We start from the raw sequence: 72,089 nt of genomic DNA, 5'->3' as shown, positions 1-72,089 counted from the left end.
TTAGAATAAATCATGCATGGATTATTGATGTGTGTTGCAAGATCTACAAGATGATGTGCTTGATTTGAATTTCTGTGAACATTTGTTCTTGAGCATGATGAACACGATGAAGGTTGCTGAGAATTTTTCCAGAATCCATGTTTGATCTTGCCTGACGCGGTTTTGATGTTGTGCATGTGTTTTTATGATACTGTGCATGCAGTGGTCCATTTGGCACTGGCGTGGCATTTTGACTGGCCATAAGTGTTTGGTTGTGCCACATATGATTAATGAAACGGCGCGTTTCATATATTGAGCGCCACATTCAAATTGCTCATCTGTTCGATTCCTGGCCAAGACATGTTTCCATATGCTTCATATTTTATTCCATCCATTCATGAGCTATGCTTTTCATGTTTTGTTTTAATTTTTCTTTCACTTTAAAAATTCATAACTCAATAAATATTGATCCAAATAATGTGTAGATTTTTGCATCACACCTTTGCTTGCTCAACTTGTTTAATTTCTTTGCCATGCCAAATAAATTCCAAATGATCTGATTTTTTGTGTGATGCATATTATGGATGTTATGTTTGATCATGAATTTTTGTGGAATTTTTTGATTGATTTCTGATTTGATTGAGATTTTTCTTTCTGGAATACCATTTGTGAGCTTTTGAATAGTCTTGAACTTCAATGATTTGTGAAATGCTTATGCTTTATCATATGGATGTGAAATTTTGCACATTGTTTCTAGACACTTTGAAGTTTGTTTTGGCTTTGATTGGAGGTCTTTATCATGTTCCAATTCTGTTTTAGGCTTGTGTTAAGTTGATATGCCAAGATGTGTCACCAATATGCTTGTTTGTGCTTACCTTGCCTTATGCAATTTCTTTGCCATGCCTAATGTTGCTCAAATGCCTTGATTATTTTGTGTGTTGATCATTTTGTATGTTCTGTTTATCCATGATTTTTGTTGAGATTAATTGAATCATTTTTGAATTTATGTGCATTTGTTCATTCTGATGTCTCAATGAGCTCACAACTTGCATACCTTGTCATGTTTAGTTTGTGAAATGCATTTGGTATATGATATTGATGTGAGACCTTTTGGATTGTTTCAAGCTTTGATTGAAGTTGATTCATGTTAATTTTGAGCTTCTATTTTAAATTTTTTCTCCATCTTTGACCCTAGGCTTTGACCTAGTGGTTTGCCTCTCATGTTTGAAGCTTTGTTTCAGGTTAACCATTCAAGTTACACAATTGATGATGCCTCATCTTGAGAGCATTTGATATTTGCTTTTGATTACTAATGTGTTTTTTGTAGGTTGATATTGACTCATTTGAGCTTGACTTGTGGCTTATGCCTTTGCCTATATTGGTTGTTTGTTGCATTAACTGTTGGTTGCTTATCTGAGTTGTATACTGATTTGTTTGATGTTTACACAGGTACATTAGTTGCTTAAGTTCATTTTGAACTTGCTTTTGCTTGGTTGCTTAACCACTTAGGTATAACCTCTCTTCTTCATGTAGTCTGGAAGACCTGGCCTGTTATGTGGTCAGGCACCTGTCTGAAGTCCTCCTTAAGAGGCAATGCTTGTGATTGTTTACTCTTTGTGCCAAGCAAGAAAAGTCCTCATATGAGGCAATTGGTAGATAAAAGAGATGTGTAGTCCATCTCCTACTATTCAGTGTGTCATCCCTTTGCTCACATGACATGTTGATGCATTGTGGATACTAACCCAAGATCTTATAGAGTCAAATAACTTGTGGAGAAGAGTTCCAACTTTCTGAACTCCCACACCTTCTATTATTCAATGCTCTCCCTGACCAGGGATAAGAGCTATGAGGCACACCCCTCATCTCCATTTCATCTGCTTCACCTTAACTCTCAATGTTAAGGTTAAGAGCACAACTTACCCCATTCCAGTTGACTTTAAAGTCTAACCTTTGCTTGAGCCTAATTGCTTGTATATAGTATGTGCTAATTGACTTTGATTGATTGCTTACTTGATTCATTTGTGCATATTTGCTTGAGTGTGCCTTAGTGCATTTATCATCATCAATTGGATATCATTTCATAAACTTTGCTTTATAGCATTTTTGCTTTGTCCATGAGGAGACAAGCATAAGTCCATTACTTGGCAGTTGTTCCAATGATATGGTGTGAGACTAGTATAAGTCCATTGATTGGCATCTGGTATCATTTGTTTTGTTTTAGGAGATTGGTGTAAATCCATTGATTGATATCCGGTATCCATGTTTGTTTGTGAGATTGGTATAAGTCCATTTATTGGCATCCGGTATCATTGTTTTGTTTTAGGAGATTGGTGTAAATCCATTGATTGGTATCCGGTATCCATGTTTGTTTGTGAGATTGGTATAAGTCCATTGATTGGCATCCAGTATCGTTGTTTGTTTTAGGAGATTGGTGTAAATCCATTGATTGGTATCCGGTATTCATGTGTGTGTGTGAGATTGGGGTAAGTCCATTGATTGGCATCCGGTATCACCTCGCTTTGCATTTGCTTACTTGCTTTGTTGCCTATTCCAAAGGACACACTTGAATCATCTACATATGATTTCAAGAGGTGAACATCTAAGAAGTTTTACTTCCTCACTCTTCCATTTTTGTGTGTGTTTTCAAAACTCCCTTTTCACATGTTAACTCAAAAACTTTGACAAATATTGTGCAAACATTTTCATCTCTTTTCAAATTAGAAACCTAGGCTTTAGGCCTTTGATTTTTCAAACTCCATTTCATAATACTTCTTTGAATTGAATTCTAATCATACTTTGACCACTCTTTTGTGAATAAATCCTAATTGGTTAATCCAACTCATTCAATTGTTTTGTGGCTTTGTCCATTCTTGATAAGTTTTCATACATTAGCCATAGGTTTGATTTATCCTAGTTGGTTGATGTTAATCTCACCTTCTTGTCCTTAGTGATTGAATTGTAAGACTTCCTTGCTTATTATAGGGTTAACCCATCACTAGCAAGTTGAAGCTTTTCTCACGTGGTGGACTCGTTGTTTGTATAAGGTTGAGTTTTCTCCCGTGGATAACGAAAGACCTTAGGGCTTTTGTTTTAAAATGAACCCACTCATATTTTGGAAATTTTTTAGCCGAACTACGGCGTTTTGATCCTTACCTTCCATGGAAAGGTACGTAGGCAACGGGTTCATCCGTTCAAACACAAAAATAATAAATTGTATATTCTTTTCTCATCTTCCCAATCATGTTTGCACAATATGTCATAAACAAATAAACTTTTTTATATAACAAGTGTGAAAAGGGCTCCCTAGGAGTACCTAGGACGTTTTGGGTGCCTAACACCTTCCCATTACGTAATTAACCCCTTACCCAGACTCTCTGATCTTTTCATTAGTTTTCTATGTGTAAAACTTCTTAGGCTTTTGTTCGCTTTTTAGCCATTCCTTTGGATAAATAAAAGTGCGGTGGCGACTCGATTCTTTGTATGCTTTGCTTTTGATTTAGTCAATAAATCATAAAGTGACGAATACACCGCTACAGTGATCAAAGTAGAATAACAATATAACTAACAATTAGTTATAAATGTTATGAGGTTATTAGAGATTAGATCATCGTGTATGCAAGCTCATAGATATTTGAATGCACCCTTGCTTGTACTATAAGTAATCTTTATATTTTCACATTAAACTCAATGAAGATATAATCAATTAACATCAAAATCTATTATTCATGATAGAAAGAACCGCAATAGAAGAGAAACAAAAGACAACTAATCAACCAAACCACACTATCATTAATCCTCAAATATAACAGACCTCAGGAGATAGCAAATTGGAGGAAGGTACACTAAACTATTTGCACAAATCAAAAGGAGGGAAGCTGACCATCCAACACATCCCTAACAGACCACTCACCTGAGTGGGTCCTGCTCCCAGTCAATCATAGTAGGGCCATGCAAAATGTCAGGCAAATTAGGCATTAGCCTAAGCCCCCCCCCCCCCCCCCCCCCCCCCCCCAAAAAAAAAAAATTTTAGGCCCCAAATAAAATATTTATTAATACTAAATATTAACAAATTTTAACTGATTAAAATAAAATAATTTAGAATCTCTATTTTCCCTAAAAATTAGTCAATCAATATCACCTTTTTTAAAATTAATCAATATCATAATTAATGTCATTTAAAGTATTTTATTTATCCCCAAAAAAAACAAATCCCTGTTAACCCATCCCAATTTCCTAACTAACGTCTCTCACTCTCCAGACTTCGTTCTTCACGTTATTTTTTCTTCATTTGCTCATCTTCTGTCCATAAAAAAATTCTCCTTCTCATTCCCCTGAAACCTATTATCTGTTGATCAAACTTTGTCTTTGCGGCTCAACCTCTCTGAATTTGACATCGTCTGGATTCTGAACACCTATGAATTATAGGGAAAATGAGTTTGCATTGGCTTTAGAATCCACAGAAAAAATGGCCATTGAAATGGATATAGAGCCAAAATTTCGTGAAAAACATAAAATTCATAGAAAACCTCATTTTGATGAAAATACTAGTAATGAGATCACACTTTCACCTGAAGAATCTTTTCGTATTGAGTATTTTTTATACATGTTAGATCAATCAATTAATTCTATTGAGACAAGATTTGAACAATTTTTATAATATGCGACTATTTTTGGTTTTTTATTTGATTGCAAAAATATTAAAGCCGTAGATAAGGATGAATTGAAAAAATATTAAAGCCGTAGATAAGGATGAATTGAAAAAATATTGTAATAATCTGGAAAAGTTTTTAAGGTTTAATGAATACTCTGATATTGACGGTCTTGATATATTTTCAGAATTGAAAGTAGTAAGAAAAGTATTAAGAGAAGAAATTAGCACATCAATAGAAATATTGAGTTATATTAAAACTTTAGATTCTTTTCCAAATGTTTACATTGCATATATAATTTTATCGACAATCCCTGTAATAGTTGCTACTTCTGAAAGAAGTTTTTCAAAATTAAAATTGTTTAAATCATATCTAAGATCAACAATGTTACAAGATAGATTGAATGACTTAGCTATTTTATCTATTGAAAGTGAAGTGTTAGAATTATTTGATTATAAAATTCTGATAAATGATTTTGCAGCTAAAAAAACTAGAAGATTAATATAAAAATTGATATTTTATATAATATACTAAGTCTCTTTAAAATTCTTATAAAAAAAATTCATTTAACATTTCTGCCTAAGGTCCCAAAATGTCTGTAAACGGTCCTGAATCAAAAAAATGAAAAAACTTGAAGCTTGCGTATGAACACACTTCCACGCCAAACTAATAAATATTGACATCTAGTGATTGATCGTTAAGTTTTTCTTGCAAAAACTTTGTTCCATATTTTCCAAATAATTAACACCATAGAATTCCATATAGAGATCAAGCCTAAAGAGGCATTGGCCTCCCTACCAAACTAAAATATCTATACCAGATGATTTGCTTACCCCACCTACCTTATGCATACTACACACCCCATAATAAAACTACAATGGTATAGGAGGTGGTATAAGAGCTTGCTCTCTCGATAATTTTGTTGAAACCGAGTTTTTAGAATATATTGGTTTGTTGGGTTGCTTATCTTGTGTTTTTTTCTCGCTGTTTTGTTGGTTTTAGTTTTCACTTTGTTTTTTTACTTATGTTTTAGCTAAATTTATTGCTTTTGAGCACTTATGATATTCTCTATTCTTACTCTTTTTCTATTTTCTGTCTAATAGTTATTGAAAAGAATTTTTCTAGCTATTGAGATATTAGATTAATAACCAATTTAATAACTAAAACACTATAGATACTACATACTACTCTAAAACCTAAATTGAATCTATTTTTTTCTTTCTTATATACCAAATCCAAATATAATTTTTTATTTTCTTATAAATCAAGTTTAACCTTATTAGGATCAAAATCTTAAAAATAATTTTAAAAGAGATTCCACCTTTAAGTTTTTGCGCAATTAATACAACATAGATCTAAACCACCTCGGCCTTAACATGTAACACGATGATAAATTCTAATCTTGATCCACAATATAAATATCTAAACAAAGATCTAGTCTAGATTTTTAAAAAAAAAACATCTCTACATAATACTTAAAATTAATTTTAAAGTAATTACGTACGTGATGATATAGAATTTGGTAAATGTTCTATTAATATCGAGTAAGTACATTACATTCCAAAACTAAAATTAAATCCTCTTTATTTTTATAATAAATATAATTCTTTTATTATTTTTGATAAATCAAATCTATCCTAGCTAATAATCAAAATCTAAAAGGGAATTATGAAAATTCAAGGTACTCTAGATCGACCAAAAATCCAAATGACTAAGGGTTAATCCATCTCAAATCCATTCTACTCGATCCAAAGTATAAAAATAGTTCATATGTGAAAAGTAAGGCACATTCTCTAGTATTCAATTACATTATACTCACTTGTATTCTTGAACTAACTTGGATGTTGGAGTACTAACCATGCAGATTCATCCCACGCCACTGTAAAGGATACCAGAGCCACCATCCAAGATCACTAGTTATCCAATTATATTCATTCTTGGTTCCTTCATGGAGCTAGATCATCCATTTATGGTTCCCAAACGGAACATCGACACCGTCTATGGGAAACGAATTATGATTCCTAGGATTTCCGCAAAAATCAAGTTTACTTCACAAACACCATCAAACAAACTCAGAAGTTCCATATATGGAATCTTACGGTTCAGGTCCAGATCTTTGATTTATTAGTTTGTAACCTCCTCAGGTTACCAAATAAAGAGGAAATCAGCTTCCGATTTATGTATTTTCCGCGAATCCACATTTTTTTCCATCTTCACCACTCAGAACTTCCTCAGATCTCAGAAACGAAAAGTGTTTGGGAGAGAAGATGTAGATCGGTCAACCAACACTTCCACTAATTACAGCCTACTTCTGTGAAGTCTAGATCTCTAATTTCTTCTAGAATTCCGCAAGATAGAAAAAAGGAAGACTCTCAGGCCCAAATATAGGGTTGCATTGGGGTCAGAATGCAATTTCCATCAAGGTTCAGTTGAAACCTCATAATCCAACATCCGACCTAGTTGCGCCCACACTTTGTGTCGTTGTCGGGGTGATTACATTGGTGACATCAAAAGGGTTCCCCAAGTTCATACTTAACATTGGGCGTTGATCCAATACAAAGGTGCATCTTATGGGTGCTTTAGGATTTCCACTAGATGCACCGGGGTCCCCTCAGGCCAGATCAAAGAGCAGATGTCTCCTAATCATATATGAAGAAAGATAACCCAGACTTAAATTACAATGAGACCAATTGATAACAATCTCCGATCACTGCTCAGAGTCCTTATTCCAAAGGAAAGACTAGACGAGCTTATTAAAGAACATTGTCAATGCTCAACCATCATTCTGAGTCTGGGAGAAGTCGACCCTCAGGTAGGATTTAGCATAGATGGAAGCCCGAATTTACTTTCGATAGATACCCATTTCTAAATAGGAAGGAAGTCTAGAAATCACTACTCCGGTGATTGAAAAACGCCTCGATTGAGTATTGGAATGGGCAATTAGATGATCCTAAAAAGTCAACGGTTGGTCTTAAGTCAAATATATGAAGAGGTCATCCATCCAATCACTTGAAATAAAATACAAGACAAGACACCTCGATGCCTAATCAAACCAAAGGAGTCACTTTGAAGCGCGAAGTGCATTCAACACGAAACCCCAATAAAGGACAACAGTGAAAGACCCAGGATGTTTCCCATCCTCATCGGGGTCACTGGTGAAGGTTATTCATACATAAACTATGCATGAATGTGTATTCAATATATAATTAACGCACTTCTATGATTTTGATACAGTTTAAGCACATTCCATTGCCTATTGTGTATTCGATACAAACACACCGCTTGCATGAATGTGTATCTGATGCAGATTTAATACACTTATGTGATTTGATAAATCTTAAGCTTATTCCATACCATATTGTGTATCAAATAGTGATTTAACACACTTCTGCGATTATGATACGGCTTACACGCACACCTCGCATTTGAGGCTTATTAAACGCACATCTGCATACTAGGCACACCCCCCGGATCTAGCCAATACCAGGGTGTAGGCGGTGGAGCCCAGAGACATCCACCTTAATTCGAGCCAAGCCTTAGGGAGAGGTACGAAGATCCTACCCTTGGTCGGAGAACATTCCCAAGTGACGTGGAATATAGTAGAAAGTACAACTACATGACATCGACTTTGTTGATCCAAGGCCTCGTCCCAGGGAATGCAAGAAACTCGCTAAACGTGACATGCATATCAATACACTACTGCCAAGAAAGATAAATAATGCGAACGAGTTTAGCAACCCAAAAATAGTAGCTAATGTTATTAAATGCACCAAGTTGAGAAAAGTAGGAAAATTCTAAAAGCATAACTGCTGCTTCATTACAAGACTTTAGTGTTTCTTCCGTAAAGCAAACATTAAAGGCTCTCATGCCCAAAACAGACATCCCGCCGTAGTTGATGAATGGAGATGGTTTGACATAAACTCTAAAGCGGACAAATTTTTTGCAAAATAAAAGAGAAAGCCCGAGGTTATGACAATTTGTAAGCGATGACAATGTTAAAAAAAACTGGCGCAAAGCTCTAAAGTGGACAATACTTGAAGCATCAAGGTAACATGTTTCATTAAACATCAAAATCATTACAGCCAAGGCATGTAATCCTGGGAAACATTGCAAGAAATAAATAGTACAAGGAAAGAACAAAATCAATCCAAAGCATTTGAAGATGAGACACCGAGACCAGTTGCTTCAGTCACCCTGGAAGTAGACTTAAAAGGATCCAGCTCCTCAACAGAAATTACAGCATCATGGTAAAAGACATTTTCCTACTCCATAACTCGCTCGCAGACTCCAATCACATCTCACATTGTCTACTAAATAGAGTTATGGAGCATCATCCTCAGAATGACCACATCTTCCTGAACAGCTTTCAAGGCCTCTGCATGGGCCTCAATCGCTTAAAGAGAGGTTTTTTGATGCTCTTCCAACTGACAAGTCTTCTCTTCAACATAATTAAAAGAAACTTTATACCGCTTCTCTCCATCTTAAAGAGAAACCTCCAACTCGGTCACACAAGCCTTTGGGGTAAAAGAGGAGCCATGTATTTCCATTGCCTCTTGCCAAGTGTTTACAACTTTAACCTCCCCCATGTAGCGTAACAAGATCCTCCTGAAGATTAAGGCACTTCAGCTTCATAGTTTCAACATTCCCTTTCCAAGCATCCCTTTCTTGAGAGAGATTGCCCCAGGCCAAAATATTACCCCATCTAAAAGAAATGAAAGAGAAAATAGAAGCATCTTTGAACATTCTTTAAGCAAGCTCATAGGCCATTTCCATCTTATCCCCCTCAAGAAGATTTTGGACGAAAGATAAATCTGATGTTGAAACAATAGTAGCGGCCTCCTCAGGAGTGTGAGGAAGTGAGGAAGAGAAGATGTCAAGTATCTTTATGAAATGGTTTACCTCCACATAAGCATTGTCCTTCCCGACTTGGGTATGTTTTAGAGGTCGCTAAGGCTAAGGAGATTGTTGTTCCTCCTCTTGAGTATTAACTTTTGCATACATACATTTGCATTATGAGGTCTCTTAGGGACCAAAATTCGTCTCTTTGTTATTATTTAAGTCCACTCTACCGCGTCGAGACGAAGATTTTAACCTTCATATCTCCGGCTAGAATGACCTTAAATAGGGGTATCTGTAAGACCCTAATTTTGACCCTAAGATCCCTCATGGCATCCTATCATTTGCTCATTGCATTGCCTCAAGGATCATAGCATGTGTGGCTTCTTACCCTAGGGTTGGGACTTATGTGAGTTGGTTTGAGACCACCAAGCATGTTTGAATTGTATATTATTGCTTTTCTTATTTTGCCTACTAACCAAAAGCACAAAAATATGTCACTAACTTGTTTTGTTTTTGAAGCTCAAGCAGTCATGTGATCCAAGGCTCCTAGGAGGCCCCTATGCCCATTGAAGTGGCTGTTACCACTAGAAATCTCTAAGGCATGCTGAAAGTATAATTGGTGATAGGGTCTTGTGAATTTGGGGGTTATACCCCATCAAAGGATGAAGGTGTGCCTGAGATGAGCAAGAGTGGAAAAAACACAAGTCAAGGGATGAAGCCGACAGGAGAAGCGTGTTTGGTCGACAGGCCATTCCATCGACTGAAATTAAGCTTGGGACTTGAAGAATTTTCTTTCATGCCAAATGCTTAGAAGACAGTGTCGCCCTGAACATCTGGGCGGGAGAAATTTGAAATTAGAAAATGACTAGTAGTTACAAGAAGAATAAAAGCGCCAGAGTCTGGAGCAGTTTTGCAAGACGTGGGTAGAACGGTTTGCAGATCGTGTGGCACGACGTCTGCTAGTTTTTAGGAGTTTTAGCTTGTATGCAGTTTCTTTAGTTTAGTATAAATAGAATATCTCACGAGGGGATCGGGGTGTTCACCTTGTACTAAAAATCACTTGTAAGAAACTTATCATTCCCAGCGCGAGGAAGCAAGAGTTTTTAAGAGTGTTATGTACGTGAATCACCACAATCATTTCAATGCAACTTCCTTACTTTTCAATTGTTCCCGTTGAACATTTTATTTTAATTTCATTTACTTTTGAGTTATCACTTTACGTTGTCGTTTACACTGTTGACACTGATTCTATTACGATAATAGAGTTCACCAAAAGTGTGTTCGTTGTGTACATCTTTTGAATGTTGTAGCACTGTCGGTCACGAGTCACCCATAGGCTATAACATCGTTTAAACCGTTCGTGTGGAAAAACCTGCGCTTGTTTAATACTTTATCAGGAGCCGTTCCTCACAAAGTTATTCCGTCGAATTGGATAAGCCACACTTGCACTAGCACATGTCCTAGGATCAACTGGTCGATCCTGCAAGTAACCCTTAGTCTTAAGGCCTAGGGAGGACCAGCGATTGTTTACCAATTTCCACAGTAAACAAAATGGCCCGCCCAGTGGGACGGTGCTAGCGCAGTTGCGAAATTGCATGAAACTTAGAAGTAGAAAACTGTATAGTAAGCCACGAGAAACTTTGAAAATTTCAGATTCTAATACAGATGAAGTACCACGAGGAACTTTATCCACTACGGAAACAGTAATCTCACAGGATGCCACTTTGCCACCGATGACAAGTGCAACCTTAACAATGTCGACCATGGGTGCGGTTGGAACATCAATTCCTCTACCTCCACCGGGGGGTTCAGGATCTACGATAACGACGTTCAGACCTTATGTGCCTCGCTTTGGCACCACATATCCTCTTTATGGAATGTCGTATTCCTTAATGCCAGGATATCAGTCGACATCAAGTGCAACACTGTTTTCAGACAACACCCAAAACACAAATCCTCCCTTGCAAGGATCAGCGCAAGGGGGCAACATTAGGAATAATACTCAGAACATAACCATGCTGCTGTCAAACACTTCAATAGCGATGCTGAAACAACAAATGGATAGTAGTAACCATGAATTGGTTAACATGTTAACCAACCAAATAGGCACAGTTTTTAATCCAGTTATACAAGAATCTGCTGAAACAAATAGGCAGGTGGCGAATCAATTAACACGCTTGTGTAACTTTCTGGGGGCACCAATTCGACAGATGGCACAAGTAGTTAGGCAAACTGTTCCTGTGCAGATGGAGATAGGGGCAGCAGAAGATGAACAGCCCACGAAGGACAAATCCTTAGACCCCCTTCAAAATCAAGGCGTTGAATTAGGAGTCGCAGAATGTAACCAGATGGTACTGGTTAACCGACACCAGGATGTTGATCAAATTATCGACCAACATCGACAAGAAGACTTAGCAGTGGAAAATAATTTGACAACTATTGTCGAAAGGATTATGGCTAGAAATGGTATGGGTGCCACATTGCAAAGGCCACTGTACACCTCCCCGTTAGCTGAATTTATTCTCCAAGCCGAGGCACCCAGGGGAATGAAAGTGCCTAAGTACACCAAATTTGGGGGAGAATCTGGTGAATTGACAATAGAGCATGTTGCCAGATATCTAACAGAGTCAGGGGATCTAGCTCATAATGAATGTTTGAGAGTAAAAAACTTTCCCTCCTCTCTGACTAAGGTTGCATTCACATGGTTTACTTCTTTGGCCCTAAGTTCAATCGATTCATGGGCCAAATTAGAAAAGAAGTTCCATGAACAGTTTTAGGAAGGACACTCCAAAATTAGTTTGGCAGAATTGTCTAGTATCAAGAGAAGGTTTGCTGAAAGCATTGACGATTATTTGAATCGATTTAGATCATTAAAGGCTAGATGTTTTACGCAAGTGCCAGAATATGAACTTATTCAGATGGCTGCAGGAGGGTTAGATTATTCCATTAGGAAGAAAATAGACCCAACTTTTGTGAAAAGTATGTCACAGTTTGCCGATAGACTTCGACATCTCGAACGGCTGAGGTTAGAAAAAGTTATACACAGTAAGTCTAAGAAAGAGAAAGTAGCGTTTGTCGGCTACGACGCGACAGACCCAATATATGAAGCTGACTATGCTTCATCGATCGAATTAGAAATCGACATGGCTGAATTAAAGTCAGGATCCGCCTATGAATGTCGATCATTACTTCCTGCGCAAGGAAAAAATCCTGTAGAACACAACCCAAAATTCCCTTCAAAAACTTATACTTTTGATGTGACAAAATGTGAGGAAATTTTTGACTTGTTGGTCAAAGATGGTCAAATGGTGGTGCCACCTAGTACTAAAATACCACCGTTAGAACAAAGACAGAAAAGAGGTTTTTGTAAGTATCATAACTATCTTGGTCATAATACCTCTAATTGTTACCTTTTCGGGGATCTGGTTCAGAAAGCGATTCAAGAAGGCGGGCTGAAATTTGTTGGCCGTAGAATGAAGATCGTCGTTGATCCTCTCCACCAGGAGGAAGCCCTATTCGTGGAGCCAGTCGATATCAACATGGTCGAGATCACCGAATACGATGAGGCCGACATGCTGGAGCAAACTGGTGAAAGCCCAGATATCGATATAGCTGAAGTTTACCCAAGGGTTGATGAAGACTTGGTAGATTTCCTGTATCGCTGCAAGAACAAGGGTTCACAAGTTTGTCTGTGCCCTAGATGTGGTGCTGTCACCAACAAAATAGCGGCGGGAAATTTCCAGAAGCTGCAGTTGGGTAAAAGCAAAAGAAACAGGCCGACCAGAGAGTACCAGAATGAAAGAGGCTCAAAAAAGGTTGTGGAAAATACCCAAGCGAGGCCTAAGAGCTTTGTACCGTCGGTAAGTGTCCCTAGAGGCACTTGGGTCAAGCCTCAGGAAAAATAAGACACCCCACAAGGGGTCGTTGCTGCTGCAAGAGGAGGCCTAGCAATTAATTACAGGCGCGAGTTTAAGTCTGAAAAACGGACTCATGTCTCTGAAAATTATTTGGGAAAGAACCCCATGTAGAGGACTCAATGGAGACGCTTCCAGAGGCGTAAGCATGCCGAAAGAGAGGCTGCTGAAGGAATAGCTGGAATGGGCATGGTCAGTGGGGCGAATGCTGGAAAGGTTGTTGTGAAGGTCGACACAGCAACAAAAGAGCGGATCAGGGAGTATGTCCATCGACCGACTGAGAAATGTTCTGATGAAGTTACTGATGACTTCAATTCAGAGTCCGAAGCAAGTCTGGACATTTTGGTCAACGTAGTGTCAATTCTACCACAAGAATATAATTGTGTGACTGAAGTGGAGGAGTCGGTAGACAATGCTGACGCTTAAGAGATGGCTTTGCACCAGCCAAGATGCTATTTTATGCTAAATGGTGGTTCTGCTGAAAGCCAAGAAGCAGTTTTCGAAAGGCCCACGATGAATATGAAAAATCATTTGAAACCATTGCTGATTAGGGCCAAAGTGGAAGGCGTAACTATCAACAAAGTTTTGGTCGATTGTGGCACCACTATCAACATCATGCCGCACCATCTTCTGAGGAAGATTGGCAAGTATGATACTGACATCAGATCCAACAACGTGGTCTTGTCTGACTACGGGGGAAAAACGAAAAGCACCATGGGTGTGCTTATGGTGAACATCACGGTGGGTTCAATAACTAGACTGACACTGTTTATGGTGATAAACGCCAAGCCAAGTTACAACTTGTTATTTGGTAGAGAATGGCTCCATGGTGTCGGAGCCGTACCATCTTCAGTGCACCAAAGGTTGGTGATTTAGAGAGAAGATGGAGTGGTCGAAAATATCGAAGCCGACCAAGGGTACTTCATGGCTGACGTAAATAATGTTGGCAAGAAGGAATTCGAGAGAAAGTTGGCCAACATTTCCCCTTGTTTTCCAGCAGTGGATGTATATGCTAATCTGAATGAGGCTTTCGTTTCGCTAACTTTACAAGAGACTCATGGCTTCATTTGGGATGTGGAACGTCTGGATCATCCACCCTATACAGGTATCCGTTTGACAGGCTGGGGAGATGTCACTGATGATGACTGAGCCAGAAGCTCTAAGAAAGATTTCGGCATACGTTGTCGAGAACAAAATAAAGTTGGCTCTAGAGGCTGAAGAAAACATGGCTGTCGAAGCCTATGGGTTAAATAAAGAGGGTTATATGGTTATTGAGCCAGAGCCCCCAGATAAGCCAGTTTTGGCTAAAGAAAACGTCAACATGCAGCGGTTGGACTGTATTTATGAAAATGAGCCTTTAGGGTTTGAAAAAGACCCAAAGGCACCAGAGAAAATCCAACCAAAAGACCCCTTGGAAGAAGTCAACCTTGGCGAAAATGGCGAAAAAAGGCCAACATACATCGGCGCCAACATCGACAAAGAACTAAAGTCTGAGGTATAATCAATCCTTAAAGAATTTAGAGATTGTTTTGCTTGGGATTATAACGAAATGCCTGGTTTAAGTAGGGATTTGGTCGAGCTAAAGCTGCCAATAAAAACTGGAAGAAAGCCAGTAAAGCAGACGCCCAGGAGTTTCGCCCCAGAGATCATGGCAAAGATAAAAGCAGAAGTAGAAAGACTCCTGAAAAGCAAGTTTATACAAACTGCAAGGTATGTCGAATGGTTGGCCAATATTGTGCCAGTCATCAAGAAAAATGGGTCTTTAAGAGTATGTATTGATTTTAGAGATCTAAATGCTGCCACCCCCAAAGATGAGTATGCCATGCCCGTGGCGGAAATGCTGGTCGATTCGGCCACTGGTTTTGAGTATCTAAGTATGTTAGATGGGTATGCTGGATATAACCAAATTTTTATTGCAGAAGAAGACGTGCCGAAGACGGTGTTTCGATGCCTAAGAGCCTTGGGGACGTATGAGTGGGTTATCATGCCATTTGGTTTGAAAAATGCCGGAGCGACATATCAGAGGGTAATGAACTCAATGTTCCATGATTTTATTGAAGATTTCATGCAAGTATACATTGATGATATTGTGATAAAATCAAATGGTCGACATGCTCACATTGAACATCTCCGTAAGGCCTTTCTAAGGATGAGGAAATGTGGATTAAAAATGAATCCATTAAAGTGTGCTTTTTGTGTGCAGGCAGACGACTTCCTTGGCTTTGTGGTGCATAAGAAGGGTATTGAAGTAAACCAAAGCAAAACAAAAGCCATTATGGACGTCAAGCCTCCGTCGACCAAAAAGGAATTACAATCTTTGTTGGGAAGAATAAATTTTCTTAGAAGATTTATATCAAATTTAAGTGGCAAAATAAAAGCTTTTTCCCCACTACTTTGGCTGAAGAATGAGGATTTTAAGTGGCGAGAAGAGCACCAAGAGGCTTTTGACAAAATCAAAGAGTATTTGACTAGGCCTCCAGTACTAGCCCCTCATGTTAGGAATAGGCCAATGAAATTGTATATTGCAACCTCAGAATCGACTATAGGAAGTATGTTAGTCCAAGAGGATGAAAAATGTGTCGAAAGACCTGTGTATTACCTTAGTCGAATGCTTAATGACCCTGAAACTAGGTATAGTGATATAGACAAACTATGTCTATGCCTGTATTTCTCTTGTATGAAACTAAAGCAATATATTAAGCCTGTTGATGTGTACGTATCTTCCCACTTTGATATTATTAAACACATGTTGTCTAAACCAATTTTGCATAGTCGAATTGGGAAATGGGCTTTAGCGTTAACGGAATACTCTCTGACATACGTACCCTTGAAAGCAATGAAAGGGCAGGTAGTTGCAGATTTCCTTGTCGACCATTCAATGGTCGAAATGGCGCAAAATTACGTAGACCTAGCGCCTTGGAGGTTATACTTCGACGGTTAAGACATAAGCATGGATCTCAGATAGGAGGTGTCATAATTTCTCCAGATGGAATTCCAGCAGAGTTCAAATACAGAATTGAAGGGGTATGCACAAATAATGAAGCAGAATATGAGTCGCATATTACAGGACTTGAACTACTGCTAGAATTGGGGGCAAGGAATGTCAAAATTATGGGATACTCGGAGTTAGTAATTAAGCAAGCATCGAAAGAATACAGGTGTGTTAAAGAAAATTTAATCATGTACTTTGTGGTTACCATCAGATTACTCAAAAGGTTTGAGCAAGTCAACCTCCAACACATACCACGGAAAGAGAACCAGAGAGCAAATGATTTGGTGCAGGAGTGTAGCACCTCAAATTTGCACCCTACCTTTTGTGCATACATTTTCATTTTTTAGGTCATTAACATAACAAAGTCCATTGCATAGCATTGCATGGCCATTTGCCTAAGTGCAAGTTCCTCAGACAAATTAGGTCAAACTGGTCAGGAGATCAGGTCAAACAAGCAAGCTTGTGCAATTTCCATTGAGACAAGGCCCTAAGGTTGGTTTATCAAGTTCATATGGTCTAAGGATCATTTTGAAGAGATTTGGACAAATATTGGATGCTCAGAAGTCATCAGTCAAGCTGGATTTCAGCTGAAACCCTAGAAAGTCAATTGTGGTCAACTGTGGTCAACTGTGCCTGATTTTACGGATTTGAAGGTGGGAGATGGTTTGAAAGGCTTCATTCATGTCCATACAAGTCTCATTTGACATATCAAAGATCAAGGTTGAAGAAAATAAAGTCAGATCAAAAGTTTCCTAAAATAGCAGGTGACCTGTAATTTCAACTGCCCAAAATGGAAAGTTTTTCTCCTCAAAATTACTTCATCATACAAGCTTCAAATGGAATTTTGTCCAACATGAAAGTTGAAGATCTTGTTCTCACCTTTCCAAAAAGTCACAGAACATGAAATTCCCATGTGTGGTTGGCAAGATATGATCAAATCATTTTCAGAAAATGGTGAACTTCAAAAGGCCATAACTCATGAACCATTTGGCCAAATTGGATGATTCTTTTTTGAGCAAGTAATATTTGACATGTACTATCACATTGCATCATCACATTTCATTGAAAACCTTCACATAAAAAGGTCATTTTTCAAGTGAACCATTTAAAAATTGGTGGGGAAAATAGTGATTTTCAAAAATGCAAGGCATTTGCACTTCAAACCTTTTCCAACACATTCCAAATGACAAATATGACTTGCTTAAACTGCATTTTACTGTTGCATTGGCTACAATTGGAAAGGGCATTTTGGCCACTTTGCTTAACATATGCATTACACTAATCCACTTGAATTTTCGTTAATCTTGATTAATAACTGGATTAAGAGGTGGTATAAAGGCATAATTGTAACAGAAACTCTTAATCAAAATCACAATTCTCAGATCCAAACTTCAAAAATTCACCAATTCTCTCAATTTTCTCCACTTTTCTTCACACTTTTTTGCAATTGTTCATCAAGAATCCATTGTTCTTTGTGCTATCTTTTGCCTTGTTCATCTATTGCAGGTGGTTTAGATCAACTGTTCGAAATCAATTGTGGAAGAATCGATCAAATCCGCAACTGTTGCAAGCTTGCTTATCCATGACAGTTTGGAAGTTCTTGAATCTGGTGCATCATTGAGCTGAATTACTTGTTCCAGTCATCTTCCTAGGCATCGTCCAGCTTCTGTTGTGGCAATTGGCAACCTGAAGATCACGATTTCAACAGCAACTTCATCAAGAGGTAAAAACTCAAAACCTCTAATTCTCAAAATCAACATGTGGCTTAGGTAGAGTGTGCAACATAGAGTAGAATGACATTTGAATCATGTGATTTCATCCAATATCCATCAAGAAATCTGGATCTAAAGTTTGTATGTCAAAACATTTTTTGATCGAATCTTTTTGTGTGTTGATTTCTGGACAAATTCATGTTCATATTCGTGATCCTTGTTGAGTTTCGGTTCCAACCATATATGGCATGTTGATTTTCATGAGAGTTTGGTCATGGTGATGATTTTTGATCAAGAACGCGATGAACAAGCTGCAGAACACGTCCAGTTTTCGCGTTTGATTCGCTTTGCCATGCCTTCGTTTCAAATTCGTGTTTCCCGCGGATCCCAGCCATTCACGTGACGCCACCGCGTTTAGTGAAACGGGGCGTTTTGCCCCTGGCTCCGTTTAATTACGAGATTGCCACTCGCGCCAATTAATTCATTTAAATTCTTAAATAATTTTTTCATTTTGCATCAAAACTTCAAAAAATCACAATTAATTCATGGAGGATCCAAATTGGCTGAGGATTTTTGTGTTCATCTCCAAATTCTCTCTAGTTTTTTTAGGTATGATAGTCAAAGTTGTGCCTGGCTGATTTTTTGACTTTGCCTAATGCCTTTGATCATGTATGCTATGTGTATACGTTTTGCCATATTGATCATGAAATCTTGATGCCTTATCCAAAATGTGTGAAATTTTATATGCATGTTCTTGACTCTTTCCTGGTGATTTTGGTATATAGTTTGCTAATTTTGAGTCCCTGGTTAGAGAGATATGATGTGGTCAAGTTGAGTGTGACAGTATGTGTCACACTATGTTATGCCATGTTCTTGAATTTTGTTTCCATGCTTCTGCTTTTCCATTTGCTCTCAATTTTTGCATGTGATTACTTGTGTATGTCTAGTTTAACCATGATTTTTTGTAGGATTTGTTGATCAATTTCGTATTTGATTGGGATTTTTGTTTGCTGTTTACCATTTTGTGAACGTTTCTTGAGTGATCAACTTACATGACTTGTAAAATTCTCATTTCTTATCATATGAAGATGAAATTTGGTGGATTGGTTCTTAACATGCTTAAATTCATCTTGGATTTGGTCCCATTCATTTATCATTTGTTTCCACTGTTTGGCATTCATTTGAAGTTGGCACATGATTTGTGGTCTTGTTTGAAGTTGTATTTGCATACCATGACTTCCTGATTTTAATTTCCTTACTTCCACTTGTCCAAATATCATGAAATTTGATATGCTGCTCACTCAATGTGTTCTGTTAAGCTGGAATTTTTGTGGAATTTATTGAGCTGTTTTGGTATTGATTTGATTGTAATCATTCTGTTTGCTCATATGTGGTTCACACTTGCCTACTTTGGCCTAAATTGTGTATGAAATGGATTTGGTGCATAGTTTTGATGTGAGACCAATTAGATTCTATTCTTGTTTGATTAATCTTGGTTTTGATCAATTTTTACTTGCTGTTTTGAATTTTTCATCTCCTTTTGACCCTAGGCTTGTCCTAGTGGTCTTACTTCTCACCTTTGAGTTGTTTTTTCAGGTTAAGAAGCAAAATGCTTTGAAGAGTTTAATTCAAGTTGATTTTGGTTTAGTTGTTTGTGATGAACTAACTTGGTGTATTTTGTAGGATGCTAACTCATTTTCTTTGAGTTTGGGCTTGGCACATGTGATTGATTGTATTGACTGTTGGTTCATAATTTGTCTGTTTTGACTTTGTGACTTGAATACTGATTATATTTGATTGATTTCAGGTACCATAGTCGCTTTAGTTCTTTGAGAACTAGCTATTGCTTTGCTTTGCTTAAGCATTGAGGTAGACTCTCTTGTCTCCATGTAGTCTGGAAGACCTGGCCTGTTACTTGGCCAGGCACCTGTCTGAACTCCTCCTTAAGAGGCGATGTTTGTGCTTGTTTACTTTTGTCCCCAAGCAGGTAAAGACCTCTATGAGGCAATTGGCGGATAAAAGAGATATGCAATCTATCTCCCGCTATTCTGTTGAGTCGTCCCTCTGCTCACACCACTGTGTTGACGCATTGAGGACAGTAACCCAAGATCTTGTACAGTTGTACAGTTGAGTCCGTGTCTTGAGTGTAGAAGGGTTCCCACATTCTGAACCCACGCTCCTTTGTCTGAAGCTCTCCCTGGCCAGGGATAAGAGCTGTGAAGTCTCATCTTCACTCACCTTTCTTCTGCTTCACCTTGGCTCTCGATGTCGAGGTTAAGAGCAAAACTCACCTTATACAGTTGGCTTGCTCTTGCAGCCCCACCCTTGTTTGAGCCTCACTTGTGTGCATATAGTGTGTGCTGTTTGTGATTGTTTGCTATTGCTTGTGCTTTAGAATAGGCTTACTTCCTGTGCAAGTTAGCTAGAAACCTTGACTTAGGGATGATTTTGCATGATAACATCTAGGCTCGAATTAGTCTCCCTAGTTGTGTCTCCCTCTGTTATCTGGTTAGGCTAGTCCTGTATCCCTCCGTAGGGGAACTACGTCGCCCTGATCCTCATACCAGATGAGGTACGTAGGCAGGAGATGAGCATATCTCTCCGGGCGCCTGTGTCTTTGTTTTGTCTTGTTGTGTGCTTGGAAGCTGATGTAAGTCCATCGAGTGGCATTCGGGTTCCAGTATGCGTGTGTTTGGTTCGGAAGCTGATGTAAGTCCAGCGATTGGCAATCGGGTTCCATGTTTGCCCGTGTTTGCGTGGTTTTGTGTGCGTGTTAGCCGAGCTACGAATGCTCTGATTCTCCTTCGTCCAAAGGAGATACGTATGCATAGGATGCGACATCCTAGCGAGCATGTGCCGTTCCCCCAGTCTGAACTACTTTGACTCTGATGTCTATGCTTGATAGGCTAAGTAGGCCCAGGATGCGATATCCTGCCGAGTCGGTCTTGTTTGTTTTCTTGTGTCTCTTTCAGCCAGTATTTGTTTGTTTTTGAGCAATGTTTTAGCAACCATATTCCTTCCTTTTGTGCGTGGATCCCGTCGAGTACGACAGATGCGTAGGGGTGCTAATACCTTCCCTTCGCATAACCGACTCCCGATCCCATTCTCTTTAGTCGCGAGACCATGCTTTTTCCAGGTTTACTCTGAGCGTTTCCTTTCCCTCTTTTGGGATAAATAACGCACGGTGGCGGCTCTGTTGTTCTTGTTTCCCGCCGGTTTTTCGCGTAATGCGACAACTGGCGACTCTGCTGGGGACACTAGAGAAGTTGACATGTGCTGGTCCATCTTCCCTAAGCGAGTCTCTCCTAGCGTTCTCTAGGTTAGGGCTTTGGTTGCTTTTTGCTGTGTTATTTATTGCATTCATTTCATTTATTGTTTGCATTTATTGTGTGCATTAATGTTTGCATTCATTCATATTCATCTGCTGGTTGTGCTGTGTCTCTCTGATTGGGGGTGGGAGTTACTCGAGGTAAAAGGCCCAATACCCAGGCTATGAGTGAAATCTAGGAAACCTAGGAATAGAGTGATTCGTGGGAAGCGGGTGGTATGCGCCACTTAGCGGAACATTGATATCACGAGCAGTTCAGACCCTGGTAGGATATTATCGTTACATACTTCGGGTGTGTATATGATGATATTCTGCGAAAGGTTATTTATGCTGCGTTTCTCTCGACCTTACCCTGGCCTAGATGACACCCGTGAGTGGGGAGGGAATGATCATTTTAACAGGTACAGACGGTGACTGTTGGTGACCGGTAGGTGACTTGATGGTGACTCAGGGTTCTGTTAGTGACTCAGTTTCTCAGATTGGGTTCAGATGACAGTTGATCAGGTGACTTTGGGTTTCAGATGATCGTGATCAGGGTTCGAGCCGAAGCTTCGATCCTGTGTTCAGAGATGCACAGCTTGCCAGTCGTGTCTGCATCATGTGCATCATAGCATGTTTATTTTTCAAAAGAAATGCAATAAAAAAATTTTGAAAAAAAAAAGAGAAAAAAAGAAAAAAAACTAATCCCTGCATGCATATCATTTCTCAGGTACATTCCAGAGCTTGGTTCACTGATAGAGATGGCAACAGTTCCCGAGCCGAAGCGGAAGACTTGTTCCTATAGCTTTCACCGTGAGCCTCTGACGTCTCTGAGTGAGTTGAGCAGTTTTGTGACCAGTGATCATCAGAAGGGGTTCAGTGACCAGTATGGGGATCTGTTGACTTTGTTGAAGATGGCAGTCGATCCAATGCCGCTGCAGACTCTTCTTCAGTTCTATGACCCGGAGCTGAGATGCTTCACTTTCCAAGACTATCAGTTGGCGCCTACTCTCGAGGAGTACTCCATTCTGTTGTGCGTCCCTATTCAGCATCAGATTCCTTTCTTGGACGTACCAAAGGAAGTTGACTTCAGGGTTATTGCTAGGGCTCTTCATCTGAGTATTAGAGAGATCAGTGATAGTTGGAAGACCAGTGGGGATACAGTTGGGCTGCCTTTGAAGTTTCTGTTGAGAGTTGCTAGAGGAGAAGCAGAGAAGGGGAATTGGGAAGCTTTTTATGCCCAACTTGCTGTTATGATCTATGGGATCGTCCTGTTTCCGACTATGCCCAACTTTGTTGACTATGCTGCAGTTTGCATCTTCATGGGAGGGAATCCGGTTCCTACTCTTTTAGCTGACACTTACTATGCTATCCACAGTAGGCATGGTAAGGGTGGAGCTATCAGATGTTGTCTCCCACTCTTGCTCAGGTGGTTTATGTCTCTCCTACCAGTCAGCGGACCGTTTGTTGATGCTCAGAGCACTTATAGGTGGACTCAGAGGGTGATGTCTCTTACTTCATATGACATCAGATGGCAGTCTTACCGGATGGACGTGCGGGATGTTATTATGAGTTGTGGAGAATTCCGGAACGTGCCACTCGTGGGGACCAAGGGTTGCATCAATTACAACCCAGTTCTTTCTCTTCGCCAGCTAGGGTTCGTGATGAGTGGAAGGCCGCTTGAAGCTGAGATAGCTAAGAGTGTGTATTTTGAGAAGAAAGCTGACCCTGCTAGATTGGAACAGATTGGAAGAGCTTGGAAGTCTATTGGTGTTAGAGATGGATCTGTCTTAGGGAAAAAGTTTGCCATTGCTCCGCCTGATTACACTGATTGGGTGAAGAAGAGAGTGGAAACTTTGTTGTTGCCCTATGATAGGATGAATCCTTTGCAAGTGCAACCACCCTTGATTCTTGCTGAGAGTGTACCTGCTGAGCAGTATAAGCAAGCTTTGATGGAAAATCGCCGTTTGAAGGAGAAAGAGCAAGATGCCCAAATGGAGTTGTATCAAGCCAAAGCTGATAGGTTGAATTTAATTCATCAACTCAGAGATGCCCAGAGTGCAGATGTTGGTGGAGTGAGGAGCAAGAAGAGATCTTATTCAGAGATGGAAAACTTGTTGGATACAGAACACAGAGAGTGTTTGAGATTACAGAGAGTTGAGGCTGGTTATCTGAAGAAGATCAGAGACTTGGAGAAGCAACTTAGAGACAAAGATATCCAGTTGAAGAAGGAAGTCGACCAGAGACTTGCATCAGAAGACCGACTTGGGTCAGAAGTTGTCGAGCTTAGAAGACAGTTGAAGGAGAAGATCACTCCCTTGCCAGAATGTTCAGAATGTGAACTGTTGATAGACCAGTGTCACTACTTGAAGACGCTCATTCTTGGAAGTCATTTGTCTTAGCTTGTACTTTTCTGATGTTTATGTTGTGAATCACCCCCAGGATTGTTGGGTGGGATTCGTTGTTGTACTTTGTCGGATATTTGGATCTTTGTTGTATGATCCAATTTGCTCATTTATAGATGAGATTGTTGTTTCACTCTGTACTCACTGCTCTGTTGTATGCTGTTTCTGTATCTCCCTGTTGCTTTCGTGTTGTTGCAGATTGCCATCTTTTGAAGATGGATCAGGCTCTTTGAATGCCTAAGGAATGATCATTGTCATGTGCATCATATGCATCAGCATCATACTCATAACATTTGCATAACAGGTGTTCTTGTGCCGACTTCTCACTCTGGTTCCTGTGTCAGGCATGATAGCTGATCAGCGACTGCACCAGTACTCTACAAGACTTAATCAACGAAGGAGCATGGATCAGGTTCAGAATGAATTAGCTGAGATGAGGGCGAACATGGCCCAGTTCATGACGATGATGCAAGGGGTTGCTCAGGGTCAGGAGGAGCTTCGTGCTTTGGTTCAGAGACAAGAAACGGTTATTCAGGTGTCTAACCGTGGTTCACCTGTTGGTATTCCCGTGCCCGAGAATATTAATGTTGCTGCTGCTCCCGTGCATGACTATGCTGTGGGAGATGAACTCAGGGGTATAAGGATTAATGGACAACCTCTTGCTGCAGAGACTGTCAATGTTAGGGCCACCCGGGCTCCGGTCAGTCATCCAGCTCCTATTGTCGATAGACAGGAGGACATGTTCACCTTCCTGAGTGAAGATGAGGATGCTGTCAGAGTTGAGGATAGGGATCGTAAGGTCGACGCCCTGGCTGAGAAGATTCGTGCAATGGAGTGTCAAAACTCTCTCGGTTTTGACGTGACTAATCTGGGGTTGGTGGAAGGTCTGAGAATTCCCCACAAATTCAAAGCGCCCACCTTTGACAAGTACAATGGTACTTCTTGCCCTCGCACTCATGTGCAGGCCTATTATCGAAAGATCTCGGCATATACAGATGACGAGAAAATGTGGATGTACTTTTTCCAAGATAGTCTATCTGGGGCATATTTGGATTGGTACATGGAGCTCAAAAGAGATTCTATCCGATGTTGGAGGGATCTGGGAGAAGCTTTTCTCAGACAATACAAGCACAACATGGATATGGCACCGAGTCGGACTCAGCTGCAGAGTCTGTGCCAGAAAAATAATGAAAGCTTCAAAGAGTACGCCCAGAGGTGGCGTGAACTTGCTGCGAGAGTTCAACCCCCTATGCTGGAAAGGGAGTTGACAAATATGTTTATTGGCACACTTCAGGGTGTTTTCATGGACCGAATGGGGAGTTGCCCATTTGGGAGTTTTTCTGACGTAGTCATTTGCGGGGAGAGAACTGAGAGCTTGATTAAAGCTGGGAAGATCAATGATGCTGGTTCCTCTTCATCAAAGAAACCTTTCTCTGGGGCACCTCGCCGTAGAGAAGGAGAAACTAATGCTATTCAGCATCGCCGAGGTCCGAACAGAAATCAGAATCATTATAGACAGGTTGCTGCAGTGACCATTCCTGCACCTTAACAACGTCAACCTCCGCAACAACCGAGACAACAGCAACAACAACAACAGCCACAACGTCCGTATCAGCCAAGGCAACGGATGCCCGAGCGACGCTTTGATCCTTTGCCAATGACCTACGCTGAGCTACTGCCTGAGTTGCTCAGATTAGGGTTCGTTGAGTTGAGAACTATGGCTCCGCCGACAGTATTGCCGCCTGGGTACGATGCTAATGTCCGGTGTGATTTTCATTCGGGGGCACCAGGACATCACATTGAGAAGTGTCGGGATTTTCAGCACAAAGTCCAGGATTTGATCGATTCCAAGGCGATCAATTTCTCTCCTGTGCCTAACGTTGTTAACAATCCTATGCCGGCGCATGGTGCTCACCGGGTAAATTGTGTTGAAAGTGAAGCTGAAGATCTGGTTGACAGGGTTGATGAAATTCAGACTTCGTTGCTGGTTGTCAAGAGTCGTCTGTTGAATAGTGGTGTTCATTCGGGCTGTGATGAAGACTGTGTGGGCTGTGTAGAGTCAGACAATGGTTGTGAATTATTGCGGGCTGGTATTCAACGTCTGATTGATGAGGGCTGTGTCCAGTTTGGTCGAGCTGATAGTAAAGATCGTGGGGTAGTGTCTACTGTCACGATATTCTTTAAACCGTCTAAGGGACGTACGCCTACAACAAATGGTAATCCAGTTACCATTGCTGCATCAGTTTCCGCCAGTACTCCAACGACCATCGTTGCTCCGGTAAAAAGGACTGAGAACAGTAATGTTGTGCCTTGGAAGTACGATAATGCCTACCGAAGCAACAGAAGGGCTGAGAACAGGGTCAAACCTTCGAATCAAGCGCCCGTGACGATTAATGTGCCTGTCAGTAAAACTCCTGTGGTCGTGAGTCCAGTTGTGGACAATGTGGGTGGTCCAGGAGGCTTTACTCGCAGTGGTCGGCTGTTTGCGCCTCAACCGTTGAGGGATGCCAATGCTGAGGCATCTGCTAGAGCCAAGGGCAAACAAGCCGTGGTTGACGAAGCGCCTGCTCAAATGAATGTGCCTGGTGGCTCGTTCGAAAAGGACGTGGAGGAGTTCATGCGCATCATTAAGAAGAGTGATTACAAGATTGTGGATCAACTCAATCAAACTCCCTCCAAGATCTCTATCCTTTCGCTGGTGTTGTGCTCTGAGGCACATCGAGACGCCTTGCTGAAAATGTTGAATATGGCGTATGTACCTCAGGAGATTTCAGTCAACCAGCTTGAGGGTGTAATTGCTAACGTGAGTACCCGACATGGCGTGGGGTTTACAGATCTTGATCTGACGCCCGAGGGGCGGAATCATAACAAAGCCTTGCACATCACTATGGAGTGCAAGGGGGCTGTGTTATCTCACGTGCTGGTGGACACGGGTTCTTCGTTGAATGTGCTGCTGAAGCAAATCTTGAAGAAGATACCTGTTGAAGGGGTTGTGTTGACGCCTAGTGACCTAATTGTTCGTGCTTTTGACGGATCCAAACGTTCTGTATTTGGAGAAGTCACTTTGCCTATGAAGATAGGTCCTGAGGAGTTTGACACCGTCTTCTATGTCATGGACATCTAGCCTGCTTACAGTTGCCTACTGGGACGTCCATGGATTCATGCAGCAGGGGCAGTTTCGTCGACTCTCCACCAGAAGCTCAAATACGTCTGGAACGGTCAGATTGTGACCGTATGTGGTGAAGAGGATATTCTGGTGATTCATTTGTCCTCGTTCAAATATGTCGAGGTGGATGGCGAGATCCACGAGACTTTATGCCAGGCGTTCGAGACGGTGGCTCTTGAGAAGGTGGCGTATGCTGAACAGAGGAAGCCAGGTGCTTCAATTACTTCTTACAAGCAGGCTAAGGAGGTTGTTGATTCCGGTAAGGCTGAAGGCTGGGGCAAGATGGTGGACTTGCCTGTCAAGGAGGACAAGTTTGGCATTGGATATGAGCCTCTCCGAGCAGAGCAGGGTGCAGCAGGTCCTAGTACCTTTACCAGTGCAGGGCTGATGAACCACGGTGACGTCTTCGCAGCTGATGTTGAAGACAGTGACAGTGACATTGATCTCGACCGCTGGGTTCGCCCGAGTGCACCAGGGGAAGTGATCAACAACTGGACTGCGGAGGAGATAGTCCAAGTTACTCTTCAGACAGAGTAATTTTCTTTTGTTTTTCATTCTGCACAAAACCCTACGTTCTGCCCAAGACGTAGTGGTTCATTGTAGGGCCTCATGTTTTCAATGATTATCATTAATAAAGGACGTTTTGCAAATAATTTTGTGATCCCTGTCTTTCTATTTTTGTTTTTTTCATTTTTCGAAAAAATAAAAATGGCAATGTTTTTGTTTTTGTGACTTTCTTGAACTCTTTTTCTAAAATAAAGCATTAAACATGCAGAAGTGATCTTATGGCATCCACTATGAACAAATCTGTTATGGCTCAGTATGATTTCGACAATCCCATCTACCAAGCTGAAGAGGAGAGTGAGGAAGACAGTGAACTCCCGAAAGAATTGGCTAGATTGCTGAAGCAGGAGGAAAGGGTCATCCTACCTCATCAGGAGAAGTTGGAGATTGTTAATCTTGGTACTGAGGACGCCAGAAGAGATATCAGGATCGGGGCCACTTTGAAGCCAGATGTCAAGAGCAGGCTAATTGAGATGCTGAGAGAGTACATGGAGATATTCGCCTGGTCTTATCAAGATATGCTTGGGCTGAATACTCATATTGTGGTTCATAGGCTACCTCTCAGAGATGATTGTCCTTCGGTCAAGCAGAAGCTTCGCAGAACGAGTCCTGATATGGCAGTGAAAATCAAGGAAGAGGTTCAGAAGCAGTTCGATGCGGGCTTCTTGTCAGTGACAACTTACCCACCGTGGGTGGCCAACATCGTTCCTGTGCCGAAGAAGGATGGCAAAGTCAGAATGTGTGTCGATTACCGGGATTTGAATAGAGCGAGTCCGAAAGATGATTTCCCATTACCTCACATCGATGTATTGGTGGATAATACGGCTCAATCCTCGGTATTCTCTTTCATGGATGGTTTCTCGGGCTATAATCAGATTAAGATGGCGCCAGAGGACATGGAAAAGACGACATCCATTACACCTTGGGGCACGTTCTGCTATAAGGTGATGCCATTTGGGCTGAAGAATGTCGGTGCTACCTATCAGAGGGCAATGACAACTCTCTTTCATGACATGATGCACAAAGAGATTGAAGTGTACGTGGATGATATGATTGCGAAGTCGCAGACAGAAGAGGAGCACCTGGTTAATTTGCAGAAGTTGTTTGACAGATTGGTCAAGTTCAAACTGAGGCTGAATCCAAACAAGTGTACGTTTGGTGTGAGATCAGGGAAGCTGTTAGGCTTCATTGTCAGTAAGAAAGGGATTGAGGTAAATCCAGCAAAGGTCAAAGCTATTCAGGAAATGCCTGAACCGAAAACTGAAAAGCAGGTTCGTGGGTTTTTAGGGAGATTGAACTACATTGCAAGGTTTGTATCTCACCTAACTTCCACGTGTGAACCAATATTCAAATTGTTGAGAAAGAATCAGGCAATCAAGTGGAATGATGATTGCCAGAAAGCTTTTGACAAGATAAAAGAGTATTTACAGAAACCTCCAATCCTGATTCCTCCAGTTCTAGGGAGACCACTGATAATGTACCTGTCAGTCACCGAGACTTCGATGGGGTGTGTATTGGGACAGCATGACGAGTCTGGTCGAAAAGAGCATGCCATATACTACCTTAGCAAAAAGTTTACCGACTGTGAAATCAAATATTCACAGCTTGAGAAAACTTGCTGTGCTTTGGCCTGGGCTGCTCGCCGACTGAGGCAGTATATGTTGAACCATACTACCTTGTTGATTTCTAAGATGGATCCAGTAAAATACATCTTTGAGAAGCCGGCTCTCACCGGACGTGTTGCCCGTTGGCAGATGATCTTAACAGAGTACGATATCCAGTACACGTCGCAGAAGGCTATCAAAGGTAGTGTTTTGTCAGACTATCTCGCCGAACAACCGATCGATGATTATCAGCCTATGATGTTTGAATTCCCTGATGAAGACATCATGTATCTTAAGATGAAAGATTGTGAAGAACCTCTTGTCGAGGAAGGACCGGATCCTGATGACAAGTGGACACTGATGTTTGATGGGGCTGTGAATGTGAATGGTAATGGTGTTGGTGCAGTGCTGATCAATCCGAAAGGTGCTCATATACCCTTTTTTGCCAGATTGACTTTTGATGTCACCAACAACGAAGCTGAGTATGAGGCTTGTATCATGGGGATAGAAGAAGCCATTGATTTGAGAATCAAAACGCTTGACATTTTTGGAGATTCCACTCTAGTGATCAATCAGGTCAATGGAGATTGGAATACGAACCAGCCACATTTGATCCCGTATAGAGATTACACCAGAAGAATACTGACGTTCTTCAAGAAGGTGAAGTTGTATCATGTCCCGCGGGATGAGAATCAGATGACCGACGCTTTGGCTACTTTATCGTCCATGATAAAAGTTCATTGGTGGAATCATGTGCCACATATTGCGGTGAATCGACTCGAGAGGCCTGCGTATGTGTTTGCAGCCGAGTCTGTTGCGATTGATGAGAAACCGTGGTATTATGACATCAAGAACTTCCTCAAGACTCAGGAGTATCCTGAAGGTGCGTCAAAGAACGACAAGAAAACCCTGAGAAGACTAGCTGGAAGCTTTTATTTGAATCAGGATGACGTGCTGTATAAAAGGAATTTTGACATGGTCTTGCTCAGATGCATGGATAGACACGAAGCAGACATGTTGATGCAAGAAATGCACGAAGGTTCGTTTGGTACCCATGCTGGTGGGCATGCAATGTCAAAGAAACTGTTGAGAGCCGGTTATTACTGGATAACTATGGAATCCGATTGCTTCAAGTATGCTCGGAAGTGCCATAAGTGTCAAATTTATGCTGATAAGGTGCATGTACCACCAAGCCCGTTGAATGTCATGAACTCGCCTTGGCCGTTTGCCATGTGGGGCATTGACATGATTGGAAAGATTGAGCCTACTGCTTCTAATGGACATCGCTTCATCTTGGTTGCGATTGATTACTTCACCAAGTGGGTGGAAGCAGCTTCCTATGCTAACGTTACCAAACAAGTGGTTGCCCGGTTCATCAAGAAAGAAATCATCTGTCGTTATGGAGTTCCTGAGAGAATCATCACGGACAATGGTTCGAATCTCAATAACAAGATGATGAAAGAGCTTTGCAGAGATTTCAAGATTGAACATCACAATTCTTCTCCTTACAGACCAAAGATGAATGGTGCTGTAGAGGCGGCAAACAAGAATATCAAGAAGATTGTGCAGAAGATGGTCGTGACGTACAAGGATTGGCATGAGATGTTGCCTTTCGCTTTGCATGGGTACCGTACCTCAGTGCGTACGTCGACCGGGGCAACCCCGTACTCCCTTGTGTATGGTATGGAAGCAGTCCTACCGGTTGAGGTGGAGATCCCTTCTCTGAGGGTATTATTGGATGTCAAGCTGGACGAGGCCGAGTGGATTCGGACAAGGTTTAGCGAGTTAAGCCTTATCGAAGAGAGACGGCTAGCAGCTGTGTGCCATGGGCAGTTGTATCAGAGAAGGATGAAGCGAGCCTTTGATCAGAAAGTGCGTCCTTGGAGCTATCAGATCGGTGATCTAGTTCTGAAGAGGATCCTTCCTCCCGGTACAGATAACAGGGGCAAGTGGACTCCTAATTACGAAGGTCCATATGTTGTGAAGAAGGTCTTCTCCGGTGGAGCCTTGATGCTTACAACTATGGATGGTGAAGATTTCCCGTCCCCTGTTAACTCAGATGTAGTCAAAAAATACTTCGCATAAATTGACACGCTGGGCAAAAAGAATAAAGGAGTCCAGGCAAAAAAGGGCATCCCGGCGAACCAAAAAAATAGAGAGAAAAGGTTCGGGCAAAAATTAGGGATAAAAATGAAAAGAAATTGTACACCCGGTAAGTCGAAAACCCGCAAGGGCGGCTTAGGCAAAAATGGGTATCCCGGTGGATTGAAAACCCGAGAGGGCGATCCAGCCAAAAGAGGGATTAAAGCGAAGACTACAGTCTGAGTTATCTGTACTTCATCGCGCTTCGTCGTCTACCATCTCCAAAGATGTGATCGGTCCAGTCATTCTTCTCAGAAAGCAAGGAAGTTGGGAGGAAAACTGATGAGCTGTGAGTTATAACAGGATTGGGAAATAGTGGATGCCGTGTTCACATTGCCACTAGGATAGATTTTTCCTTTTGTGCGTAATTGCCTCTTTCTAGGAGTTGCTTCCTGATGTATTCGCCTTTTCAGGCACATTTTCAATCAATAAAAGTTGTTATTCAGATAAATAGCTCTCTTGTTTTTATTTTGCTGTTTTGTTTGCAAAAACGTCCGAATTTTTGATAAACATTGCATATAGAAACGTGAAGGCTTAACAATAACTTGCAGAAAGATAAAAACATTTGAAAATCATTTTGAATGTTGAGGACACTTGAGCATATCTTGTCCGTGTATTCCTGGGGCATATTGTTGTGCTGTTTTGCAGGTCGTCATCTGTAAGCATTTCCCCATCAGATATTTCTCTAAACAATTTTGGAAGTTGTCAGAGCTGTGTTCCCCTGCAGAGGTGTCTGTGGATGGTGGCTCCTTTCCCAGCAGATCTAAGGATTGCATATCCCCAGCAGTCCGGTGTTTGCAGATGTCCCAGTGGGTGTATTTCTCAGCGAATGTTTTCCCCAGGAGAGTCCCCTAGGGGAATTTATCAGTGGAATGTTGTTCCCCAACAGAGTTGTACTCTTGCTCAGCAGAGAGGTGGGTTATCCCCAGCAGGGTGGCTTTCCCTAACAGATCTCCCGAGCAGAGATTGGTGTTGACAGATCTTCCTCAACAAGTTCCCCGGGTGGAGCGGGTTTCAACGAAATATTTCTCCAGCAGAGTCCATCCTACCAGCGGATTGGACGAGTTTTCGTAGCAGATTGATGTTTGCATCCCCAGCCGAGTCTATTCTACCTGTGGATTGCGTGGGTCGGCCCCAGTGGAGTAGCAATTATTCCCCAAAGCTATCCTAAATGAGGTTTGGTTGAGTCTTCCCCAGTGAAGTCGCTTTATCATTCCCCGGTAAAGTCGTCTTGTTACTCCCCGGCGAGTAGTTTCACCAGAGAGTTGCCTGGTTTACTTTCCCCAGTGGAACAGCATTGATTAATCCCCGAAGAGTTGCCTGGTTTGTTCCCCAGCGGAGTATTTGTTTGCTTCCCGAGCGGAGTGGGCCCTGTGAAGGATGTTCCCTAGCGGAGTCTATATTTTCCCCGGCAGCAGTTTTGTTTTTCCAGCATGAGTGAGAAGTCGGTGCTTCCTCGGCAAAGCATTCCCCGATAAGGCTCTCCCCGCAGAGTATTCTCCAAGCGGAGTCTCCCCGCAGAGTTGGAGTGTATGATCTTGTGGCTCCCTAGCCAGTGTTGCATTTTGCATGAAGTAATCATTGCATCTTCAAAAATGCGTAGCATTTCCATTCAAGATGGAGCATTACGCCATAGAAAAATTCAAACATATGCATTCATGTGTTCGAAACCCCATCAAACTGTATCCCCGGCAGAAGCGGATATTTGTTCAACCTGTACGTCACGTTTGCTACAGTGGCTCCAATCAACTGTTGATGTTGACAATCCCCACAGAGGTTTATTTCCTCATCCGTTAGTGAAAGGAAAGTCTGTTTCTCCCGAGTGAGACCCCTGCAAGTGTTCAGCCTTGCCCTGTCATCTTGTAAATGTTTGTATTCTGTTAACACCCGCATGTGTTACTTCTTTGGTGTCGGTAAACACCATCTTTCGGTGCTTTCCCAGTCATGCGTAAGTGTCTGGTCTTCTTTGGTGTCGGTAAACACCATTTTTCGGTGCTTTCCCAGTCATGCGTAAGTGTCTGGTTTTCTTTGATGTCTGTAAACATCATCTTTCGATGTTCGTATCGTCGTCCTCCTTCCCTAGTGAAGTAACTATACTCCTCTCCGTTGGTGTCGATAAACGTCGAGTTTTTCCTATGCGTCCGTTGGCATATAGTTGATATCTTTCCCTACAGATCATTTGGTAATACCATATGATTCCCCTCAGAGCATTCCTCCTCTCCGTTGGTGTCGATAAACGTCGAGTTTTTCCTAGTCGTCCGATGACGTCTAGTTGTACCCTTCCCCATGCGGATTTACCTCTCCATTGGTTTCGATAAACGTCGAGTTTTTCTCATTCGTCCGTTGACGTTTGATTGTATACCCTATTCCCAGTCATTCGTTAATGTCTGGTCGATTCCCAGCCAGAATCCCCAGTAGACGTCCTATTCGGTTTCTGATTGTGGTGCCTTTCCCTCGTGAAGTGGTTTTCTCCTTCTCCGTTGGTGTCGATAAACGTTGAGTCTCCCTTTCGTCCGTTGACGTCTGGTCGAGTTTTCTCCTTCTCCGTTGGTGTCGATAAACGTTGAGTCTCCCTTTCGTCCGTTGACGTCTGGTCGAGTTTTCCTGGTCGTCCCCAGTCGATTCTCCTTCTCCGTTGGTGTCGATAAACATCGAGCTTCTCCCTTTCATCCTATGACGTCTGGTCGAGTCTTCCCATTCATCCGATGATGTTTGGTTACCTCTCCGTTGGTCTTGGTAAGCGTCGAGTTTTTCCTGGTCGTCCCCAGTAGAGTTTTTCCTGGTCGTCCCCAGCTGGTTTACCTCTCCGTTGGTTTCGGTAAACGTTGAGTTTTTCCCATGTCGTCCGCTGACGTATGGTTGTATCCCTTCCTGGTCGTCCCCAGTAGATTTACCTCTCCGTTGGTCTTGGTAAACGTTGAGTTTTTCCTAGTTGCCCGTTGGCATCTAGTTGAGATGATTTCTGATCCCATTCATCGTGTGTCGATGTTTGGATGTGGTTGTACCTCTGAAAAGAAAGAAAACAAAAAATTCCCAGCAGTGTGCAAATTTCTACGGTTCTTAGTATTCAATCCCTGTTTACCCTGAAAGTCTGACAGCCGTTGCTCTCATCCGTTTGGGTTCCCAGTTGATTGAATAGGGGCAGCTGTAGCACCTCAAATCTGCACCCTACCTTTTGTGCATACATTTTCATTTTTTAGGTCATTAACATAACAAAGTCCATTGCATAGCATTGCATGGCCATTTGCCTAAGTGCAAGTTCCTTAGACAAATTAGGTCAAACTGGTCAGGAGATCAGGTCAAACAAGCAAGCTTGTGCAATTTCCATTGAGACAAGGCCCTAAGGTTGGTTTATCAAGTTCATATGGTCTAAGGATCATTTTGAAGAGATTTGGACAAATATTGGATGCTCAGAAGTCATCAGTCAAGCTGGATTTCAGCTGAAACCCTAGAAAGTCAACTGTGGTCAACTGTGCCTGATTTTATGGATTTGAAGGTGGGAGATGGTTTGAAAGGCTTCATTCATGTCCATACAAGTCTCATTTGACATATCAAAGATCAAGGTTGAAGAAAATAAAGTCAGATCAAAAGTTTCCTAAAATGGCAGGTGACCTGTAATTTCAACTGCCCAAAATGGAAAGTTTTTCTCCTCAAAATTACTTCATCATACAAGCTTCAAATGGAATTTTGTCCAACATGAAAGTTGAAGATCTTTTTCACACCTTTCCAAAAAGTCACAGAACATAAAATTCCCATGTGTGGTTGGCAAGATATGATCAAATCATTTTCAGAAAATGGTGAACTTCAAAAGGCCATAACTCATGAACCATTTGGCCAAATTGGATGATTCTTTTTTGAGCAAGTCATATTTGACATGTACTATCACATTGCATCATCACATTTCATTGAAAACCTTCACATAAAAAGGTCATTTTTCAAGTGAACCATTTAAAAATTGGTGGGGAAAATAGTGATTTTCAAAAATGCAAGGCATTTGCACTTCAAACCTTTTCCAACACATTCCAAATGACAAATATGACTTGCTTAAACTGCATTTTACTGTTGCATTGGCTACAATTGGAAAGGGCATTTTGGCCACTTTGCTTAACATATGCATTACACTAATCCACTTGAATTTTTGTTAATCTTGATTAATAACTGGATTAAGAGGTGGTATAAAGGCATAATTGTAACAGAAACTCTTAATCACAATCAAAATTCTCAGATCCAAACTTTAAAAGTTCACCAATTCTCTCAATTTTCTCCACTTTTCTTCACACTTTTTTGCAATTGTTCATCAAGAATCCATTGTTCTTTGTGCTATCTTTTGCCTTGTTCATCATTTGCAGGTGGTTTAGATCAACTGTTCGAAATCAATTGTGGAAGAATCAATCAAATCCGCAACTGTTGCAAGCTTGCTTATCCATGACAGTTTGGAAGTTCTTGAATATGGTGCATCATTGAGCTGAATTACTTGTTCCAGTCATCTTCCTAGGCATCGTCCAACTTCTGTTGTGGCAATTGGCAACCTGAAGATCACGATTTCAACAGCAACTTCATCAAGAGGTAAAAACTCAAAACCTCTAATTCTCAAAATCAACATGTGGCTTAGGTAGAGTGTGCAACATAGAGTAGAATGACATTTGAATCGTGCGATTTCATCCAATATCCATCAAGAAATCTGGATCTAAAGTTTGTATGTCAAAACATTTTTTGATCGAATCTTTTTGTGTGTTGATTTCTGGACAAATTCATGTTCATATTCGTGATCCTTGTTGAATGCCGGTTCCAACCATATATGGCATGTTGATTTTCATGAGAGTTTGGTCATGGTGATGATTTTTGATCAAGAACGCGATGAACAAGCTGCAGAACACGTCCAGTTTTCGCGTTTGATTCGCTTTTCCATGCCTTCGTTTCAAATTCGTGTTTCCCGCGGATCCCAGCCATTCACGTGACGCCACCGCGTTTAGTGAAACGGGGCGTTTTGCCCCTGGCTCCGTTTAATTACGAGATTGCCACTCGCGCCAATTAATTCATTTAAATTCTTAAATAATTTTTTCATTTTGCATCAAAACTTCAAAAAATCACAATTAATTCATGGAGGATCCAAATTGGCTGAGGATTTTTGTGTTCATCTCCAAATTCTCTCTAGTTTTTTTAGGTATGATAATCAAAGTTGTGCCTGGCAGATTTTTTGACTTTGCCTAATGCCTTTGATCATGTATGCTATATGTATATGTTTTGCCATATTGATCATGAAATCTTGATGCCTTATCCAAAATGTGTGAAATTTTATATGCATGTTCTTGACTCTTTCCTGGTGATTTTGGTATAGAGTTTGCTAATTTTGAGTCCCTGGTTAGAGAGATATGATGTGGTCAAGTTGAGTGTGACAATATGTGTCACACTATGTTATGCCATGTTCTTGAATTTTGTTTCCATGCTTCTACTTTGCCATTTGCTCTCAATTTTTGCATGTGATTACTTGTGTATGTCTAGTTTAACCATGATTTTTTGTAGGATTTGTTGATCAATTTCCTAATTGATTGGGATTTTTGTTTGCTGTTTACCATTTTGTGAACTTTTCTTGAGTGATCAACTTACATGACTTGTAAAATTCTCATTTCTTATCATATGAAGATGAAATTTGGTGGATTGGTTCTTAACATGCTTAACTTCATCTTGGCTTTGGTCCCATTCATTTATCATTTGTTTCCACTGTTTGGAATTCATTTGAAGTTGGCACATGATTTGTGGTCTTGTTTGAAGTTGTATTTGCATACCATGACTTCCTGATTTTAATTTCCTTACTTCCACTTGTCCAAATATCATGAAATTTGATATGCTGCTCATTCAATGTGTTCTGTTTAAGCTGGAATTTTTGTGGAATTTATTGAGCTGTTTTGGTATTGATTTGATTGTAATCATTCTGTTTGCTCATATGTGGTTCACACTTGCCTACTTTGGCCTAAATTGTGTATGAAATGGATTTGGTGCATAGTTTTGATGTGAGACCAATTAGATTATATTCTTGTTTGATTAATCTTGGTTTTGATCAATTTTTACTTGCTGTTTTGAATTTTTCATCTCCTTTTGACCCTAGGCTTGTCCTAGTGGTCTTACTTCTCACCTTTGAGTTGTTTTTTCAGGTTAAGAAGCAAAATGCTTTGAAGAGTTTAATTCAAGTTGATTTTGGTTTAGTTGTTTGTGATGAACTAACTTGGTGTATTTTGTAGGATGCTAACTCATTTGCTTTGAGTTTGGGCTTGGCACATGTGATTGATTGTATTGACTGTTGGTTCATAATTTGTCTGTTTTGACTTTGTGACTTGAATACTGATTATATTTGATTGATTTCAGGTACCATAGTCGCTTTAGTTATTTGAGAACTAGCTATTGCTTTGCTTTGCTTAAGCATTGAGGTAGACTCTCTTGTCTCCATGTAGTCTGGAAGACCTGGCCTGTTACTCGGCCAGGCACCTGTCTGAAGTCCTCCTTAAGAGGCGATGTTTGTGCTTGTTTACTTTTGTCCCCAAGCAGGTAAAGACCTCTATGAGGCAATTGGCGGATAAAAGAGATATGCAATCTATCTCCCGCTATTCTGTTGAGTCGTCCCTCTGCTCACACCACTGTGTTGACGCATTGAGGACAGTAACCCAAGATCTTGTATAGTTGTACAGTTGAGTCCGTGTCTTGAGTGTAGAAGGGTTCCCACATTCTGAACCCACGCTCCTTTGTCTGAAGCTCTCCCTGGCCAGGGATAAGAGCTGTGAAGTCTCATCTTCACTCACCTTTCATCTGCTTCACCTTGGCTCTCGATGTCGAGGTTAAGAGCAAAACTCACCCTGTACAGTTGGCTTACTCTTGCAGCCCCACCCTTGTTTGAGCCTCACTTGTGTGCATATAGTGTGTGTTGTTTGTGATTGTTTGCTATTGCTTGTGCTTTAGGATAAGCTTACTTCCTGTGCAAGTTAGCTAGAAACCTTGACTTAGGGATGATTTTGCATGATAACATCTAGGCTCGAGTTAGTCTCCCTAGTTGTGTCTCCCTCTGTTATCTGGTTAGGCTAGTCCTGTATCCCTCCGTAGGGGAACTACGTCGCCCTGATCCTCATACCAGATGAGGTACGTAGGCAGGAGATGAGCAGATCTCTCCGGGCGCCTGTGTCTTTGTTTTGTCTTGTTGTGTGCTTGGAAGCTGATGTAAGTCCATCGAGTGGCATTCGGGTTCCAGTATGCGTGTGTTTGGTTCGGAAGCTGATATAAGTCCAGCGATTGGCAATCGGGTTCCATGTTTGCCCGTGTTTGCGTGGTTTTGTGTGCGTGTTAGCCGAGCTACGAATGCTCTGATTCTCCTTCGTCCAAAGGAGATACGTATGCATAGGATGCGACATCCTAGCGAGCATGTGTCGTTCCCCCAGTCCGAACTACTTTGACTCTGATGTCTATGCTTGATAGGCTAAGTAGGCCCAGGATGCGATATCCTGCCGAGTCGGTCTTGTTTGTTTTCTTGTGTCTCTTTCAGCCAGTATTTGTTTGTTTTTGAGCAATGTTTTAGCAACCATATTCCTTCCTTTTGTGCGTGGATCCCGTCGAGTACGACGAATGCGTAGGGGTGCTAATACCTTCCCTTCGCATAACCGACTCCCGATCCCATTCTCTTTAGTCGCGAGACCATGCTTTTTCCAGGTTTACTCTGAGCGTTTCCTTTCCCTCTTTTGGGATAAATAACGCACGGTGGCGACTCTGTTGTTCTTGTTTCCCGCCGGTTTTTCGCGTAATGCGACAAGGAGGCTTCGGGGTACAAAGCGTCGAAAGACCAGGATGAAGAGGTCCAAGTAAGAGAGAAAGTACGAGTGACATTGTTATCACCATCAGATTTATCGATTATGAAGTTGGGAGCTGTAGATAAAAATCATTTTGAAATTATGACCGTCGACGACGAGGGGGAAAGTGATTGGCGTAAACCGCTAGTCAATTATTTACGCAATCCTGTAGGGTCGACAGATCGAAAGATAAAGTATAGGGCCCTTAGTTACGTCTTGGTGAACGATGAATTATTCAAAAAGACAATTGAAGGAGTGTTACTAAAATGCCTGGGAGAAAGCGAGGCATACGTGGCTGTGTCTAGCTTACATAGTGGAGCGTGTGGGGCGCATCAAGCAGGTTTGAAGATGAAATGGCTCTTGATGCGCTCAGGAGTTTATTGGCCTTCAATGTTGAAAGATTGCATTGAATTTGCTAAAAGCTGTCAGGAATGCCAATTGCATGGGGGCAAAGAGCACGTGCTTGCAAGCGAGTTGCATACAATTGTTAAGCCCTGGCCTTTTCGAGGGTGGGCACTGGATGTTATAGGAGAAATAAAACCAGCCTCGTCGAAACAACAAATGTATGTTTTGGTCGGTATTGACTATTTCACAAAATGGGTCGAAGCCGTGGCATTAACAAATGTAGACCAAGAGGATGTGATAGATTTTGTCCAAAGTCATATCATCTGTAGATTTGGCATCCCAGAAACAATCATAACTGACCAGGGGTCAATCTTCATTGGTCGAAAAGTGCAAGATTTTGCAAAAGAAATGGGAATCAAGTTACTGACTTCTACCACCTATTACGCACAGGCGAATGGCCAAGTTGAGGCTGCAAATAAGGTGATCATCAACCTAATAAAGAAACATATAGGCAAGAAGCCAAGAAATTGGCATAAGATGTTAGACCAAGCTTTGTGGGCATGTCGAACGTCACCAAAAGAAGCAACTGGTACAACTCCATTTCGACTGGTATATGGGCATGACGTAGTGTTGCCAGTAGAGATTCAGGTTCAGGCAGTCAGAACCCAAAGGCAATATGAAATACCTTCTGAAGATTATTGGAGCATGATGACAGACGAACTGGTCGACTTAGATGAGGAGAGAATGTTAGGCTTGGATTCCTTACGAAGGCAGAAAGAAAAAGTCGGCAGAGCCTACAACAAAAAGGTGAAAGGAAAAATGTTTGCTGTCGACGATCTAGTCTGGAGAGCGATCTTGCCTATGGATAGAAATGATAGAGTTTTGGGTAAATGGTCCCCTAATTGGAAAGGACCATTTAAGGTTTTGCAGGCTTTTTCTAATAACGCCTACGAGGTCGAGGAGTTGGCACCAGATAGGCGAATCCTAAGGGTGAATGGAAAGTACTTGAAAAAATATAGGCCTCTCCTTCAAGAGGTCAAGATTTTGACAGACTAAATGATTGTCGAATGAACTATGTTGGAGAAAACTATGTTGGAAATCAGCTACAAAAGGCACAGAAAATAAATACACAGTGCTAAAATAAGAATGATAACTTTAAAGTGGCAAGAAGCCATTGTTGATACATTACACAAAAAATAGCACATAATAAAAGCGGTCAAAGTTGGCCGAACTTGGATTGAAAAGATTTAAGCTCAAAATTGTAATGCAGAGACGTAGGCTCCAAGGTGTCGGCCTGGGCCTTAAGCTGTTCAAGCTGCTTCTCAACAGTTGAAAGCTCTTCAGCTACCGCTAAGGCATCATCGGTGGTTTGCTCCACAATGGCATGGGCAGGTTTCAGAACTTCTTTGATAAAGCACGACTCCTCCTTGGTAATTGACTCCAGCTCATTGTCCAAAGTAGCAATTTGATGCCGAAGGGCATCAATCTGTTGGCGTATCTCAGTGGCCCTTGTTTGTTTGGAGATCAACTCCTTGTTCTTTTCCTCCATGGTCCCCAGCAGTTTGGTGACCTCCGCGTCAGCATTCATCACCAACTCCGACTTTTCCTTTACAAAGGCCTCAGTAGAAGCAATCTGGCATTCAATTTCCCTAACCCTGTCGATATGGCGCAACATGGGAACCAGGAGTTGTTCTAGAGCGGCCGTTGCATGCTTGGTATATTCTGAAAGCTGAAGATCTTTAAGTTGGGCTAAAACACGCAAGATCTCTAGACCGACAACAGGTTCATGCATGAGCACAAAAGGGAGGTCAGGATTCAAGGCGTGAAGGCAAACTTTGTCCATCAAAGCTTTGGTTTTCGTCGCCTCAGAGCCCATTTTGCCAGAGTGATGAAGCTGCTCAGAGTCAGAAGAATCATCACGCGATCTCACCAGGTTACGGAGCCTAGCAATTTCTTCTAAGGCAGAAGGCTTTATCGCCAGCCCCTAGAAAGATGAAGGAGAAACAGCCGATAGAGGAGTAGTTTGAGAAGAAGGAGAAGCATTTGATGGAGGAGTAGTTTGAGAAGGTGGTTTCTTATTGGTGTCGACACCCACTGGTCCCCTTGGATCCTGCAAAGGCAAGGAAGCTGAAGAGAGACTAGAGTCAGAACTAGTCGAATTGGAATCCGTATACATTGCAGGACTAGTGACGGAGTCAGAGTCACTATCACTAATTTAGATAGGGAAGCCAATGAACTCACCAGCGGTTGACAGATTGTAGTGGGTGAGCTGGAGAAGAAACCGGCGACGAAGGAGTATAGTCGGCAACGGGTTGAGACGGCTCAGTAGAAGCATCAGCCTGCTGTAAGGAAAAGGTGTGTGTAAGAGAAGTACAACAATCCAAGGGAGTAGACAGGAAAACAAGCGATTACCTATGTCGACGCAGGGGAGACGACATCTGGATTTTCTTTTCCCAAGACAGCAGCAGTGGAGGTGTTGGTCGACTACGAAGCCCCCACAGCTGGATCAGGGGCCTTGTTAAGAATGGAAGTGTCGACCACGATGGTGTCGGCATCTATAGCAGGAGCCTTTGGAGTGGGCACTTTATGGTGTCTCTTTTTCTTGGTTTCGTCACTCCTAGAGGGAGAGTCATGCTTCTTCCTTTTGTGGCCATGGTGGCTTTTGGATTTATGCTGGGAAGTTGGCTGGAGACATGAAGAGAGGTTATAAGCAGATATTCTAGCCAGAAGATCAGACAAGCCAACAAGAAATACCTCAGATCATGTGGCGGTAGAGCGTTTGTGTTTTTTTGGATTTTTTGGAGTGAGAAGAGATAGTGGGGTCTTTCGAACGTGGTTGACCCTACACATAAGTAAGAGATTAGAGACCACGTAGTGTTTCCCTTAAAAAATCACAGGAGTAAATGAGACTGCTTCATATAGGTGCATACCGAAAAATTGGGTTTTTTCAAAACTTGAGCAATAAGATGCTCATCATCATCAGAAGATTTCTCAGGAGCAGCCTGTAAAAAGGGGAAATGACGATTAAGAATAAAAAACAAAAAGGTTAAAGGGAACAACAACCCAGTCAGAGTTAAACCTGTGCCTCTGGTGTCGAAGGAGTAGGTTCTTTGGCAGGAGCAGGATCCATAGGGTCTAGAGGGATCGCTGCAAACAAACAGAAGAAATACAAGTGAGCGACGAAATCCAGCTGAAAGGAGGTGTTAACTTTCTAGAAAAGTGTTACCAAGTTGTGTGGATTCGAACACGCTAACATATTGAGGATCAATATGAAGTGGCCTTGAGTAGTCAGGAAGATAATGCTTCGTCGGGACCACTCTGTCGGCCTTTTTCTTATAGGCATTTTGTACATGTGAAATGGGACAATAAAACCACTCCGGGACCAAATGGCCAAAGGCCAAAGCCAAGGGGCTAGATGGCAAAGGAGGGAACTTGAGGTTTCCAAAGTGAAGGGCGTAAAGATACTTGTCTTTTGCGTAACCAGGGATTTTAAGTTTTGGGAGCCCGTCGGTTACTTTCTCCTTTAGTTTGACCGCGGCCTCCTGTTGATTGTAGTTTTAAGTGTCGGGTTTTTGTTATCGTCTCCATAGGGATTGTGAGATATCACCGCCTTTCGACAGTTGTTTCAATTCTTAACTCGTAGTAACAAGGGGGTTTTTGGGTTTAGTCACGGTATCTTGCATAAAAGTGTAATAAAATGCGGTAAAAGATTTGGTTTTAATATTTGAGAAATATTGCCAAAGTTAGGGTTCGACGATCACTTTGCATGTATATGTTCAATCAATAAAACTTATAAACTCCTTTAGATGATAAACTATTTCACAAAGTCCGCCCAATGTGTTTATCTCTAACACACATTGTGAGTTTTCCCATTTTGATCCATTGTTTATCTCTAACACAATCTATCAAAATGACAACTTTTTGGTTCAACCTTATGGTGAACAAAATCATTCATTACTATCTCTAGCTAACAAACAAGATTGGATGAAAACCTAGGTAAAGTGTTGGTAAGCATCTCTCGATCATAAACCAACACAAAGAGTTTTCAATAAAACAAAGTCTTCACCATATATTCACCATTAAAGAGTTTACAAATGAAGATCATCCCATTTACACACAAAGCTAATGATCATCTACATCTAACCTTGACAAAATGAAGAACTTAGCTACTCATTTTCATGGTAGCTTGGTCAACAAGTTTCGGAAGAAGGTTGATCAACATCCGAGTCGAATAATCGAGATTGGATGGGAATCCACCTTCTTTTTATGAAAGATTGTTAAGAGATGAAGAGAAATGATTTCTAGGTCACAAAAGATCTCTAGAGCAATGCTGGAAAAAATATCTAAAAAGTACAAAAGTATGGAGGTGTAAAATTATGGCTCCAAAAAGTAGCCCTTGCTACTTATAGTGCTGCTATTGAGTTGTCATGCTCACTAGGCGAGCAGAATGGCTCACCTAGCGAGCCCCAAAATGAGGCACCTGCGCCCAAAGAAATGTCCTTTTCCAGATTGGCATGTTCGCTAGGCAAACAAAACCTTCGCTAGGCGAAGCCCACGCTTCACCCTTCGCTCCAGCGAGCTTATGAGGTTTTGCTACTGGAATTGCTCGCTGGGAGCTCGCTAATGGCTCGCCTAGCGAGTGAGTACTGGCTGCGCTGTTGGCCAAGTCTGGACGTGTTCGCTACACCCTTCGCTGACAGCTCGCCTAGCGAGTTTGTTGATGTTTGCTACTGTAAAATACTGGAGCTCTTCGCTGGGTTCTCGTTGGGCGCTCGCCTAGCGAGCTCTTTGCCATAGCCCTCGCCTAACGAGCAAGCTAATGAATGCATCCTTTCTTTGGTCCCTTTGCCAACTTTCTTATGGCTTCATTTTCTATTATTTCATGCCTAATTCCTGCACAGTAACACACAAATCAAAGGTACCAAGATCGTTTATCATTGTATTGCAATTCATCAAAAACAAAGGTGGTTTCGAACACTTTAGCAAGGAAATGGAGTGAAAGATGCCCATATTTGATAGCTCAAATAAGCACTTTTGGGTATCTAACAACTCTCCCCAACTAGATTCTTGCTTGTCCTCAAGCAAAGTATGCCTCTTGAAGGACAAGAGGATTTGCATTAAGAAAAAGGTTTCTCCGAAATCGGATAAAATGGCTCAAACACAAGCGAATCAGCAGATACAAATTTCCAACGGTTAGAATAAAATAATACACAAGAACTAAAACTTAGTAGCAATGCGAAATATGTATCTATCCACAACAATATTATCTTGAATGAATCACCCTATCTCTCCTCTTCGAATAAGGATTGAAGAAATTACGCGTTTGCAACCGCGGGAATAATCTCACTCTCCAACAACAATGAAGAAATCAATTCAATTCATACAATGTCTAACAATTATAAATGGTAATGTGGAAGCACGAAGATCACTGAGGACTTTTCGGTTGAAGCTTGGTTAGGTTAACAAACAAGGGTCATTTCTAAGGCCATTGAAAACGAAATTGCCGATGCAAAAGAGACATTCACTGTACATTATTCACACATATAAACTTTGTTCCATTTATTTCTCATTTGAAACCTTCACAACTCTTATTTCACCACTCAATTTTTGTTTTTCACTATTTTTCTTCCAAGCAAGCATTCATTTTCATTTTTTTTCTATTTTTTTTCTTTTCTTTCACATCATATTTACAAACAGATGTTTCTCTTTTCTATATTTTATATATATATATATATATATATATATATATATATATATATATATATATATATATATATATATATATATATATTTTATGCTTGCTCGATTTTTCAAGAGTTGTGGCACTTACCGATTCTAATTTTCATTCTCCCCAACTTATTTCTTACTCACCCTAAGTGAATGCTCTTGACTTTTTACGACAAAAGAACAATTATCAAAATTTTCCGGGTTTCAAGAAAAAAAGATTTTTGAAATCTCGCTTTATTTCAAGCTGAGATTCAACTGTTTAAGCTCAAAGGGGTTAACGAATACTCTCTTTGCTCACAGGTAAGTTGCATTTGGAACTGGTTGTGCTCGATAGAAAACAAGTGCCTTGATCATTTCTAATTGCTTCCACATAATCACAATAATAAAAGACAAAGCATGAATCAAATGAATCAACAAGGCTTATTAGAATCCAGCATTTAAGTGTACAATGGAGGTTTCCTCACAATTTGTGGTTTTAAGTCCTAGATGAAACATTCATTCAATTATGTTGCAAAAAGACAATATTCAATTACAAAAAAGAGTAAAGTTCTTAATGCATTCTAAAATTCTAGCCGGAGGTAACCATGTACCTTAGCATTATTCACTTGTTTATTTTTATCATTGTCATCCAAGCTCGGATGCACCTTCATTGGATACTTCTTTGAGGAGCAACCAATCTAGAAGGTTTGACACTCAACCAACCAAAAATTTATTAAAACAACGAAATTTAAAACATAAATAATAACATTACTTCAAAATTTAAAATTGTTCATGGGGGACAAAACACCCCAAAAGTAAATAACCAACATCAAAATACAATAGAAATAAAACATAATATAAAAAATAAAATAAACTTAGCCCTCCAAGGACTCATAACCCTCATCAGTACTGGCTTCAGAACCAGTAGCCTCATCATCATCATCTTCATCATCATCTACATCAGCAGCACCAGAAGACGCACCAACACCCGTCCCCTCTCCAAACACAGGCCTGTCCACAGGCCAGCTAGCGTGCTGCAGAAACTGCTCACGTGTCATCATAGAATGCTCTCCAGAGGGGTCGCACATCTGCAACTGTAACAGCTGCATAGAATCGTGCATATCGAGCATGGCGCGCTGGGTTGCCGCCATCCAATCCCAGTTGTAGTTGCAAACAGCCTGCTGGAAAGGATCGGATCCTAGAGTAGAAGTACCAGGACCATCAGAAGCCCCGGTAACCTCAGCAGCTGAACTACTTCTTACATTCTTCGGTTTGCAATACTTGACCACGTATCGGTCATCAATGGCCGGCAGGATCCTTACTTGACCCCTAGAGGATAGCCTCACCCTTGCTTGCAGGCACAAAGCCATGATTAGGCAAGGGAAAGCCAGGGGATAATTCACTCGTGCCCCCGACTTTAGCCCGCTTTCAATCACGGACTTCAGCTGAAAAGCAATAATCCTCGCCACATCAATCTGGACGTTCGTGAGGATGCTGTGTACCAAGTGTGCCACTGGGATCGGCACGGTAGAAGTATGAGACTTGGGTGCGATGTTTGTAAGAACCAACAAAAGGATCAGTTGAGCCAAGGGAATCATGTCCTCCCTATGGTATCTCATGGGAACCCCAGATGGGTTCTGTAACACCCCGAATTAAATAAGAGGATTATTTAAATTAAGTTAATAATATATTTAATAATTTAATTAAATAAATTGAATTATTGGATTATTATTATTATTATTATTTGGAATAATAATTATTTGGAAAATATATATATGTTGGAATAAGGAAAAAGGGTTCAATTGTTGGTAAAGAGTTTTCACGTGAGACAGAGAAGCGGCTGAAAAGTGAAAAGTGGAGAAAAGGGCAAAGAGGAAGAGCTAGAGAGCAAAGGTTGAAGAACGGAAAAGCTTGAAGCTCGAAGATTTGCCGGATTGTTCAGGTAAGGGGGGTTTATCGTCGTTTAATGGGTATTATAGATTAACATGTCATGGGAAGTGATAGCCGTTGAATTGACCCTAATTGGGATTATGAATGCTGGAAAATTACGTTGGATGAAACTGTGTTTAGGCTGTAATTGAATATGTGTTTGGGTTAGTTGTGAATTTCCGAACGTATAGCTTTTTACGGAAGTTGAATCGGAGGTCCGGAAGTCCTCCAACGGCGGAAAATGCGGAGAACTCTGCATTCTGCCTTGTGTTAGCGCAGGAACTGCTGTTTTGTCTGCGTTAACCGGTCAACCCAGGGTGTTAACCGGTTAACACTGTTATAATTTGTGAAAATGTGCTGTTTTGCCTGCGTTAACCGGTTAACCCAGGGCGTTAACCGGTTAACACTGTTGCGTTTTGCCAGAAAGTGTATTTTATCCTGCGTTAACCGGTTAACCCAGGGCGTTAACCGGTTAACACTGTTGGAAATCAGAAAAATTGGTATTTTAATGTTGTGAACATAATTGGGGATTGGTCTATTATCGTTAATTTTGATGAGTAATTTTGTTGAGTTGATGTTATGAAGTGTTGATACAAATATGTTGATAAGTTGATTTTGTTGAAAATACTGAGTTGTAGGCTTGATGAGCCAAAGTTGATTATAAGTTGATTTTGTTGAAAATACTGAGTTGTAGGCTTGATGAGCCAAAGTTGATTATAAGTTGATTTTGTTGAAAATACTGAGTTGTAGGCTTGATGAGCCAAAGTTGATTATAAGTTGATTATGTTGAAAACCTTGTTGTGTTGCTATTATTATTATGTTGTCGGAATTGTAAAGTCGTGTATGCCATGTACATTCATATGCATTAAGTCGGAGCTTTGCTCACACCACGTTGGCCTGGATTGGCAAAAATCGGAGCTTTGCTCACACCACGTTGGCCTGGATTGGCAAAATTTTAAGTTGAAAGTTGAAGGCTTATGCCTTGATGCCCACTAAACTGGCAATGATTTTAAGTTGGGAGTTTTACTCCGAATGGTACCACATGCATGACGAGTCGAGTCTCATTTGAGTTGCATTTTTTGTTGTTGTTGAGTTGCAATTTATGTCGTTATTGAGTTGCATTTTACGTTGTTATTGAGTATGATATTTGAGTTGATGTGCCGTTACTGAATGCATGATATGATTAGGGTGATTAACGTGTAAATTTACTTAACATAACATGATAATTTATAATGTTTGTTATATCGATTGAGGAACTCACCCTTACAATTATTTTTCAGGTAACGAGCAGTAATTGAGTAGAATCGAGTGCTTGGAGTCTAGAGTAGTCTACTTAGTGGGTCGTGCTCTGATAGATGTAACATCGGGACGGGATGTTTTAATTGTTTATTGTTGATTGTTGAACCTTTTTACCTGTAAAACGTTATATGTTTTGAATGGTTGGTTGATTCTATCCGCTGCGTATTTTGCAAGAAGTGTTTATGTTGAATTAAATAATGAGCATGACTGATTGTTATGGTGAAATGTGTGAAGTGTTGTGTGACACCCTTAACTGCAATAATTACTCTGATTGATATGTTTGTTGTTATTTTATTAAATATTTGGGGTATTTTAGAAGGGTGTTACAGGTTCAGCTCAACTGATTTCCCTTTCAAAAGCAGGGCAGCAGAAATCGCATCAGTATCCCGGTGAAGCCTTAAATCTTTGTGGTAGGTGTCTCTCTCCTCGGCTCCCAGATGGAGCGGTTCACCCAGGACACGGTTAATTGCATCCCGATCGAACGCAACAGGACGGCCGAACACTCTAGACGTCCATGTGAATGGCTCGTCGTCGTTCGGCAGTGCGTTCGCGTAGAACTCACGCACTGTTGCGATATCGTAATGCTCCAGGGGGGATATTAACCGATCCCACTTTTTGCTGTTAATCAACCCGGCGAATGTTCGGTTCGTGCCTTCAAGGTTGATTAAAAATCTCTTTTCCGGCAAAATCTTTCGCTTTTCCAAAGCAATATATCTTGCGGCTTGCTTTGGCCCGACAAATTTGTCGGTGTCGAATTGTATTGGTACGGGACGGGAAGTGTTCCCGCCCTTTCTCTTTTTCGAAGCTCCGGACCTGGATTCCATCTGCACAGACAGAGAGAGGAAACAACACAAACACAAACAGATTAGAAAGCAAAACCAGAAGTCCAACAACTGTCATGCTCGCTGCTGCTTTGCCTAGCGAAGTGGCAGCGAATGCTCGCCACTGGTTCGCCTAGCGAGTTGCTAGCGAATCTTACGGGTTTTTGGGTTCTGCAATGTTTAACAACCAAATTCTAGAAAAACCTAAGTCTCATGGTATCCCTTTCAGAAACAAAATGGTTTATCATGCAAAGAATCGTTCTAGGATACATGTAATTCTAAACCCACATGCAAAACCTAAAGATTCCCACACCACCAACTTCACCCTAAATGTCTCATGTTCAGAAATTTCAAGCAATTGGAAACAGAAAGTAATGAAGAAGGGGCAAACCTGATTTGAGATCTGTTGAATTTGAAATGCACAGGAGGTTAGGGATGCAATGTTAGGGTTTAGAGTTGTTAGATGAAATGTGAGAGAGTGTTTGTGAGTGTGAGTTCAGAGTTCGTGAGTGCAACACTTTAAAAATGGTTATGGGCCCAAAAGAGTGGCCTGCTGAGAATTAAATGAGTGCTGCCACGCAGCCCTCGCTGCTGCTTCGCCTAGCGAGCAGCTAGCGAATCCACTCGCTACTGCTTCGCCTAGCGAGCACCTAGCGAGCATGACAGCATGTGCTTTTTTCAAATATAGCATTCCTGGTACATTCAGCAAGGTTTAACAATTGGAATCCCAATACGACACCACAGAAAAACTGTAAATACTTATAATGTTGGGGTGCCTCCCAACAAGCGCTTGTTTAACGTCGGATAGGCTCGACGGTGCGATGCTCACAGAGGAGCATCCAAAGAAATAGCACAGCTCTCGCGATCCACATGACCGCCGAGATAAACCTTCAAACATTGGCCATTAACGGTCCAACTCTCCTTCTTTTCCATGTCCTAAATGACAATAGCTCCGTACTCCTTCACTTCTTTGACCCGAAATGGCCCGGACCATTTTGATTTCAACTTTCCGGGGAATAACTTCAACCTGGAATTGAACAATAGGACCAACTGTCCGGGCACAAATTCTTTCTTTCGAAGCTTTTTGTCATGATATTTTTTTACCTTTTCTTTGTACAACCAACTTGAGTGATATGCGGCATTGCGCATCTCTTCCAACTCAAGCAGTTGCACCTTCCTTTTCTCACCGGCCAAATCCTTTTCAAATTTTAAAAATTTCAGACCCCACAAGGCTTTGTGCTCCAATTCGACCGGCAAATGGCAAGTTTTACCAAACACCAATTGAAAAGGAGTGAGCCCAATTGGAGCTTTAAAGGAGGTACGGTATGCCCATAACGCTTCGTCCAATTTTTGTGACCACTCTTTTTTCGAATTTGACACAGTTTTTTCGAGAATTCTCTTAATCTCACGATTAGAGACCTCGGCTTGCCCATTAGCCTGTGGGTGATACGGAGTTGCCACTCTGTGTGATACACCGTAATGTTTTAAAATGCTTTCCAACGGTGCATTACAAAAGTGTGACCCTCCGTCACTTATCAACACTCGGGGGGTTCCGAAACGGGAAAATATGTTTTTCTTCAAAAAATTTATTACCGTTTTCGCATCCGCCCGAGGTGAGGCGATCGCCTCAACCCACTTAGAAACGTAATCAACTGCGACAAGCATATACTCGTTACCATAAGAGGGTGGGAATGGTCCTACAAAATCGATGCCCCAACAATCAAATACTTCGACTTCTTGGATGTTTTGGAGAGGCATCTCGTCTCTCTTACCAATCCCACCGCTTCTCTGGCAACTATCACAACTTTGCGCATGGGTATGTGCGTCTTTGAAAATAATGGGCCAATAAAATCCTGACTGAAGGATTTTAGTGGCCGTTCTCACCCCATTATAGTGTCCGCCGTAAGGCGAGTTGTGACAATGCCAAAGGATGCTCTGCGCTTCATCGCCAGTAACGCATCTCCTTAAAAGGTTATCACTACCCAACTTAAACAAATACGGGTCATCCCATACGTAATACTTGGCATCCGAAAGAAACTTCCTTTTTTGGTTCGAAGTTAGGTCGGGAGGCACAAAACCACTAGCCTTGTGGTTCGCAAAGTCTGCAAACCACGGCCTAACTTGAATTTTAAAAAGTTTTTCATCAGGAAACTCTTCCCGGATTTCCTTCTCTGAAGCGGTAACCTCCACATTTACTAAGCGAGATAAATGATCTGCCACCAAATTTTCGATCCTTTCTTGTCTTTGATTTCAACATCAAATTCTTTCAACAAGAGGATCCAACGGATGAGCCTTTGCTTCGAATCCGGTTTGGTGAGCAAATATTTAATCGCCGAGTGGTCGGTATACACTCCGACTTTAGACCCTATAAGATAAGACCTAAAATTTTCAAGCGCATACACTATCGCAAGTAATTCTTTTTCAGTGGTGGCATAGTTAATTTGAGCCTCATTAAGAACTTTACTTGTGTAATGTATCGCATGAAATTTTTTCTCTTTTCTTTGGCCTAATACCGCTCCGATTGCATAGTCGCTCGCATCACACATTAGCTCAAAATTTAAATTCCAATTTGGAGCGACTATAATTGGAGCAGTAACCAATTTTTCTTTCAAAGTCTCAAAAGCTTGCAAACATTCATCGGTTAAGAGAAATACCTGGTCCTTAGCTAGCAAATTACTCAAAGGCTTAGCTACCTTTGTGAAGTCTTGGATAAAGCGCCGATAGAACCCGGCGTGCCCCAAAAAGCTTCGGATTCCCTTCACATTCACCGGAGGAGGTAACTTTTCAATCACTTCAACCTTAGCACGATCAACTTCAAGCCCTCTTGAAGAGACTTTATGGCCAAGCACTATCCCCTCGGTCACCATGAAGTGACACTTCTCCCAATTAAGCACAAGATTGGTCTTCACACATCTTTCAAGCACCGTTTTCAAGTTTGCCAAGCATAAACTAAAGGAACCACCAAATACCGAGAAGTCATCCATGAAGACTTCCATTGTTTTCTCAATAAGGTCGGCAAAAATGGCTTGCACACATCTTTGGAAAGTCGCCGGTGCATTGCACAACCCAAAGGGCATTTTTCGGTATGCGAAAACTCCAAACGGACATGTGAAAGCCGTCTTTTCATGATCGGCCGGGTCAACCGCAATTTGGTTATACCCGGAATAGCCATCCAAGAAACAATAGTATTGTTGCCCCGAGAGTCTTTCGAGCATTTGATCCATGAACGGGAGTGGAAAATGATCTTTTCGAGTTGCGGTATTCAATCGCCTATAATCAATACACATTCGCCACCCCGTTGCAACTTTAGTAGGGATCAACTCATCCTTGTCATTTCGGATCACGGTAATTCCACCTTTCTTCGGAACCACATGCACAGGACTAACCCATGGACTATCTGAAACTGGGTAAATCATTCCCGCATCCAACAACTTGACAACTTCCTTTCTAACAACCTCCTTCATAGTAGGATTTAAGCGGCGTTGTGGTTGAGCTACCGGCTTAAAATCCTCTTCCATTAAAATCTTGTGCATGCAATAGGAAGGACTAATTCCTTTTAGATCGGAAAGAGTCCAACCCATGGCTTCTTGATTTTTTTTCAGCACATTGATCAAACGGGCTTCTTCATCATTTGACAAAAGGTTGCTTATGATGACCGACTTTGCTTCGGTCTCATCTAGGAATACATACTTCAAAGTAGAAGGTAACATTTTCAATTCAATAGGTGCTTTTTCGTCATTAACCTCCTTCTTCAAGTCTTCCTCCTCAACTTCCCACGGTTGTAGTTCGTTTAAACCATCAAGATCCCTTAAGCATTCATCAAGAGCTTGCTCTTCTTCAACTGTGAAAACTTCAAATGAGTCATTAAGAGCTAACTCCATAGGAGATATCTCATGAATATGCTTAGAAACCTCCAAAATTGCCTCTTCGATCACATCGATGCGAAAGCTATCACTTCTATCTTTTGAATGCTTCATTGCTTCGAATAGATCGAAAGTAACTTCTTCATTTTGGACTCTCACCTTCATCAAACCGTCGTCAACGTCTATCATCATGCGCGCGGTTTTCATGAACGGTCGGCCCAGAATGAGCGGAGCATCATCATCTTCTTCCATATCAATAACAATAAAATTGACCGGGAAAAAGAATTTGTCGACTTTAACAAAAACATCTTGGGCTACGCCATGAGGATGGGTAGTCGACTTATCGACCAATTACAACGTCATCCAGATGGACTTAATTTCAATGTTGCCAAGCCTCTTTACAATAGACAATGGTATAAGATTAATGCTTGACCCCAAATCAATTAGTCATTTTCCTACATAGATATCACCAATTTTAACCGGCAAAGTAACTCGTCCCGGATCAACCTCTTTTTTCGGAAGCGTCCTTTGAATAATTGCACTACAGCTCGCATCTAGGAGAATGGTCTCCGATTCCGTATACCTCCGCTTTTTTGTAAGTATGTCCTTCATGAATTTGGCATACTTGGGCATTTGCTCCAAGGCTTCGGCAAACGGAATGTTGATTTACAGTTGTTTAAAAATATCCATGAACCGGGCGTAATGTCGTTCATTCTCCCTTTTAGATGGAGCATGTGGATAAGGAAGGTTTTGGATTGGAGTAGCGCTCACTACCTCCTTTCCTTTAGCAACTCTAAAACTTCTCGCTCTTTTCTTTTTCACTTCCTCCCCCATTACTTCATCACTCTTATTTTTCTCAATTTTCACACTTTCTTTCTTTTCAACTTCACCATTCTTTTTGTTCTTTTCACTTTCTTCCTCACTCCACTCCCCCACTTCACCATCAATATTATCCTCCAATATTTCCTCCTCATTTTTCTTCTTTTCCTCTCTTTGTTCACTCTCATCTCTTTTTTTATTCTCACTAATCAACTCCCTCCCACTTCTCGTCATGATCGCTTTACAATGCTCCTTAGGATTTGTTTGCGTGTTCGCCGAAAAAGAAGGACCGGGTTGTTGTTCCGCTAGTTGCTTAGCGAGTTGTCCAACTTGAGTCTCGAGATTTTTGATTGCCGCATTGTTGCTCTTTTGATTAGCCATTGACATTTGCATAAATTGTGTCAATGTCTCTTCTAATTTTGAAGTTACGACCGGCGGTTGTTGAGGTTGATAAGGATTTTGGGGAGGGTTTTGACGGCTAGAAGAACCACCCCCATAACCTTGGTTAAGGTAATAGTTACTCCTAGGTTGGAACCCTTGATTCCCTTGGAAGTGTTGTTGTTGATTTTGAGGATGTGGTTGATAAGGTTGTTGTTGTTGTTGTCTCGGTTGGTAGTCCCGTTGGTTTGCCATGTAGTTTACTTCTTCGAACCCGGGAGGTGGACAAAATCCGGTGTCATGCTCACCTTTGCAAAGCTCACAACAAGCTATTTGTTTAGCTTTTGAAGGTTCTCTCAACTCTTTTATTTGCTGCGTTAAGAGTTCCACTTGTTGTGAAATGAGTTTGTTTTGGGCAAGAATGGCATCGTTCGTCCCAAGTTCAAGCACTCCCGGCTTCTTTAAAGAGTTGCCTGTACTTTGACTTTGAAGATCATTTAGAGCCATTCGATTTATGATATCTGTAGCTTCTTCGGCGTTTTTAGACAATAAAGAACCACCCGAGGTAGCATCCAACAAAGTCTTGCAGTTTGGTTGAAGTCCATTTTTGAAAATATGGATTTGAGTCAATTCATCAAAACCATGCCCTTTACATTTCCGAAGCATGGATTTGAATCTTTCCCACGCCTCATTTAATGATTCGTTGGTTCCTTGTGAAAACACTGAGATGGCCGTCTTGGATTCCATGAACCGGTTGTGGGAGAAAAATATTTCGATGAACTTCTCTTCCAACACGTTCCAATCTGTCATGACGGCTGGTGTTTGATCTAAGTACCAATCTTTTGCTTTGCCGAGCAAAGCGTGGGGAAATAATCTTCTGAACAACGGTAGCTCTTGAGCTTGATCAACTCCGGCCGCCAATGGTATCTCGTAAAATTTGGTGAGAAAAGAAAAGGGATCTTCATGGTCCATTCCGGTGAATGGACTTCCATATAGTAAATTAAGAGTTCCCGTTTTTATCTCGGCTTGCCTTCCCGTGTGGTTGGCAAACTGAGCAGTATTCCTTGGACTGTTTACACATGGAGTGGAAATGGGCGGTGGTGGTGGTTCCATGATAGGTATGAACGGCGGTGGATGTGTGGTAGAAGAACTTTCTCCTTGTTCTTGTCGTTGTCTAGCTTGTTGCCTCCTTCGTCTCGTTCTTCTATTCAGCCTCCTTGCGGTTCTTTCGATCTCGGGATCAAAAAGAAGTTCGTCCACAGGAATCTGCCCTCGCATAAAACGAAAGCTGCACACTAAACCAAACAAATTACAAGCACAAGTCAAAAATTCGAAAGCTAAAAATTAAGCAACTATTGCGATGCTTGCAATATCAATTCACAATCCCCGGCAACGACGCCATTTTGTTGATTGTAGTTTTAAGTGTCGGGTTTTTGTTATCGTCTCCACAGGCATTGTGAGATATCACCTCCTTTCGACAGTTGTTTCAATTCTTAACTCGTAGTAACAAGGGGGTTTTTGGGTTTAGTCACGGTATCTTGCATAAAAGTGTAATAAAATGCGGTAAAAGATTTGGTTTTAATATTTGAGAAATATTGCCAAAGTTAGGGTTTGACGATCACTTTGCATGTATATGTTCGATCAACAAAACTTATAAACTCCTTTAGATGATAAACTATTTCACAAAGTCCGCCCAATGTGTTTATCTCTAACACACATTGTGAGTTTTCCCATTTTGATCCATTGTTTATCTCTAACACAATCTATCAAAATGACAACTTTTTGGTTCAACCTTATGGTGAACAAAATCATTCATTACTATCTCTAGCTAACAAACAAGATTGGATGAAAACCTAGGTAAAGAGTTGGTAAGCATCTCTCGATCATAAACCAACACAAAGAGTTTTCAATAAAACAAAGTCTTCACCATATATTCACCATTAAAGAGTTTACAAATGAAGATCATCCCATTTACACACAAAGCTAATGATCATCTACATCTAACCTTGACAAAATGAAGAACTTAGCTACTCATTTTCATGGTAGCTTGGTCAACAAGTTTCGGAAGAAGGTTGATCAACATCCGAGTCGAATAATCGAGATTGGATGGGAATCCACCTTCTTTTTGTGAAAGATTGTTAAGAGATGAAGAGAAATGATTTCTAGGTCACAAAAGATCTCTAGAGCAATGCTGGAAAAAATATCTAAAAAGTACAAAAGTATGGCTCCAAAAAGTAGCCCTTGCTACTTATAGTGCTGCTACTGAGCTGTCATGCTCGCTAGGCGAGCAGAATGGCTCGTTTAGCGAGCCCTAAATGAGGCACCTGAGGCACCTGCGCCCAAAGAAATGTCCTTTGCCAGATTGGCATGTTCGCTAGGCGAACAAAACCTTCGCTAGGTGAAGCCCACGCTTCACCCTTCGCTCCAGCGAGCTTAGGAGGGTTTGCTACTGGAATTGCTCGTTGGGAGCTCGCTAATGGCTCGCCTAGCGAGTGAGTGCTAGCTGCGCTTTTGGCCAAGTCTGGACGTGTTCGCTACACCCTTCGCTGGCAGCTCGCCTAGCGAGTTTGTTGATGTTTGCTACTGTAAAATACTGGAGCTCTTCGCTGGGTTCTCGCTGGGCGCTCGCCTAGCGAGCTCTTCGCCACAGCCCTCGCCTAGCGAGCAAGCTGATGAATGCATCCTTTCTTTGGTCCCTTTGCCAACTTTCTTGTGGCTTCATTTTCTATTATTTCATGCCTAATTCCTGCACAATAACACACAAATCAAAGGTACCAAGATCGTTTATCATTGTATTGCAATTCATCAAAAACAAAGGTGGTTTCGAACACTTTAGCAAGGAAATGGAGTGAAAGATGCCCATATTTGATAGCTCAAACAAGCACTTTTGGGTATCTAACACCTCCCAGATGGTCCGACGAAGATTATCTGGTCGATACACAACTTGGAAATAGTTCTGGAAAGCACGAATTTGTTTGACATGGAGAGCCTTACACTTGGTCGACTTTGCCTGCAAGTAAACAAAAGCTTGATTTAGTTCAAATAGTTTGGCCTCATAAGTGCCAACATAAACAACAAAATATGACTGCCACCAATCATCGAATTCCTTGGTGCAGAAGAAGGCTGGTCGAAAGGGAACAAAGGGGAGTCGTGGTCGGTTTTCCCAGATGGTTTCAAGATCCTCCTGGATCTCACTCCAAGGTTGACCACAGAGGATATTGGTGAGTAATTCTTGAGATGAGAACAAGGACTTGGGAATAAATTGGCAAAGGCCAAATTGTCTGGCCACCAAGTTAGGTTGATAAGCCACTAAGCCAGGATTGCTACTGGAGCTTTCAGCCGATAGGAATCGAGGGACCAGAAGACGTCTCCAAATGAGGAAGGTTTCATCTCTATGCTCATCTTCAGTCGGAGGAAAAGGCATGGTGAACCATGCAGGACCCTCAGTTCGACGGCTGAAAGGGGCCATAGAATGTAGAAAATTGGCACGAGTCAGCATGATGTTGAACAAAAGGCGAAACACTTAGAGGTCAGGGAAGGTTTTGTCGAGGGGCGTCAGAGGGATCAATCGTTTCCAAATAAGGTGTCGTTCCCCTGGGGCACACACAACCCTTCTCATCCCGTAGGGGGCTATATCTTTAGCGAAAGTGGCATTGAGCCACAGTTTTAGGAACCAAAAAGGTCCATGGACCAACACATTTTTCTTCTTTGAATTCTCAGGGTCAAAGAGTCTAATTTGGTAGACGATCTCAGACACAGATTCATAGAGAGAAGCTAAGATCAATTGGCCCAGGGCAATATCACGCTCTTGGTGCAGTTGAGTTGCCAGGAGAGCAAAGTGCTTGGCTATCTGCATAGATCTGGAGCAGAAAACAAAGCGAGATAGCCAGAGGGTCAGGAAAGCCACGTGTTCTTCGTCGGTCACGGGGCCTGAAGAGGTGGCATCATGATCAATGAAATTTCTGTACGTCGGCTTGCGAGAGTCACCAACATCAAACCGCAAGGATATTGGCGCTACAGCTTCACAGTCGAAGACTTCGCTAGTCGGTTTTAGGCCAGTGATGGTAGCGATATCCAGGAGTGTCAGCGTGATCATGCCACACTTGGTATGGAAATAGTTGGTTGAACTCTCCCAAAATTGGAGGGCAGCTAGCAACATGCCACAAGACTGGGGAAGGCCACAACGGGCAATCTGTAGAAGGGTGTAGATGCTTGTCCTTTTCCAATGGTTGATTTTCTATGATGTCGATGTAGCGAAGGGAAACGGGCTTTTGGGCAGAAACCAAGGGTTCAGAGATGTGACTGGAGGGGAAAAGGGAAGAATCTGTTCTGGTAATCTCAGGGCGTCGATTTTCTGGAAGAGGACCTAAAAACGCTAAAGGTTCGTCAGCCAAGGAGACAGGGATCAATACCTGAGAGCGCCAGATTTTTTCCTTCTCTTCTGCAAACGGAGGCTCAAGAACGTATTCCTTACTGTCAATGGTGAGAGGACGTGTGAGTTTAGCAACAGAGGGTTTGCTGGAGCTAGCCATGGAGGAAATGGAAGTTTTTGGAGAAGAAGAGTTTTTACACAGAGTGCAGGAGATGATTGTGTGCTAAAGCAAAAGGGAAAAAAAGGGAAGAAGAAGAAAGTACAAGGGTTTTATAGGGGTTAAACCCTGAGCAGAGAAGAGTGATCGTTTGATCTTCCATCCTCGACACGTATGCCCATATCCCCACGTCTGCAGACACGTGGAGGAGAGAAAGCAGTTGTGATAACAAACACGTTTCAGTCATAAAGACGTGAGTGATGGGGACGTGATTTTATGCGTCTCGAGGAAAAACGGGAATGTTCGGCATGATTATATGACGTCATCGGCGTGGGGAAAACAGGGGTCCCACTAAGTAAAAGTGGAAGCAGTGAAGGGTAAGTTGACATCTCAAAGACGCCATCATCTCACCAACGTCGACGGACGAAAATGGCATCTCTGGGGGGCATTTTGTTACCACTAGAAATCTCTAAGGCATGCTGAAAGCATAATTGGTGATAGGGTCTTGTGAATTTGGGGGTTATACCCCATCAAAGGATGAAGTTGTGCCTGAGATGAGCAAGAGTTGAAAAAACACAAGTCAAGGGATGAAGCTGACAGGAGAAGCGTGTTTGGTCGACAGGTCATTTCGTCGACTGAAATGAAGCTTGGGACTTAAAGAATTTTCTTTCATGCCAAATGCTTAGAAGACAGTGTCTCCCTGAACATCTGGGCGGGAGAAATTTAAAATTAGAAAATGACTAGCAATTACAAGAAGAATAAAAGCGCCAGAGACTGGAGCAGTTTTGCAAGACGTGGGTAGAACAGTTTGCAGATCGTGTGGCACGACGTCTGCTAGTTGTTAGGAGTTTTAGCCTGTATGCAGTTTCCTTAGTTTAGTATAAATAGAATATCTCACGAGGGGCTCGGGGTGTTCACCTTGTACTAAAAATCACTTGTAAGAAACTTATCCTTCCCAGCGCGAGGAAGCAAGAGTTTTTAAGAGTGCTATGTACGTGAATCACCACATTTATTTCAATGCAACTTCCTTACTTTTCAATTGTTCTCGTTGAACATTTAATTTTAATTTCATTTACTTTTGAGTTATCACTTTACTTTGTCGTTTACGCTGTCGACACTGATTCTATTACGATAATAGAGTTCACCAAAAGCGTGTTCGTCCTGTACATCTTTGGAATGCTGTAGCGATGTCGGTCACGAGTCACCCACAGGCTATAACATCGTTTAAACCGTTCGTGTGGAAAAACCTGCACTTGTTCAATACTTTGTAAGGAGTCGTTCCTCACAAAGTTATTCCGTCGAATTGGATAAGCTACACTTGCACTAGCACATGTCCTAGGATCAACTGGTCGATCCTGCAAGTAACCCTTAATCTTAAGGCCTAGGGAGGACCAGCGGTTGTTTACCAATTTCCACAGTAAACAGTGGCCAAATGAAGATGAAAGCAAGCATGACAATGGTTCCCAAAGCTCTCAATCATCATATGTGTCTCCCAAGTATCTCAATTTGTCAATTTGATCAAGATAAACCAAAGGGCTTGAGGATTGCTTCCCAAGGAAACCCTAATTCAACTGTGCCTTGCTCATGAAGCAACCTCAACCCATGATCAAATTTAATCAAGGTAAGTTCTTTCATTCATCATTTTATGCATATATGAGCCTATGTGAGTATCCTCAATCATTCATTCATTAAGATTTGAAGTTTGGACTTGAGAAGTTGACCAGTCAAGTCATCTGACTATTTTGAAATCCACTGAGACCTAACATTTTATGTGTTTGTCAAATGAAGATGACCACAAGATAAAAAATGTTCTTAGGAACCATATGAACAACTTTTGTGTTCATCAAAAATATATTTTCAACTTGGAAGGTCATCATTCATTTCAAAACATTATAGGTCATTTTGACTGAAACCCTAATTTTGGGTCAACTTCCCAAGAACCTAACTCACTCATTTTTTATGATTTTGATGTGAGACCAGTTGAATTGGAAATTTTAAGATGTATACTTCAAATGTTATGTTAGACAAAGTTTCATAGACCTAAAAGAAACACATGTGATAATACAAAACATTATAGGTCACTTTGGACCAAAGCCATTGAATCTTGAAAAAGTCCAACTTCAAGTGCCCATAACCTTCTCATAAAAAACCCAAAGGATGCAAACTTTAAGTTCAAATTGATTGTCTTGAAAAGATATACAACTTTGATGTTGGAGGGTTTTGCATTTGAGGCTTGCATCACTGAAACAGAAGGGCTTGAAGTTGGTTCTTTTTGGCAAAATTTTCAAATACATGTTTTGTACCTTGAACTTCATGGCCAGTTTTCACAATTTTCCAAACTCCAAATGGATTTTTGTCCAACATAGATTTTGTCCCTTATGTCAATACCTTTCCAACTGTTACTCATATGCCTATGTTTGGATTTTCCAAATAGGACTTTCGGAGAGATGAATATTTGTGACCATTTATGCATTTCATGATGAAACTTCATACACAAGCAAATGCCATTCAATCTGCACGTCCAATTCAACTTGGTTTGTGTTCAACATTCATTTGCATCAGCTTTTGGGCCTCACATGCGCCTGCACAGGCCCATGCATGGAGGACCCAATTCTCATGCACACGAGTATTGCCTTGCATTGCTTCAAGCTCAGCTATAAATACATCCTCCTCTTCATGCAATAATCAACCTAAAGGCGCCTGAAATCCTGCTGGAATTGAATAACCTCTCACCAAAGGAATTTGAATTTTCATTTCTCTTTTTCAAGTTTGATTTTCAACAACATCAGTTGATCTTCAACACTAATTCCTAAGCCTTGCATTCATCCCATACTTCAAGATCAAGCTGCAAGCAAGAGATTGGTTGGATCGTGCTCATCAAAGATGCACTTCAAAGGTTTGTAGCTCAGCTATTTTGTTTCGAATCTCACTATATTGTACATTTCATCTTCATCTCTTTTCTTCTTCTTTTTCTTTTGACCAATGAGTTAATGATTTGTGGTTAGCCTTGACATATGAGAGGCTTAACCTTCTTTGATCCAAATCAAATTCAACTTGATCAAAGATCAAGTGAATCGCTTTGTGTCCAAGATAGGTTGCTTCTTGGTTAAGCAAAAAACCTAAAATCCATACAAGGTCATCCTTCTTTTTCTTTTGGCATGGCAAGTTGTATGAGCTTGGCTTACTAGTCATGATCTCTAACTTGTGTTTATTTGCCTATAGTTTTATTGACCGACCTCAGATAGGTGTGACTACTACATTAGTCCATTTACGATTGTTTAACATAGCGCTAAATTGCCTTATGGCACACTAACACCAACTACTAATTACTAACTTTTAATTCAAGCATTTAATTCTTGCAATTTACTTTAATGAAATTTAATTTCTTGCTCATTTATTCATATTGTCTTTTTCCTTTGCTCACTTGAGCTCATGTTTATGTTTATGCCATTTGCCTTTTGCTCACTTGAGCACATTATTGTGTAAATATACTATTTACCTTGTGCTTGTTTTGTCTTTGTTTGTGTGAACCCAATGCAAAAAGGAGAAAAGACTTAGAATTAGGACCTCACCTAAGCTTAATGGATTTCAAGAGCAACTAGGCCTCATGCCTTTAGAATGATAAAATTATTGAAAACCAACTAGGCCTCATGCCTTTAGAATGCTTACATCTTGAAGTTGATTTGAAAGGACCCCTAATCTAAACTCTCTTTGTCCATTCCTCTTATTGCATTGTGAACTTTTTGATTGTTTGTTCTTGTGTGATAGGGATTCCAAACTTGAGCTAGTTAGAAGGACCATTGTCATAAGCATCCAAGTTAAGAGACAGAAGTCCAATTGGAAGATCCTAGGAGCTTGATTGAATATTTGCTTGATTGCTTGTTGCTTGCTAAGTCCAAAGGAAATGAGCATCTTGGATCATCTTTATGATCTCAAGAAAGGAACTCCAAGGGTTTTATTCTCTTCTCTCATCTTTGCATGTTTAGGACTAGACCTTCTCTTCTTCTCTCCACTCTAACCCAAGCCAAACTCATTTTTGTGCAAACATTGACATTGTTTTAAAAACTAGAAACCTTGGCCATATGCCTTTGATTTTTCAAACACTTTTCATTAATACTTATTTTGAATTGAATCTTAAGTCAACTTTGACTTCATTTTTGTGATTACTTCTAATTGGTAAATACAACTCACTTCAAATGATTTTTTGTGGTTCCAATGACCACCTTCATTAAAACCTTTTTCATAAGCATTAGCCATAGGTTTGAGTTATCATAGTGGTTGATGTAAACCTCACCTTATCCTTAGTGATTGGACTATAAGTCTTCCATAATTATTATAGGGTGGATCCCTCACTAGTATGTTGAAGCTCTCCTCACATGGTGGATTGTTGGTTTAGGTTGAGTTTTCTCCCTTTGATAACAAAATACCTTAAGGCTTTTGACAAATCAATTCACCCATATTTTGATATTTTTACCCCGAACTACGAGGTTTTGATCCTACCTTTGTGATGGTACGTAGGCAATGGGTTTATCCATTCAAACAACAAAATTGTAAATAATTTGTATATTCTTTTCTCATCTCCCCAATCATGTTTGCACAAATATTTTCACAAATACCAACCTACCATACAACATTTGCAAAAAGGGCTCCCTTAGAGTACTAAGGATGTTTTGGGTGCTTAAAACCTTCCCATTGCATAACCAACCCCTTACCCAGATCTCTAACATTTTTATTGGTTTTTGATTTGATAAAACTTCTCGGTTTTTGTTCGCTTTCTAACCTTTCCTTTGGATAAATAGAAGTGCGGTGGTGACTCGAATTGTATGATTTACTTTTGATTTAGTCAATAAATCTAAAGGTAACGAATACCCCACTACAGAAAAGTGGCGACTCTGCTGGGGAACTGATCTTCCTAGTGGGTTTAGTCTACTTTTTGCTTGTTGTATTGTATGTTAATATTTACTTGTGACATATTTTTTGTGCAAATTTGGGATGACTGTATTGTTTGTAATGTATGAATTGCTTGATATATATCAATTGCTTGTGTGCTTGGTGGTCTCATGTGAGATGAGTTCTATACCCTAACTCGAGTGCACTTATGATAAGAGAATGGAATAGTCTTGTTGACTTGTGTGGAGTTATTCCTTAGCAAGTTGACCTTCAAGCCTATTCACTTGGTGGAGGTTTTGTTGGGATCAATAATGTCACACGAGTAGTCATGGTTAGGCATTACTCTTTCCAATATAAACCTTAGAAGCCAAGGACTTTAGATTACCTAGACCATCTTGGTCTATTTTAGGATGTAGTGCGAAGATCGTTCAAGTGTAAGATTTGATACGATTGTTATGCGATACTACACTCATAAGAGTCCCTTTTGAGAATATTTTTGGAATATGAGTAGTCGTTTATCCGATAATATCCGAAAGATGAGATGATGACTATGGGAACCTCTTGTAGAACATGATTGTCAGGTTTGACCATAGTACACTCCCACTGGGTGGTTCTTAACCGAGACTCCATGCTCGTGACTTGCAACAAACCCTTGATTCGTGGTTGATCCGTTCTCGTATATCCTTAATATCAATGGAACTTGGGTATTGATAAGGCGTAAACAATAATCCACCAAAATGGATGATTGATATTAAGGATGACTTGATCCATCCCGTGACTTTTGTGTGGCGTGACTTGCTTGATCCTTCAGTGTGATTGTTGCATCCATGCATTCATGCATCCATTTGCATCCATATCATCAATAATGAGAAAATTTTCAAGGAACTTAAGAGGTCTATTTGCAAATTTTCAGACATGGATAAGCAAAGAAGGAATACGAAGAAGTACAGTTTCAGACAACCCGACTTGAAAGAGCTAAGGAGTTTGACATCGTATGTATTAGATCCCTTGGAGTTCAAGGCTCGTCATGGGAAGTTTCTGTCTATTCTTGCTACTCAGGTGGATGAAGGTCTGATGAGTGTGTTGGTGCAGTTCTATGATCCCTTGTACCATTGCTTCACTTTTCCGGATTTCTAGATTTTGCCTACGCTTGAGGAGTATGCCTATCTTATGGGTATACCTATCTTAGATAAGTTACCTTTTAGTGGCTTGGAGAGAGTTTCTTCTTCCCAAGAGATTGCTGATTTGTTGCACATAGATGAATCTGATATTGGTGCTCATATGACTACCAAAGGTGGAATTCAAGGTCTCCCATTTGATTTCCTCATCGCTCAAGCTACTCTGTTTGGGAAGGCCATGAGTGAGGACGCCTTTGAGGCCATATTTGTACTTCTCATCTATGGGCTAGTGTTACTCCCCAACATCGACAATTTTGTGGATGTGAACGCTATTAGGATTTTCTCTACTCTTAATCCCATTCCTACTCTGTTGGGTGACACTTATTTCTCTTTGCATATGATGAATGCAAAGGGTTGTGGTACCATTGTGTGTTGTTTGCCTCTGTTGTACAAGTGGTTTATTTCGCACTTGCCTCAGACACTCGCCTTCAAGGAGAACAAAGGATGTCTACGGTGGTCTACGAGACTTATGTCTCTCACTAATGATGATATCTTTTGGTATAACCGTGTATATGATGGTGTGCAGATTATTGACTCTTGTGGTGAATTCTCCAATGTGCCTCTTCTTGGTACATGTGGTAGGATTAACTACAACCCTATTTTGGCTCGCCGTCAGCTTGGGTTCCCCTTAAAGGATAAACCTAATAACATTTTGTTAGAAGGTGTGTTCTTTCAAGAGGGTAAAGATCCCCAAAACTTGAAGGAGAGGATGGTCCGCGCTTGGCGCAAGATTCATAGGAAGGGAAGGAAAGAGCTTGGTCCGAAGAATTGTATTGCTTTTGAACCTTACACCTCGTGGATGAGGAAGAGAGCTTCTGAGTACCGCATTCCCTATGACTATACGAGACCTACACTTATGGTTATGGTTGGGGCTTCAGCCCTCCCTAACCAAGGAGTAGAGGAGTTGAGAGATGAAAACCGTTCGCGTGCTTGGGTCTGTGAGTGAGAGGAGCTACTTCAGCAACTCAGAGATAAAGATGCTGTGATAGAGTTTCTGGAACATCAGATTATTGATGAGCCAGATGACATGGTTACTTCTCTTCTTCCTCAGTCTTCCAAGTTTTGGAAGAGGATGTATGATCGACTCACCAAGGAGAACGCAGATATGGAGGCAGCCTATGAGAGAGAGGTCAAAAGGCTTCGTGCAGCTTATCTTCCGGTCTCGAGAGATTTGGATGATTGCTTCTAGGGTTCCATAGAATGTTCATTTTCCTTCTCTCTTGTATTGTATTTGGTTACCAGGATTGTACTTCTTTGGTGTAAATTTTTTTCCATATATTATTGATATGAATATTCCATTATATGTCTAAAAGATTAATATTTTCCAAATATTTGCAAATAGATCTCTATAAATTTCCTCTGATAATAAAAATAAATCATATGCACAAGCATTGCATGCACCATGTGCATAAGCAGGTTTTGTTCAGGGCTTCTTGATCAGTGGTCTAACTTTGTGTTCTTCATTTACTTCAAAGACAAGCTGACGCACCGATGTAACACCAGGGCCAATTCTTCAAAGCTGATGGATCATCTTGAACAAGAGAACAGAGAACTTAAGGAGGAAGTGGCTAGGCTGACTACCCTGATGGAGTCATTCCTGGCCGCCCAACGTCAGTCTTCTCCAACGCCTGCCACTCCTCCCCGTCATCTCAGAGGTAGCTTCCTCTACTGTGTCAGCCGTCACTGCTTATTTTGCTCCGTCTGCTATGCCAGCCGGGTTTCCCTGGGGGATGCCCGTGAACTTTGTGCCAGAGGGTCTTGCTCCGACCTTTGCTTCTCTGCCGACATCTAGCCTGGTCCTTGTTGTGCCACCTCCCGTTGTGCACACGTTACCGAGAGTCGACGACACCATTTATCATTCTAAGCCATCTGATGGCCCATATGTTTATGAGAAAATGGATGCTATGAATGACCAATTCCTTGAGTTGCGCAAGGAACTGAAGATTCTAAGAGGGAAGGACCTCTTCGGTAAATTTGTTGCTGAGTTGTGAAGGTGAGAAAAACAAGAAAGGGGGGTTTGAATTGTTTTAGAAATTAAAAGCTTTTTCAAAAGTAAGAACACACATAATTTTATATTGGTTCGCTTATAACACAAAGCTACTCCAGTCCACCCGGCCAAGGTGATTTCGCCTTCAACAAGGACTTAATCCACTAATCTTGAAAGATTAATACAACCAAATGTCTAAGAGAATGATCTCTTAGTCCTCCCAAGTATACAGACTACGCATAGTCACTTGAGGAACAAAAGCAATTTAGTAAAAGAAATTTGAAATAGAGAGTGCTTCTAAGAGAGCAAATATTACAGCAGAATATTTAAATAAGCATTTTCACGTATGAGCAACAACTCGTAAAAACTAAGAGAGAATGTAAAGACTTTTTCTGTACGTTGTTGTGTCTCTCAATGAAGTGGGATGTCCTTTATATAGTGGTGAGAAGGACCGTTGGAGTGATGACAGAATATTGGCCTTTGATGAGCATTCATTGTCATTACTTCTGTGTTTCTTGCCATAACCAATTTGTCTCCCTGAATGATTTCTTTCTCAAAATACTTCCTTTCCATTTGAAGAAATTATTTCCGTTACTCTTTCAGGATTAGGAGAATCTTCATCAGAATCTTTGTTATCTCGGAGTTCTACGTCAGAAGGAAATAATGTTGAGGTTACATCAGAGCTTCTCAGAGTACTAGTCTATCAGATCATCAGAACTAAGACCCGTGGATGTTTAGAGCTTCTGGTTCTTCCTTCTTGCTTTTCTCAGATTCAGAACTTCTTGAGCGCACTTCTTCCTCAGATGCGTCTGATCTTCTAGTACTTTGTATCTGATCACAATTTATATCTGATAAAATGATCAGATTCCTTTTCGTTGTTCAGAGTGCTGCACACTTAGAGAATTTTTGTTAGGGTGCCATTTTTGGTTTCATCATTTGTTATCATCAAAATCCTGGAATTCTATTGTAGAACTAATTTTGTTCTTATAATCTCCCCCTTTTTGATGATGACAAAACAATCTTATTCTTAGAGATGAAACATTTAGATAAGAGTTTTTAGATCAGATAGAAGTGAGCTCCCCCTGAGATAAGTCTGGGAGTTCAGAAGTTCTTACCGGAGCTTCCATGAGATGATGTTTCAAGGTTCTCTTCTACAATTTTTCTAAGTCAAAAAGGATTAGAACCAATTTATAAACAATGTTTGCAGAGTACTGAAAGGATTTAGATATGTTTTCATCAGAGCTGTTTTTAGTTCTCCCCCTTTTTGTCAGAATAAAAAAGACTAAGTAAACTAAAGAGCAAAAGGGCATAGATATATATATATATATATATATATATATATATATATATATATATATATATATATATATATATCAAAAAGGCTAGAAGCACAGATATCAATTAAGAGCTAGAGATAGCAAAACAGGAAAAGCAGAAAGTAACAACCAAATCAGAGCAACAAAAAAACAAGTCCTAGGTGCCTAAGGGTTGGGAGGTGGAGGCATCCTCTGAAGCAGCTGGGTCAGCAGATTCTGAATGTTGACATTGACTGAATCTTGTTGATCCAATCTGGCTCGGACTTCTTTCTGCTCTTTCTGAAGGTCTTCAAGTGTTTTGAGAACCAGAGGAACAAAGGTGGAGGACTCCCCCCTGAGTCAGAGCATCTGGTTCTACCCTATTGGCAGATTCTTCAGCAAGACGAGCTTCAGCTTCAGCAGCAGCTTTGGCTTCAGCTTCAGCAGCAACTTTTTCTTCAGCTTCAGCAGCAGCAGCAGCCTCAGCTAGAGCTTTGGCTTCAACTTCCTTAATCCTTTGCATTTCTTCTTGTCTGGCTTTCTCTCCTGCTTCCTTGCAGGCTCGCTCCTCAGCTTCTCTGGCTAGGCGCTCCTGGAGTCTTAGCTCAGCGTCTCTGATGAAGTCGTTTCTGACTTGCTCAGAGAGGCCCTTCAGTTTGAAGGCTTCAGCAGTCATCCAGCCAATAACTCTGTTCCAATGTGTCCTTATAGCTGAAGGATCATTACTGATGCCAGAGTTGATGGTCAGAGACTTGACCTTGTCAACTGAAGCTTCTGCAAACAACATTATTGCTTCCTCTAGGGTTGGCATGGTATTTTCTGGTTCAGAGGGTGGAGGTGGAGAAGTGGGAGGGCTTAGGTTGAGAGTTGGAGTTTGTGGTTCAACGGATCTATTTGGTGGGTGTGTGTCAGAGTTGTTTGGATGAGTTTCAGCGTGAGGTGTTTCAGGTGGTGGAGCGTCAGATGTGGTAGGGTTTGGTTGTTCTGTGGGTGAGGAAGTGATTTCTGGTTCAGATGTGGGTTGTGTTGGCTGTTGTGAGGTCAGAGCACGAGTTTGGAGCTGGGCCAGAGTGGGAGATGAAGGGTCAGAGTGTTCTGTATCTGTGGAAATGTTGTAGTAGGGGGTGATTCTGGAGAAGAAGATGAAGATGGTGAGGTGGTTTCGTTCATCATTTCTGCGTCAGAAATAGGTAAGGCTGTGGTGGCAAGGTTAAATTTCTGGGATGGTTGGTGAGATGTTCTGGTGGTTGAGGGGGAGTTTCTGAGTTTATATAGATAGGAGTGGGTTGAGGGATAGAAGAATCAATGTTATGTGTTTTTACAGAAGGAGCAAGAGAAACCGACTTACCAGAAGGTCCAGGCAGAGGTGCTGGAGGTCTTGATCCGGAGGATTCTCCTAGTCTTGCCTTCTTAGCTTGCTTCGCCTTCTCAGAGGGTCCTCGTGGACGCTTCATGAAGTTTGGAGGCTCATTTGGTAGCTGGCTTATGTTGAAGTCTGAGATTTCCACTCCTTGTTTCCTCAGATTATCTAAGTAATAAAGGATTACCTCTGGAGGGTCTATCTTTGAGAACAAATAGAGTCTGTGTGGGATCTTCCTCTGATCTTTGAGAGCTTCCCAGGAGGTGTCCATAGTAGGTTTGAACTTGACTTGATCCAGAATCCCCATGCTCTTCAGATTTTTGGCGTTTAGAGCTCTGCCAGTGTCGATCATCACGTCTTCCATGAGTCTGAATGTTATCAGATGGTCCACGAGACGGCTTTCAATCAGAACATCAGAGATTAGCCTTCCCAGAGGGATGTAGTTTCTGGGCTTCATGTTGTTTCTTGTATCTCGTACAGAATCTCTGAGGTACTTGAAGAGGAGTGCTGGAAGGCAGAGCTTCATACCCTTGTGGATGCAGTACAAAATGCACTTCTGGTCTGTGTTGATGTAGTCTGAAGAGTTTGAAGTTGGGCGATGATGGATGGTCCCCATGATGATCTTCAGCCAGACCCGGAGGTTCTGATGTAACTCCTTGTTCTTGGAGTGGTTGCCTTCAGCGTTCTGCTTGAAGATAGTTGGGTTAATCTCATGGGACATATATTTTGCCCTAGGATTAATGTTGTAGATCCTTCTTCCTCCATCTTTCTCCATGCCCAGAAGAGCAGCAATGGACTTCTCAGTTATCACCATTTTGACTCCCAGAACATAAGAGACAATGTAGTGATCATCAGCATCAGAGAATCTCCAGAATTCCTTCACTAGATTGGTGTAAACTGGACCACAAAGACATTTGAAGTAATTTCCCCAACCTTGATTCCTGAGTTCGTCAGTGAGGTCAATGTCATTTCTGCGCATGTTGTCAAAATCCACCAAGGATTCACATAACACTTCCAATTTCTCAAGTGGTGTTGCAAGATTGATGTGAGGTTCACGATCAAGAATGTGAGGCTCTTTATAGATGGGAGTTGAGACGACACCGGTAACCGTTGGGTTTGGGTTGCTTGAACTTGGAGCTTGTTCGTTTGAAGCCATTTGTTAAGAGAAGTTGTAGACTGATTGTTGTTGGGCATCCATGAATGTTGTTGAGAGCTGTGTTGAAGGTTGAAGAATGCTGCAGAAATGCCTTGAGAGAGAGCTGAACTTGCAAAGGATTAAGAGTGCGTGAGAGTGAAAAGAGTGCAATGTGTGAATAGAGCTGTTTAAATACCCAAATTAGGGCGCATGCAAAACGACACACAAAATAGAGTTTAGCACAAAAACCAAGTCAACACCTTTAGAGGGAAAATGATTACAGCTCATAAATGATGTATAATCCCAACAGTCAGTACACTGCTCGAGGAGATCTCAAGAGACTGTTCCTTTATTACTGCTGGACAGCTGTCTAGAAGTTCCAAGGTCAGACGCAAGGTACTCCACATGTTTGCTCTATCTGATCTTCAGGAATACCAAAAGATTGGTTCCTGGAGATTTCTAACTCAGATGACTTCTAACTTGGTAGGAGTATCAGAGTCAGAGGCAGAATCCATTTTGTTTACATCAGAATCTTATTTTACACACTCAGAGGCACATTTTATTCAGGGCAATTTTGAATGTTCAGATTTTTTAAGATGAAGAGGAATCTATCTTCAGCTAAGGGTTTCGTAAAGATGTCAGGCCATTGATGATTTGTATCAATGAATTTCAACATTACTACTTGTAGCGGTGTATTCGTCGCTATATGATTTATTGATTAAACCATAAGCAAGGTATACAATGAAATTTCGAGTCGCCACCGCACTTTTATTTATCCAAAGGACTGGCTAAAAAGCGAACAAAAGCCTAAGAAGTTTTACACGTAGAAAACTAATAAAAAGATCAGAGAGTCTGGGTAAGGGGTAAATTACGCAATGGGAAGGTGTTAGGCACCCACTACGTCCTAGGTACTCCTAGGGAGCCCTTTTCACACTTGTTGTATAAAATTGTTATTTGTTATGACATAAATATTGTGCAAACATGATTGGGATGATGAGAAAAGAATGTACAAGTTAATTATTTTTGTGTTCGAACGGGTGAACCCGTTGCCTACGTACCTTCCATCAAAGGTAAGGATCAAAACGCCGTAGTTCGGCTAAAAGATTTCCAAAAGTTGGTGGATTCAATTTTAAACACAAGCACTGAGGCTTTTCATTATCAATGGGAGAACACTCGACCAAAACCAACATCCACCATGCGAGGATAGCTTCGACGTACTAGAGGGGTTAGCCCTGTTTTCAGTACGGAAGTCTTACTGTCGACTCACTAAAGATAAGGTGAGGTTTACATCAACCACAATGATAATTGAAACCTACGGCTAATGCATGAAAAGATTAACAATGGACAAAGCCAAAACAAGTGAATGGGTGAAGTTAATTGATTGTGATTATGAAAGTGGAGTCAAAGTATGATTAAGATTAATTCAGAGAAGTGTTATGAAATGGAGTTTGAA

General features: G+C 41.2%; 2 protein-coding genes across 2 annotated transcripts; one reads left to right on the top strand and one right to left on the bottom strand.

Moving 5' to 3' along the window:
- Positions 1 to 39,855: 39,855 nt before the first annotated feature.
- LOC127136653 (uncharacterized) lies at positions 39,856 to 40,503 on the top strand. Its single transcript, XM_051063190.1, has one exon. The coding sequence runs from the start codon at positions 39,856 to 39,858 to the stop codon at positions 40,501 to 40,503; it is 648 nt and encodes a 215-aa protein (XP_050919147.1).
- Positions 40,504 to 41,431: 928 nt separating this feature from the next.
- On the bottom strand, positions 41,432 to 70,657 carry LOC127136651 (uncharacterized). Its single transcript, XM_051063189.1, has 5 exons — positions 70,435 to 70,657; positions 42,527 to 42,594; positions 42,378 to 42,449; positions 41,689 to 41,786; positions 41,432 to 41,630 (listed from the first exon to the last, which is right to left on the bottom strand). The coding sequence occupies exons 1-5, from the start codon at positions 70,655 to 70,657 to the stop codon at positions 41,432 to 41,434; spliced, it is 660 nt and encodes a 219-aa protein (XP_050919146.1).
- Between the last annotated feature and the right edge of the window lie 1,432 nt (positions 70,658 to 72,089).

This window comes from Lathyrus oleraceus, chromosome 4, assembly GCF_024323335.1.
Source record: "Lathyrus oleraceus cultivar Zhongwan6 chromosome 4, CAAS_Psat_ZW6_1.0, whole genome shotgun sequence".
NCBI lineage: Eukaryota > Viridiplantae > Streptophyta > Magnoliopsida > Fabales > Fabaceae > Lathyrus > Lathyrus oleraceus.
The sequence above is the reverse complement of the archived record's forward strand: the minus strand, read 5'-3'. Positions and strand labels throughout refer to the sequence as shown.

Coding starts and splice junctions, on each gene's coding strand:
- LOC127136653 (XM_051063190.1), top strand. CDS start 39,856: ATGGGAATCAAGTTACTGACTTCTACCACCTATTACGCACAGGCGAAT.
- LOC127136651 (XM_051063189.1), bottom strand. CDS start 70,657: ATGGCTTCAAACGAACAAGCTCCAAGTTCAAGCAACCCAAACCCAACG. Junction 41,787..42,377: donor TGAAAAAACCCAATTTTTCG/GTATGCACCTAT, acceptor TCCTTACAGCAG/GCTGATGCTTCTACTGAGCC. Junction 41,631..41,688: donor CTACAATCTGTCAACCGCTG/GTGAGTTCATTG, acceptor CTCCGTCACTAG/TCCTGCAATGTATACGGATT.